General features: G+C 29.7%; 6 protein-coding genes across 7 annotated transcripts; 2 read left to right on the top strand and 4 right to left on the bottom strand.

Moving 5' to 3' along the window:
• Positions 1-11,920: 11,920 nt before the first annotated feature.
• Positions 11,921-18,252, top strand: LOC107027179 (protein DETOXIFICATION 21-like). The gene is made up of 9 exons (XM_015228361.2): positions 11,921-12,009; positions 12,905-13,200; positions 14,674-15,215; positions 15,450-15,536; positions 15,789-15,845; positions 16,304-16,542; positions 16,875-16,993; positions 17,588-17,674; positions 17,984-18,252. Exons 2-9 carry the CDS (start codon positions 12,907-12,909, stop codon positions 18,056-18,058), a joined length of 1,500 nt encoding a protein of 499 aa, XP_015083847.1. The 5' UTR covers positions 11,921-12,009; positions 12,905-12,906; the 3' UTR covers positions 18,059-18,252.
• A 558-nt stretch (positions 18,253-18,810) lies between these two features.
• On the bottom strand, positions 18,811-20,977 carry LOC107028135 (protein ENHANCED PSEUDOMONAS SUSCEPTIBILTY 1-like). Its single transcript, XM_015229187.2, has 2 exons — positions 20,110-20,977; positions 18,811-19,396 (listed from the first exon to the last, which is right to left on the bottom strand). Exons 1-2 carry the CDS (start codon positions 20,966-20,968, stop codon positions 18,936-18,938), a joined length of 1,320 nt encoding a protein of 439 aa, XP_015084673.1. The 5' UTR covers positions 20,969-20,977; the 3' UTR covers positions 18,811-18,935.
• Positions 20,978-24,569: 3,592 nt separating this feature from the next.
• Positions 24,570-29,465, bottom strand: LOC107027043 (trihelix transcription factor GT-3b-like). Its single transcript, XM_015228204.2, has 2 exons — positions 29,062-29,465; positions 24,570-25,458 (listed from the first exon to the last, which is right to left on the bottom strand). The coding sequence occupies exons 1-2, from the start codon at positions 29,404-29,406 to the stop codon at positions 24,823-24,825; spliced, it is 981 nt and encodes a 326-aa protein (XP_015083690.1). The 5' UTR covers positions 29,407-29,465; the 3' UTR covers positions 24,570-24,822.
• A 1,492-nt stretch (positions 29,466-30,957) lies between these two features.
• Positions 30,958-33,809, top strand: LOC107028649 (phytochrome-interacting ankyrin-repeat protein 2). Its single transcript, XM_015229799.2, has 3 exons — positions 30,958-31,827; positions 33,033-33,204; positions 33,305-33,809. The coding sequence occupies exons 1-3, from the start codon at positions 31,705-31,707 to the stop codon at positions 33,517-33,519; spliced, it is 510 nt and encodes a 169-aa protein (XP_015085285.1). The 5' UTR covers positions 30,958-31,704; the 3' UTR covers positions 33,520-33,809.
• Positions 33,810-34,302: 493 nt separating this feature from the next.
• LOC107027341 (mediator of RNA polymerase II transcription subunit 28-like) lies at positions 34,303-36,892 on the bottom strand. 2 transcript variants are annotated; one of them, XM_015228518.2, is made up of 4 exons: positions 36,744-36,892; positions 35,773-36,009; positions 34,778-34,890; positions 34,303-34,654 (listed from the first exon to the last, which is right to left on the bottom strand). In XM_015228518.2, the coding sequence occupies exons 2-4, from the start codon at positions 35,945-35,947 to the stop codon at positions 34,520-34,522; spliced, it is 423 nt and encodes a 140-aa protein (XP_015084004.1). In that variant the 5' UTR covers positions 35,948-36,009; positions 36,744-36,892; the 3' UTR covers positions 34,303-34,519. The 2 variants fall into 2 exon arrangements, with proteins under 2 accessions (XP_015084004.1, XP_015084005.1); XM_015228519.2 differs by having other exon boundaries at positions 35,773-35,998; positions 36,744-36,879.
• Positions 36,893-39,091: 2,199 nt separating this feature from the next.
• Positions 39,092-40,433, bottom strand: LOC107027146 (F-box/kelch-repeat protein SKIP25). The gene has a single exon (XM_015228322.2). It carries the CDS (start codon positions 40,332-40,334, stop codon positions 39,177-39,179), a length of 1,158 nt encoding a protein of 385 aa, XP_015083808.1. The 5' UTR covers positions 40,335-40,433; the 3' UTR covers positions 39,092-39,176.
• Positions 40,434-52,050: the final 11,617 nt, after the last annotated feature.

Below are 52,050 nucleotides of genomic sequence, written 5' to 3' on the forward strand. Positions count from 1 at the left end.
TTTAAGTTACTGGTGCCAACCCAGTGGCAGTAAGCTTTTCCACATGCACATCCATACCTTAATCTTCCAATTTGTTTACACATTAATGATTAATGGCTGCCTAACTTTTTCAATCAACAATTTGTACTTAAACCTATCTCGTAGCAATTTAGCATACACCTGAACATTTATAGTTTTACAAGAACTAATATATTCTTTCCACCAATCTGCATGTTAAGAATTTATAAAGAAACTTACCGCTAAACGAATCCACGCTTAATCTTTAATGTAGCTGCACAGGTAAGTCATCTTTCTCACTGTTCTTCTTTTTTTCCTCTTTTCTTTTCTTCTACAGATTATTTGTTACCCTAATTATTATACTCATATAATTATAATAGTGATAAAAGTGACCCAATATTAATTATAAAATTATTTCTTAACCATTAACTAAATAAATTAGTAAAACTACCCCACTAATTTCATATATAATTATGAATAGTCCAAAACACCCACTTAAATCTATCAGAAAGTATTTTCTAACATAAAAATTTCTAGTGCTCAAACCGACTACACGGATTGTTACAAATTTTTAATTATTTAAAAAAAAAATAATAAATTTTTTGTTTATATATTAAAAAAATACATCTCAAACTAATTAAGCCAATTATTAGTTGTTGTTTTTTACCTGAGTTATTAGAGTGTAAAGCTCACAAAATTAAATGGATTGGTATTTAATTTTTTTGGTCCTGTTAGTATTATTAATAAATTATATTCAACATTGTTCTTACACCATCAACCAATATTCCTTCTGAAACATATTAAGTGAATTGTTGAGATTTTTTAATAGTTCAAAATTCACATAGAAATTGTTTTTCATACTTATTTATTCATTTAATGAAATTCACAATTACTTTATATCTATTTAGGAGAATAATTTAAAAATAATTAGAGAAATAATAATAAAATAATACTTTATTTATATTCTAAATTTTTTAATAAAAAAAATGTCAATTGTCATGTCCAACCTTTCATTTAATATGGACCAAAAAAACATACACCAAACTAACCGGGGACAACTTTTTAGTTTGACATATTGCAGATCTTATAAATTAGGTCAATATAAGTAAAATAATTATTGATGAATAAGTATGCACTATAAAATTATTTTCTTTTCTACCATGAGTGGATATATTATAAAATTTGAACAGAATTTAGGTTGAATTAAATAAATTTTTTATAGATGGTTCATATATCTAAAAAAATACATTTAATAATTTGACCTATATGAGGGTGAAGTGATGTTGGTATTTCCATTAAGATACTAGTTAGATTATCTGGTTGAGAGTAGTTAAAAAATAATATATATATATATATTATTATTATGCGTTATTAGTGTCTTGATTGATATAATTTTTCAATATATGTATAACTAATATAACATAGGTTATACACTTTATTTGATATTATATTATGTATATTAATATATGAAAAAATCATAATATCAGCTATGTAAAGGGGTTTAATATATGTATTGGCAGAGACAGAGCCAGGATTTTTAATAAGGGGGTTCAAAATCTGTAGAAATAGATAATCGAAGGGAGTTCAACATCTACAATATATACATATAAACTTATTTTAACCATATATAAATAATATAATTTTCCACCGTAGGAGGCTCCGCCCCTGTGTATTGGCATAGTTAAAGATAAAATTTTCCTTCGAAAACTTTTTCCATAATATTTGTGCAAAGTACTTTTGCAAACAACATTTTTAAAAAAATATTTACGCATGGTATTTATTTTAAATAAACTATGCCAAAATAAATATTACATACAAAATATATTTAAATATAACTAATACATAATATTTAATATTAATACACCCTGTCAAACGACCATTAATCGACTTATGACCAAACTCACCGGTGCCAACTTTTCATTTTGTAGTTCTATAGATAACATCACTGCATTTAATCAATTACCTAACTTTTGTATGTCAATTTTCAAATTTAATATGTTGTTAATAATTAGTATGATATTTAGAAATTTTTAATGTCATTTGATATATGAGATAAAAATAATAATTTTAAAATAAAATTTGAGATTGATGTTATTTTATATTAAGTTTGAGGTATTGGTTAATTTTGAAACTATTTTATCTTACTATTAGTATCAAAATGGTTAAATTATTACCCTATATAAAAGGTGGAAAACAATTTTAATCTCTGATTTTATTAGTATATTTACAAGCTTTTATAGTCATATAGATATTATAATATGTTTAATAATTAATATCATATGTTTCATAATCTTATAGTCGCATAAATATCGTGACCTATGTAAATAATAAATTTTTAAAATTATTTATATTTTTTAAGCTTGTAATTTCAAGCAAACAGAATCACATAAAATAAAATATTGAAAGCAATATCACCTGATAATTGCGATTTAGTATAGTTTAATATTATCAGTTCACGATCATACAAATAAGTATTCACTAATTTGAAACGATAAGGTATAGTTAGATAGCAAGAACTTCTTATCTAAAATTTAATATCAAACTCTATAAATAATAAATCTATTAATAGTTTGCAGTAGAAGTGTATCTTTTTTTTTTTTTGTCAGTAAAGATCGATTGGGCTTATATCTCACGTTTCGAGGTTTATACTTCACTTCATACTAAATAAAATGTTTCGCTTTATATTCTTACCTTTTAAAACATCGAATGAGAATAATATTGGCAATTAGTAAAATAATTCACCTAACACATTATTATTGCAGACTGCCATCTTGAAAAAATATATATTCGACGTGAATAATGTATTTTATTATGTAGTGGACAATTGGATGAAGCTGTTTCTTTTTTTAATTATAGGTATTAAGTTCAAGCTTTAAATATGAAAAAAAAATTCTTAATAGAATGTACTTCTCTTCAAATAGGACTTATATAGTGTGAAACTGAATAGTCGAGTTCTAATGTAGATATTAAAACCAAATAAAAAAAAAGTGAAACATAGAGCAAAAAATTATATATCCTAAAGAACACATAATTCTATATTCTAATACATTACAAAATAATATTTTTTGATGTTAAACTTTATGTTTGTTGAGTTATGTTGAAATTGATTTTGAAAATTGATAAATATTGTAAATGAAGTTCGTGATATAACAAGATGGAATTAATTAAGTAAATTATCTAACACACATCAACTTCACTCTTTATTATCGTAAAATAATTTTTATTTCATAAAATTTATTTATCAAACACACCATCTTTTTGTTGTTGATGTGTTTTATTTTAGATATAACCTTTAATAATTTCTTAAACTTTAATGGAGTTCTAGTAGAAGTGTAATTAATAACATTTTTTATTAATGCAATAAAAATTGTTTAGCTCAAAGAATTGTAGCATCTCTTAAATAAAATTGGCACAAGTTTTTAGAAACACAGATCCGATTTTGCTTTTCATTTTTTTTATTTTTTATTTGGTGTTTGAATTTTAAATTAGAGTCTTAATTAAATTTAAATTACGTACTATATGGTCTATTTGAGAGTGATGTTATCAAAAAGATTTTCTTCATATTCTAAATTTGAACCAAGACTCTGATTAAGAATAAAATAATCTCACAATTATAATAATATTGGTGACTCCAATTCTGATTCTGCTCTTCACTATTATTTATTATTATTATTTTTGGTTTATTATATATTTAATTTTTTTTAAAAATTATATGTTATAATAATTAATAACTTAAAATACTTATAAACAAAATAAAATTAGTTTGACCCTCTAAATTTTATGAATCACATGAATTAGAACCACAAAAAGCAACATGTTGTTTAAAAAAATGTACGTAAAAATATAATAAAATCAGAATAACAAAAAACTTAATACAAAAATTAATTGAGTGTATTGAAAATTTATCTATGTTATTTAAATTAAGACAAAATAAGTAATATATATTATTTTAAAATGTCATAAAATATTATAAGAGACTATAATTAAAAAAAACTTAATTTTTTTTTAAAAATAAACATCCAAAAACTTAACTGAATCTTCAAATTTCACCCCTATCAAATAAATTAAGACAAAATATATAATATGTAAACCTTACTGACACAAACTCTAATCTAATATATTTACGGAGTATAAATGGCATCATCATTGGAAACGGTGTTTTAAAAACACTATCGGATTTGCTTTGAGACAGGGTTCTAGTAAAATATTTCAAGATTTAAATGTGAGGTTTAATTCTATAAAATTTACGTATTAATATTATTAACATTCATAATTAAAACATGTGTATTACTTATTTCAAGTAGTTAGTTAGTTAGTTACTTTCCATTTTATAGTTGATGATGTCATAGTTAGTTACATAACTAATTAGTTTGTTAGATTAGTTACTCTTTTCTTTCTCCACTAGATTGATTCATACAAATCACATGTATATATACACCTCTTGGGTGATTAATGCAATCAATTAATCATCTTCTACAATACAATCTTAAGAATATACATTACTGTTTTGGTTACAGAACTTCACAGCCTCATCAATGGCTGCTCAAGTTCAGTTTGAAGATTTCTAATATGGTATCAGAGCACAGTGAATTGCTTTCTTCTCTTTTGGTTTAGTTACGTGTTTTTTTTTTGGTATAATAGATCTTGAAATTACTCTGTTGGTTGCATTTGCTTTCCAGAAACTTTTCATCCTTGTTGCTCTTCTTTTGCATCTCTGTTTCTCTTCTTCTTTTGCTTATCGAACGGCTTACAATAAGCTTAGTTGTGATGGCTGTTGAAGCTGCAACATCCACGTCTGAAGGATCTGTCACATCTGGAAGCGATACAAATGGTGTTCTGTATGTACATCCCTCGGATAATCCAGGGATGATGCTTGTTCCTGTTCAATTTGATGGAACAGGATATAGGTCTTGGAGAAGAGGTGTTATGAGAGCCTTGTCAGTGAAAAATAAGTTGGGCTTCATTGATGGAAGTTGTGAGAAACCAAACAACAATCCATCTCAATTACGTCAATGGCAAAGATGTGATGATATGGTGACATCTTGGATACTAAACTCTTTAATCAAAGAAGTTTCAGACAGTGTGGAATATGTTAGCAATTCTGCTGAGTTATGGAAGGAGTTGGAAGATAGGTATGATCAAACCAATGGAGCAAAATTGTATCAAATCCAAAAGGAGATCAATGATCTCACACAAGGAGTTTTGGACATCACTGTCTATTACACAAGAATGAAGAAGTTGTGGGAAGAATTGAATACTTTGAATGTGAAAAATCATTGTAGCTGTGTATGTGTATGTGGTGCGAAGGATGGTATATACAAGGCTGAGCAAGATAGGCGTCTAATTCATTTTCTTATGGGATTAAATGAAGTGTACACAGTGATAAGAGGAAACATTCTCATGATGAATCCTCTTCCATCCATGGGGCAGGCTTTCTCATTACTAATCCAAGAGGAAAAGCAAAGAGAGCTCAAGCCTGTTGGTAGAACAGATTCTGTTTCCCTGAATGTTAAAGCTGTTGATAACAAAGGTCATGGAGGAAGACCTTTTAGAACAAATTTTCAAGGAAACAACTATGCAAATGGCCATGGAAATCATAGTGATATTAACAGTAATTCAGGAGGGAGTTTTTATCCAAACAACAACAGGAATGTCATAGTATGTGACTACTGTAAGAGGACTGGGCACATCAAAGATAAGTGTTACAAGCTGCATGGGTATCCCCAAAACAATAATAATCAAAATAATAGATCAGGAAATTACAATGGTAGTCAGAGTTCTAGACAACAAGGCACAAATTACAAAGGAAGAAGAGTGGTAGCAAATGTACATGGTACTATAGGTGATATGGTGTCTGGTAATGGAGAGGAACAATCACAGTCTCAAGGTGACATCTCAAAGAATGTTAATTTCACAAAAGAGCAATATGGACAGATCATGAATCTATTGCAACATTTCCAAAATGGGAATATGGGAGAAGATACTGGTACTAACAATGCTTCTGGTGTGGCTGCTGGATCAATGAATTTTGCAGGTACTGTGATTTGTTCTTCCTCTACTCTTGTTGACAATCCATCTTGCAAATGTTTCGAATCAAGTGCTAATTTGTGGATCATTGACTCAGGAGCATCAAACCATATAACCTTTAGTAGAGACTCTCTAATGAACATTAAAACCTTGCCTTTTCCCATACTTGTTTCTCTTCCAAATGGATACAAAGTCAAAGTAACAGAATTTGGGGATGTACCAGTCACACCTAGCATCATTTTACATCAAGTTTTATATGTGCCTTCTTTTAAGTATAATCTAGTTTCAGTTCAATCCCTAACTACTACAATGAAGTGCATAGTCATGTTCACTAATGCATTGTGTCTATTGCAGGCCCCTTTAGTGAAGAGGCCTCAGGTTCTTGGTAATTGTAGAGATGGGCTTTACTTCTTGTGCACAAAGTGTTTGAAGGCTTCTAATAAGGTCAATACATGTCAGATATGCTGTTGTTTTCCTAATAATAGACCATTTTCTAGTTCCACTAAAGATGAAACATGTAATTCCTTTTCTGCTAGTTCTTGTCTTCCAGATCAGTTCAAAGTGTTGATTTCTAGTTCTGTTCCACCTAAGTGTAAATCTTCTTCTAATAATACGAATGTTCTGGATGATCACAACTCTTGTAGTGTTGCAGGAGATAATGTAGATTTGTTATGGCACAATAGACTTGGCCATGTACCTTTTGCTAAGATGAAAAGTATTACTGACTTACCAGTTATTTTTTCTCCCAAACAACCTTTCTCCTGCAACATTTGTCCAATGTCAAGACAACAAAGGCTACCTTTTAATCATAGTAACAGCCAAACCAAATTCATTTTTGAACTACTACACATTGACTTATGGGGACCTTATCATGCATCCACTTATGATAACTACAGATATTTCATTACATTGGTGGATGATTATAGTAGATCAACTTGGACACAACTCTTAAGCACCAAGAGTAATGCATTACAAGTTTTAAAAATTTTTACAGTCATGGTGGAGAATCAGTTTAATACCACAGTGAAAAGCATTAGAACAGATAATGGACTAGAGTTTGGTAATAATGAAACACAACAATTTCTTTTATCCAAAGGGATTACCCACCAGAAAACTTGTCCTTACACACCTCAACAAAACAGTATGGTGGAAAGAAAACATAAATACTTGTTGGAAACAGCTAGAGCACTTCTATTCCAATCTAAACTGCCTATAAGATACTGGGGAGAGTGTGTCCTAACAGCTACACATCTTATTAACAGACTTCCATCAAGTTATTTGAAAAATAAGTGTCCATATGAAGTGTTGTACAATAAGAAACCAAACTATAGTCAGCTTAGATCTTTTGGTTGTCTTTGTTATCCTACTATTCCAAAGGTACTTAGAGACAAATTTGAACCAAGAACCACTCCACACATTTTCTTAGGATATCTTTTTGGAACAAAAGGTTATAAGGTGATGAGTCTGGCTACAAAGAAGATACATATCTCCAGAGATGTGATTTTCCATGAACATGTTTTTCCTTTTGCTTTATCAACTGAAAGTTCTTCCTTTCCTTCTGTTTTGAAGTCTTTTCCATCTTCTGATTATACTGATTTAGATTCATATAAAGGCTGTGTAAATGATTGTGACAGTGTGACTGATACAACTCCTCCTCATATATCTTCTCACATTACTCAAAATTCCAGTATACCTTCCAATGCTCCTATTACCTCTTCAACATCATCTCAACACAATACTCCCACAATAGTACAGAGAAGATCTCATAGGGAAAACAAAATACCATCACATTTGAAAGACTATGTTGTCAATATCCCAAGACTAAAATCAGTCAACTCCAACACACAAAACACAGAGCTCAATAACAATCTATCTCTTACTGCATTGTTTACCAAACACCATCATATATCTCCTGAAGTCATTGCATCTACTAGTCAGTCACTTGTTGAGAACATTTGTCATGATAGTGAGCCATCATCATATGAGGAAGCATCACTGAATCCTGCATGGCAAAAGGCCATGATACAAGAATTTGAAGCATTATATGATAATGATACTTGGGATCTTGTTACTTTACCACCAAACAAGCAAGCAGTTGGATGTAGGTGGGTATACAAAGTAAAACACAAAGCAGATGGAAGCATAGAAAGGTTCAAGGCACGACTGGTTGTAAAGGGGTATACACAACAGGCTGGAATTGATTACACTGAGACTTATTCACCTGTAGTCAAGATGACCACAGTGAGAACTTTGATAGCATGTGCAGTAAAGAAGGGTTGGAGTATGTTTCAACTTGATGTAAATAATGCATTCCTTCATGGAGATCTTCATGAAGAGGTTTACATGAAATTACCTCCAGGACTTGAAGTACCTAATTCAGAGCTAGTTTGTAAGCTGAAAAAGTCTCTTTATGGCCTCAAACAAGCAAGTAGGCAGTGGTATTCTAAACTAACTGAGGCATTGTCATCTAGAGGTTACTCACATTCACATTTTGATCATTCTTTGTTTTACAGAAAGGAAGGTTCCTTAGCTGTATTTGTTGCAGTATATGTAGATGATGTCATTTTGACAGGGACAGACACAACTGAGATTGCACATCTCAAAGTATATCTAGACAACACTTTTAAGATCAAAGATCTTGGAAGGCTTCACTATTTTCTGGGCCTGGAGATTCTTGATACAGCAGATGGAGTACTTATTTCTCAGAGGAAGTTTACTTTAGACTTACTCAAAGAATATGATTGTTTCAATTATACACCTCTATCATCTCCTTTGGATCCTACTGTTAAATTGAAAGCCAAGGAAGGAACTCCTTTGTCTGATCCTACTTTCTACAGAAAGTTGATAGGCAAGTTGAATTTCTTAACTAATACTAGATTGGACATAGCTTTTAGTGTTCAACACTTAAGCCAATTCATGCAGGATCCACGAACTCCACATTTACAAGCAGCTTATCATCTACTTAGATACCTCAAACAAGATACTACTTTAGGAGTTCAGTTATCCAAGAATCCTGATTGTACAGTCCAAGCCTTTTGTGATTCAGATTGGGCATCATGTCCAGACTCAAGGAAGTCAGTCAGTGGCTACTTAGTGTTGCTTGGTAACAGTCCTATTAGCTGGAAATCTAAGAAGCAAGAGACAGTTTCACTATCATCAGCAGAAGCAGAGTATAGGTCACTCAGAAAGGTTGTAGGAGAGTTAACTTGGATTCACAGATTGCTCACTGAACTAACTATCTCTGTTTCCTCTGCTATTAGTGTTTATTGTGACAGTCAATCTGCAATCCACATTGCTCGTAATCCTGTGTTTCATGAGAGAACTAAACACATTGAAGTGGATTGTCATTTCGTACGTAATAAGCTTCAGGAGGGGTTGATTTCTTTGCATCATGTGTCTACTTCTAATCAGCTTGCTGACATTCTTACCAAGGCCCTCACTGGCATCAAGCATTCAGCCATTTTGCGCAAGTTGGCTGTGAAATCATCACCTCCAACTTGAGGAGGGGTATTAACATTCATAATTAAAACATGTGTATTACTTATTTCAAGTAGTTAGTTAGTTAGTTGCTTTCCATTTTATAGTTGATGATGTCATAGTTAGTTACATAACTAATTAGTTTGTTAGATTGTTAGATTAGTTACTCTTTTCTTTCTCCACTAGATTGATTCATACAAATCACATGTATATATACACCTCTTGGGTGATTAATGCAATCAATCAATCATCTTCTACAATACAATCTTAAGAATATACATTACTGTTTTTGGTTACAGAACTTCACAGCCTCATCAATGGCTGCTCAAGTTCAGTTTGAAGATTTCTAATAAATATTTTAATTATACATTTTAAATACGTTTAACGCTCGAGACTCGTTAAACAAATCTTACACAAATTATATGTTAAAAATTTTCTTTTAACATTGCTGACCTTCATAATTCTTGAATATGAATCACACTTAATAATTTTTTAATCTATAGAGATAAGAAAATTGAGAGTAACTAAAATAATAAGTTGTAAATACCGCATCTTTATTATTCGGTAATATTGTGAAGGTGATTATATATTACGTAACATTTCTTTTAAAAATACATAATAAAATTTTACTTTTTCCCTTATCATTAGTTTTCATAATTTGTCATAAACGTCACAAAATTATTTTATTTTATTTTTCTATTAGAAAGTAATTCATTTTTATTTATAATGAAGTGATATTTTTATTAAAATACCGTAAGTTGTATTGATTACTTGTTTTAGAGGGGTAAATTGTATAGTATGACAAAAATTACTTTTAGAAATAATGATTCTTTTATTATTAATTAGAAAGTTAAGATATCGCATTATTTATATTTGTATAATTATGATAGAAATTTTATTTTCTATGAGTTTTCTTAATCATGCTTGTAATTATTTTAAACTATTAAAGTATTTTTATTATTTTGTATTATATATTATTTATATATTGTAAATTAAAAATTTTAAAATCCATAAGACTTACGTCTTTGACTTATGCTAAGTAAAATGTTCTGTCTCACGTCCCACCTTTAAAATATTAAATTTTGAAAATTTATTAATTTTACTTACGACTGGATCTGGATCTGGCCCACTCCATTAAAAATAAATTAATAATGATAACAAAGTGCTGCTGGTGGCATTATTTTTTATTTTATAAACTAAAACGTATCGATATATCGATGACAAGATCATTGACTCAATCTTTATAAACCAGTGATAAAAAGATAAAAATAAAATAAAAATAAAATTAATCTTTATAAACCATTTTAAGGCAACTTGATGAATTAGATATATTTATTAAATTACATATAGGACAACTTAAATATGATTTTCTTTGATCGTTTTCATTTTTTATGATTCATTTTTTAATTAACTTTTAAAGATAATAATATATTTTTTTATTTAATAATAATTTATCGTAAAAATCTTTTGGGCCAATAAAATTACTCTATTTTCTTACAATTATTGATCCACGTTCTTAACATTTTTGCTAAAAGGCAACCAAACTTCTTCTTTCCTGTCTTAGGCATTCATATGTTTGGTAATCCATATGTAATTAAGTAAATAAGTTTTAAAATTTTATGGTGTAAAATTAAATACATGTGAAATGTATGATCTTTTTTATTTTTTTTATTTTGTGATTTTAAGTTATTAAATATGTTATGCAAAAAAATCAAAATAAGATGTATTAAAAATATTTCTAAACTTGATGTAAATTATTAGTTTAGTCATCGAACTAGTGGTAATTTTAAAAATATTTTTTTACTTGGCTAACCATAAAATGATATCATATTTGACAAGAATTTAATCTGTTTAAAAAAAAATCTTACGCTTCAATAAAATTTAATGATACCATATATAAAATTTTACTCATATTAATTCCTACTTATTTGGCTAAAAAGTCCACAAACATGTACACTTCTGTTTAAAAATCTATTTATATATTGGACAATTTTGAAATATCGCAAAATCTTCCTATATTTTTAAAATTTCGTAAAGAGTCAAACGACTCCCTCACTTCATCACAAAAAAATACTACTTTCTTCGTTTCTTTTTATATGTCATCACTATTATAAATAGTTGATCCATAATACTTGTCATTTCATAAAATCAATGCATGACTCACAACATTCTTCCTATTTTACCCTGGTGACTAATTAACCTTAAAAATATATATTAACATAAGAAAATTAAATAAATAATGCACGTTCCTTCGTCAAATTAATTAATCAAAATTAATTAATTCATATTCAATGATAGAAAGGTTGACTTCAAGAAAAATTAAAAAAATATAAAATACTAAACTTACTTAATTTTTTAATACACGTAAAATAATATCAAAAAATAGTGATATATAAATAGAAACCGAGGGGGTAGCTCTTTTCATCACAATAAATTAGTAGGAAGTTTCTTTCTTCCACTTGTATCTTTTGCTTCCTTCTCTCTTTCATTTGCTCTCTTCTTGTGTAGGTGAGTTTTTGTTAACCTTCTTCTTTGCTTTTCCTCTATTTTTTCCAAGCAATTTATGTTTTTCAATAATAATTTTGTCTTGTTCATTTTGGTAATTATAAGGGAGAATTTAGTAAAAGAATGACACTGTTTTATATTAATATAGTATCGAGTTGGTTATTAGAGTTAGAATCTTCATATATAGCTTCGTTTAATTATCTCTATGGACGAAAAATAGTCTACTAACTAACCAAAATAAAGTGATGTAGACTATACTTTAGATTATTGAAAAAGGTATTATTTAATTTTAATTATTCATAAAGAATTGTAATTCATCGACACAAAATATTGATTCACTATTGGATCAAGTGTTTTTTATACTTTTATATTATTCATTTGATAGATCCAATTTTAATTTTTATATATTTTTTATAACATAGGTATCCTAACCAACTTTGACTATTTTATCTAACACCTACTCTCTTTCTTTTCTTTTTTTTTTTTCTCAAAATTGAAAAAATTTCACTATGTGTTGACTTTATTGAGATATGAATGATGATATAATTTCTCATACTTTTAGTTCCATTTTTTTAAACCACTTTATAGATTTACATCAATTATTATGTTTAATGTTTTTTTTTTCTCAAAATTGAAATAATTCATTAGCCAAATGTTTTTTCTCAAAAATTTATCGAGATTATTAAACGTTGAAGTCTTATAGTTTTCATTTCACTTGATTGACTATATCAAGCCATAGTAAATTTAATTTTTTTTCCCGAGATTATCACACTATATACACAAAAGGTCATTTCTTGACATATATATACAATCAATAATGAATATTTATATTGAAAATTTTGATTCTGACACTGTAACAGAATATATTTATGCCATATATTTTTTATTTTTTTTACAGAAATGGTTGATTATCTAAATGAGAGGCTGATTAAAAATGGAGAGGATGAAGAAGAAAAAGAAAGAGGAAATAATTATAATAATATTATTGTGGAAAAAAAAGAGAAATTGAAGGATAGGATATTACATGAAAATAAGAAATTATGGGTAGTGGCAGCTCCAGCTATATTTACAAGATTTTCAACATTTGGAGTAAATATTATAAGTTTAGCTTTTATTGGTCATATTGGAGCTACTGAACTTGCAGCTTATGCATTAATTTTCACTGTCCTCCTCAGATTTTGCATTGGCATCCTTGTAAGTTTTCAATCACACACCTCTAATTTTTTTATCGAGTGTCATGGATATTTTAAAGTCAAACTGTTACTAAAAGAAAGTGAATTAAATGAAGTACTAAATATGATGTATTAGTGATTTAAATGAAAAGAAGAAAATATTTGATTTGTTGTATTAAATAAATATATTGTATTAAAATAAAAATAATATTGAATAAGGTATGTTAAAATAGGGATAGCAGTGAATAAGATGTGGTACAATTGGAATAGTGCCTTATATGTTAATAATGACATAGTTTACTACATATATAACAATACTGAATAAGATGTATAATCGATATTATCTATTAGTTATATATAGGTTGAAAACACTAAAAAAGAAATTAAATAATACCCAAATTAATGCATGTACTTTCGTTGTTATGATTAGTTAGTCTGGCTTTGACTTGACATATGTATCAAAATACTAAGCAATTTTGTGATTAAATATGTCGCAAAAGTTTAGAATTTAACTTTCGAAAACGGAAAAGGCATTGTTACTTAAATAGACTAAAAATTAATTAATATAAACAAATTAAAAATGAGTGAGTAATTTTAAGATCATATAAGATTCAAAAATTTCTTTTATTTTTTTAAATTTCGTGCTAAATCACATCCAAAAAAATAAATCTAAACGAAAGAATATTTTTTCAGTAAAAGTCGTAATTCAATAGAGTTCAAGTAAAAAGACGCATAGGAAAATATCCAATGTATAGAGTTATATCTAGAATATCATAGCAATAAAAGTATCTTTTACATATTACAACCAATAAAGGATTTATGCAACTATTTAGCGGCAATTAGGGGTGTAAGAAAATGAACGGAAACATAGGTAATATGCTTAGGGTTGGGTTCAAAATGATTTGAATTAGGTTTAATTTCAACCCATTCAAGCCTAACTCGTTTTAAGATAATTCTCAATTGAGTCGTATTCAATCTCCAATTTCAATCTGTTTTAAGCTCTTTACTAAGATATGATCCTATATTAAATGTATGAATTATTATCTATTTAATATCTTTACGATTTATCTGTTACTTTTTTTCAAAAAAAATCTTGAGCTGAAATTTCAATTGTGATTATAAAAGTTAAATACCACTATGTTAAAATTATTAAGATTGATCGGGTCAAATTGGGCGGGTCAAGACCCAACCCGTTTTAATCCCATTTGCACCCAAAGTTCCACCCATTTTAATATCTCCAATTTCTACCCAACCCGCCTATTTTGACACCCCTAGCGGCAATAATATAATTACCACTATATTACATTATCAATATCACACATTAGTATATATAACTAACACTCTATATAGATGTTACTAAATTCTTTAACGACTTTGTATGTAATGACATTTAATTACCGCAAAATGTAAAACTTAAACTTTTAGTATGCTATATTATGTTTTTTTTTTTGGACTTGTTAGAAACAAAATTAATGTTGTGAATTTTCATTTACAGCTAGGTATGGCAAGTGGACTAGAGACACTATGTGGTCAATCATATGGAGCAAAACAATATCATATGCTTGGTTTACATCTTCAAAGATCATTTATTGTCTTAACAATTACCACAACACTTCTACTCCCATTATTTCTATTTACAACTCCAATTTTAAAAGCATTAGGCCAAGAGAATGACATAGCACAAGTTGCTGGAGTTGTTTCACTTTGGTTCATCCCAGTGGCATATGCATATGTTGTATCATTTGCTTGCCAAATGTATCTTCAAGCACAAAGCAAGAACATAGTTATTGCATACTTAGCTGCAATTACACTAATAATCCATGCATTTTTGTCTTGGCTTTTGACAATTAAGTACAAATTTGGGCTAAATGGTGCTATGATATCAACTATTTTGGCATATTGGATACCTAATATTGGACAATTAGTGTATGTTATGGGTGGATGGTGTAAAGATACTTGGACTGGCTTCTCATTCTTGGCTTTCAAGGATTTGTGGCCTGTTGTCAAACTCTCTCTATCATCAGGTGTCATGCTATGGTGAGTCTACGCGTAAATTTTTATACTATCAGTGTAATTTAACTATTTTAGAGCATGCGCTAATAATGTCATGATTTGATTTGGTGAATCTACGCCGCCCTTTTTTCAGATTTATTTGAAAGGGTTACGTTGAATTTGAACAGATTAAAATTATGTTATCCATTTTAGATGGAAGCTAATTATCAAATATTAAGCATGTAATTAATAACATTATTTTTTTTTTTGGGTACAAAGTGTTGAGCTTTGGTACAACAGTATACTTGTTCTTCTGACTGGAAATTTCAAAAATGCTGAGGTCCAAATTGATGCCCTTTCTATATGGTATGTTCATTTTCCTCATTACTTTCTCCAACTTTGTAGTGAGTTGAGATCGATAAAAGACAAATTCAGAATTTAAATTTTGTTTGTTCGATTTTAATAATATTGAATTCATTATATTTTAAAAATTGTAAATATATATTTATTTATTATAATATTCATGGAATTTTACATATAAGTTTATATTACATATTAAAATTATTGAATTCACTTGAATCTGTTTACGAAAGGTTAAAAAGTTTTGCTCTTTTGCAGCCTTAACATCAATGGTTGGGAATTGATGATAGCTCTTGGCTTCATGAGTGCAGCATGGTAATGTTCCTTCTATTTCATGTGAACTTATATTATATTAAAGTTTACGTATGATCATTTCATTTAAAAATTATATCAATTTTTTTAATTATTTAATGATATTATATCTCGAACAGACGTCACCACCTCGAACGATTCAAGGTCTAAGTTTCACTTTTACGTACAATGATTTACTAATTACAAATCACACAATTATCTAAGAATTAATGATATTAATTAAACTACAAGTTTTAAAGATCTTTTCAAATTACAATAGCATTTTACTCTTGCAGTTCATTCAAATTTGTTTTGCACACGATTCTTTCGAATCAACATTCATCAAAAATAACATCTCTATCTCACAAAGATAAAAATAAGATGTCGTATACTTTTTTTATAAAAACTTTACTTTTGCGACTATATATACTGAATATGTTATTATTATCGTGTTATGCTGATTAATTAATTATGATTTTCAGTGTAAGAGTAGCAAATGAGTTGGGAAGAGGAAGTTCAAAGGCAGCAAAATTCTCAATTATGACAATAGTCTTAATATCTTCTGCCATTGGATTCATCCTATCATTATTCTTCTTCTTCCTAAGGGGACGTTTGGCTTTTGTTTTCACAAAAAGTCTAGAAGTAACAAAAGAAGTAGATAGATTATCTCCTCTCTTGGCCTTTTCAGTTCTATTGAATAGTGTTCAACCTGTACTTTCTGGTAAGTTTACTAATTATTTCTAGACGTAATACATAAATGCGTATTTTAATTTGGTCTTAAATGATGTCGATGTTCTTTTACTTTGAGTGTGTACAAATAGGTATTGAACTTTTATAAAATTAAAGAAATAGACACATTCATTCTAGGTGACATCAAATTCAGTATCCTACGTCACGTAGACTACGTGTAATATGTCATATAGAATATCTATTTTACTTGTTTAATTTATAAGACTTTAAATATTTATTTGTGCATATAAAAAATTAAAAAATATAAATATCAGATAAAATTAAGCCCGAATAATTCATGCTTTATTAATTTTTGTATTATAGGTGTGGCTGTTGGGGCAGGGTGGCAGACCATTGTGGCCTATGTTAATATTATATGTTATTACTTGGTGGGAATTCCTGTGGGAGTAATGCTTGGCTATTTTCTACAGTTACAAGTTACAGTAAGTATTTTTCATTTTTTTAATTCGTTTCGAAAAGAATAATGATTGTTTCTATTACGGCTTAGCTTGTTAGTGATATTGTTCACTTTAAGCCTAGGCTTAAATGATTTTAAAACGAGTCACTAGTTGATAATGTCTGCTTATTTATATACCTAACATCTCTTTTTTTTTGTCGATATGAGACTTTTAATCTTAAGCTGGAGAGTTACATACATCCCTTCTACGGACTCAACGTCCACGATTAGTTTTGCCCTGCCTTATCAAAATTTGTTTACACTCACTTAACTCTGTCCATATTGACAAAGTTAACACAACAGTGACTCAGATATCAAATTTGTCACTGCTCAGCCTGCTAGTGATATTGTTCGCTTTGGGCCTACGCCTGCACGACATTAAAACGTATCACTAGTTAGTAAAGTCTGTTTTCTTATATATCCAACAACTCTTCTCCTATGTTTTATCAATATTGAATTTCTAATCTAAGTTCGAGTATTATAGTCCTTTTTCCCCGATGAATAATTTAATTTTATCTTTTTAATATGAGTTTCTTATAGAGATATAAATATTATGACATGTTGTTGAATTGTTTTGCAGGGAGTTTGGATGGGAATGTTGATTGGCACACTTGTTCAAACTATTGCACTAGTTATAATCACTACCAAAACTGATTGGGATGAACAGGTAGCTTTGCCATTTTTTTATTTCTTTCAATTAAAAGAATTAGAGAAAATAATATAATAATGTTTTAAATAGTGCTTTAAAATATATAGCGGAGAATTTTAATCATTTTAAGTTGTTCTCGTAGAAAACTTAACGAATTTTGACTGTTAAATTTATGATATAATATATAAACATGTCATTTAATTTGATATCGAGGTCTTCCAACTTTAAATATGTTTAAATAGAAACTTACTGATATAAAATTAAGCAAATAAATATATATTCCTACGTGACATAATACACTAAAAAAAATTCAATTTTCTTTTGTAGGTGAGACTCACTCAACAACGAGTTAAAGGATGGGCAATAGAAGATGACAATAACGTTACCTCACAAGGAGCTTAACACAACAAATTGCAATAATTTGTCAAATTGATTTAATTATCATATATTATAAAATATATTTTTCAGTATTTATAAGCTCCCATATTTAATTAGATTGCTAGTTCGATTGTTTTATTTAAGTGCTTATTTTTAAATTTTTCTATATAATCCCTTGAATAAATAATTAACACTTATTAGTTCAATTTAGTCATGAATACTGACCTCTTAATTTTATTTTACGTTTCTAGTTCTTTATTTTATGTAAGGATGATGGTAAAAAATATATTCAATTTTTTTTTAATTTTCTTCTAAGATTATTTGATTATATATTAAATAATTTTTTTTAAAAGAATCAAAGATTATGTCTATACAATCCAAACAAGCTCTTAGCAATAGATATAGGATGATATATAGTTTAGGTCGTAAAAAAGATATAATTACTCCCTGTATTCATTTTTATTTGTCATGTTGCGCTTTTCTAAAGTCAATTTGACCAATTTTTAAAGTTAAATTAGATTACATGAATTCGATATTTTAAACAAAAAATTTAGATGATAAAAAATTATATGAAAAGTACTATAAATTACAATTTTTTTGTATATCAATATGATGAAAAAATACATCTCAAATGTTTTTTAAGTTTAACTCTATAAATAGAAACCATGACAATTAAAAGCGGACGAAGAAAGTAATAATTAAGCACAAAAAAGTGATAGTTCAAAAGTATTTTCAATCTTATGATCTCAAATTGAAAGTATAGTAACTTATAGGAATGGTGGTGAGAACATGAAGTATATATGCCAAACTTTTAATTCCCCCAAAATATAATTTAAAAATAAATATAAAAAGTTACGATTTCATTCGAAACAAACTAAAAAGAAAAACGTATCACGTTTAATTAGTTACCATATATCTCCATAAATTCTTGATCATTCTCCATTGCTTGCAAAGTATGTGGACACATACAAACTTCAATATCTACACTTCCTTCATTTGCACCTTGAAATAAAGTAATTCCTCCATCTCTTATATTTGCCATTCCACTCCTCACACCAATTGGTTTTCCCCAACCAAAATCATTACCATAAATATTAAACCTTGTAGAACTACCAATACTCAATCTAGTTTCATCTACAAAGACTCTAGTCTTATTAAATATAATTGGATTTTCAATCCATCCTTTGTACATTTTGATCACTTCTTTAGAGTTTTGAGAAGCAACCATCTTATTTATTTGCATTGCAACCCATCCTAGTCCATTTTCTAGTAGTTCCCTTGCACTTGTCTTTACTTTCTTGATATGAACTGCATTTCCAAAATATCCTTCTAGTAGAGGAGGGTTTAGTCTTGACCTTGCGCCTGTTGAAGACATAATTAAGTAATTTTTTCTGTCCGTCTCAATTTATTACATGATACTATTTTCTTTTTTTTAGTATGTCTCGAAATGAATGATGTATATTTCTACGCATTCTTGACCACCACAATATTGTTGCCGAAGGTCAAAAATATCTGAACTATCAGATGTGTAAGTTTTCTACCTGAAGTCTTGCACTATCACCATATGTTTATTGAAATAGAGCTCAACTATCAGTTTTTCATTTTCCTTACCTAAACAATAATGATATTCTACGTAGAAATTAAAATGAACGATCGATAGTTGAAATATGTTTCGATAAACATTTGATGATAATTTAGATAATAAACTCACTCACCTAAAACTCATGAAAAACTTGGAGATTATTTGAGTATATTTTTTATCCTTCACTCTAAAAACAAATAAATAAATATAAAGGCAACATGTTGAAAAGATTCTGACATTAGGGAACAAGGACTTATTTGGATCAATTTTATTAAAGTAGGCTAATATTTTTAGCCCAATTATTGAAGATCATTTCCAATAATAAAGTGATCAATCAATTAAGAAAATTTTCTTATATGTCTTTCAAATATTTGAAATAGTTAATTATTATTCAAAATATAGAAATTTCATGCATCTATGTTCAAATTTACTGTCATAAGTTTAACTGTGTCACTTAAATCGAGATACAGAAAGTAACTAAAAGTGTACTCACCTATGAGAATACCGATAAAAACTTCTTCACCATCATCAATCTTGCGACATCGCGTAACACATCGCCATAGATGAGCCAAGTAAGCTTGCAAAGAAGAAATCGAGTTAATACTCATTTCATCATTGGCCTTATTCTTTAGTCTTCTAATATTTTCTTTACTAAGATGAAATACCCTTTTCACCAACGTTGGAATTTCGATTTTTTCGAATAATTTCTCATCGTCCAAATTCATGGGAAAATGAATTGGAACATTTATTTTCTCCGGAAAATAACGCTCTAAAATTGGAACTCTAGAAATAATTTTACGTCCACGAGAAATTTCAGCCCAAGAATTAAAGAAATGCCAAAAACAAGTCCCATCACCTAATGTATGATTCATAGTACATCCAATAAAACAACCATCAACAAGCTCAGTTATTTGAACCCCAAATAAAGGCTTAGTAACACCTTCGAAATTTCGAATATTATTCAATGGAAATAAAGAGTGAATAATATTTGGTACGTAAGTAGAATCAATAATCATCGATACACTTAATTTTGAAGCGTTGGCGTGGATAAATTCCACACCAGCGTTGTTACAATTTATAAAGAGAGAAATTGTATCATCGTTTGAATTTTTAACGATCGAAAATCGACCGGCTAAGGGTGGAAAAAAATGTAAGGTGTGAGATAGGGATTTTTTTAAGTTGTCAATATTTTCTTTTTTTGGTTTGTGGAAAAGTAGACCTTTTTGGATAGTGTCAACAAGGAGGAATTGTAAATCCCATGGTGTTATTTCAATATTTAGGTTAACATTTTGTGAGTTTGATGATGATGATGCTCTAACTAAACAAGTGGAGACAACTTGAATTTCTTCCATCTCTAAGGAAAATTATAGCGGTGCGGAGGAGGGAGAAGATTTATCTATGTATATCTATACTATAAGTTCAGATATTAAAGTTGAATTACTAAAATATTCATCAAAATTAGTTGAACGGTCATTTTATTTTTTATTTAATTTTATTAAGCAATTGTTTATAAAATTGGCATCAGTACATGTATAAAGTAATCATTCACGAAAATTCAGTATTTTTTGTTGAGATAATGTATTTGTATTAAGAATTTATAAAATATATATTGAATTATGAACCTCATTATTATTATATATTACTTGATATCGTCATAAGAATAAGAAATAAATTTATAATTAAACTCTATATATTTAAACAATCTTTGATTAATGATAAAAAAAGATTACATTCATGTAGAGACAGATCAAGAAATTGAAAAAATGAGGGCATCACCATCTTTAATAGAGACATATTTTGTTTTATTTTATTTTAGAGAAAAATGATATAGACATGTCAATTATTTAATTCGAAATTTGGAATGACATTATTAGAAATAAAGACACAAATATATTATATTCAACTACTTTAATATGGAAATGTATAAAATACTTTAATAATTAAGACACACATATATTATATTCAACTAATGTTCAAACAATATATTTAAAATATAAATATTACCACTTGTACTCGAAATTTTAAATTTTATAATTCTGATTTCGCACACCACTTTTGAAAATCATGGTGTGCGTCAAAAAATTAGAACAACAGCATTTTGCCTATTCATTATTTTTTAAAATACATTTTTCATTCGGTCTTTCGAACGTATATTAAAATTTTAATTAGATTTGATTTTTCACGATAATATAGAATTGATATTCGTTTATCTTTAACTTTTTTAGTAAGATATATCAATAATTCAAAAATATAACAAACTATTCTCATCGGAGCTGATCCACATGGAGTCTATTGAGTGCTCGAACACCCATTAACCTTATTACAGNATTAAAAATTGGTAATTTATAATTATATAATTAATCCAGATAAAATATTCATGACTCAGTTAAGTATTTAAACACAAAGGCACCAACTTCTTCATTAGTTAAAGTCAATATTATCATCTACGGTAACTCCAGAATATTCACTTGAACATTTTTTCAAAAAATTTCTATATAATAAATCAAAAGTTAAAAAATTAAAAAAAATTATAGTATCATGCAATTATTTGATTATCATATTTATAGAAACCTACAAATTTTACAATACATAGTAAAACTTATGATTAACATATCATATATTAATAAACTAAGATTGTTTTAATTAGTAATATGCTAATTTAAAAAATTGTATTAGGGTTTAGATAAAAAAAAATAATCAAGGAAAATTTTAAAAATCACACAAACATGCAAGTTTTAATATTCAACACAAGGTATTAATGTAGAAAATTCAGTACTTTTAAGTATTTATTATATGTTGGTGATATTACTGAAATTTTGTGCCTTAAAAATCTAAGTCAAAATTATTTCAATAGATCGGAATAATTAAAATAATCACTCAATTAAAATGTAGATTTATGTTTCTTGCAGAAAGTATTTGGACATAGATATAATTGTTCCAAACAAAAAAAAATAATTAGTCGTATCTGAGTTATTTAATTATTTAAATAACAATAAATTTAAAACTACTATCAAGATCTAACTTTTGGTTGATATAAAATTATTTAATTTGAGTAAAAGTTATTTGAAAATTAAAAAAAAGGAAAAGAATATAAAGATAAAAGAAAAGATGATATACAGAAAACGTAAATTCGTAGATTTTAGGTCTAATAAAAATAATTAATAATTTTTTTCACAACGATCTTAAATCAAAAATAGAACTGTCCCAACATTATATAATATTATAAATTGTAGTTATAAGTAAGGATATTCATTATTTGGATTAAATCAAAAAATTCAATCGAATTTTAATTTTGGATCGTCTTTTTGGATTCTTGATTTGGTTTTGGATTTATAATTTACTTTATAGGTTTGGTTTCGAATTTAGAAAAATGAAAACCAAAAAACCGATTTTATATATATATATATATATATATATATATATAAATTAAGATGTATTTCTACAATTATACATTTTATACATTTACATATAACATAAAAATAAAATATATAGTATCTTCAAACTTTTACTTAATCGATATTATTTTTTTAAAAAAAAACAATGAAAAAAAAAACACAAAGTTAGAATTTAATGTTAAAAACTTTTAGATGACAATTTTTTGGGCTTTTGTGGTGACTATTGTCGCCGCTAAAGGTCTAGTTATTTTATAGTGAATCCTAGTTAGCAATGCTTAGGTGGAGGGATTAGCCCCACGTGGCTTGCCAATTCAATAAAAATATGGGGTGTTAACTTTTGAGGATATGTATGGTCTCTTAGAATAACAGTAGGGGCATTTTTGATCCCACAATGTAACGAAGGGTATAAGTGGTCTATTTCACATAGTTCAATGACAATTTTAACCCTTTTTTATTTAAAATATTATTTTTAAGTTTCGAAATATCACAAAGCTTTTTGTATATTTAAATTTTATATCAATTTAATTATACGATCCGGAGAGATTAACAAAAATATAAAAGACAAACACACGTTGAAAATGGACAGAAAGGCAGGTGTGTGATAAAATGAGGTGGGGCAAGTGGGATCCACTTGAAATAAATTGTCTCAAAATTGTCTGGCGATCGATTCGATTTTAAAGTTTATTGGTTTAATTTGTTGGTCATTAATTTGTAGATATGCTAAATCGTTATAAGATTATTAAATTTTTTTAATTTATTTGTTATTGTCATTGGCTATTAATCGTAATCGATTTAACAAGTAAGATGAGACGCTAACAAAAATCATTGAAAATCACTTAAAAATAAGGTAACAAACAAATAAATCATGCAAGTGAGCTGATAAACAGTGACACATAATAGATTAACCGAGAGTTTAAGATAACGAAAAATAAAAATACGAAACAAAACTCGAAACGAAAGACCTATATCCTAAATTGTATAAATATAATCGTCCCTATAATTTACTATCAGATCATTAAATGCCTCATTTGAAAATCTCAAACTATTACAAAATCGATAATCAGAATAATAAATTAAAAAATAAATAATGAGTAGGTGTACTGTTGTAGTTGGTATGTAGAGATAAAAGATGTCTATATCTATAGGCCCATATGGTCAGAGAGGACTGAATTTGAAAATAAAAAATTCGTTATTTTGTTTTCATTTTCACAATTTTTTTATTTTACAAATTTTAGTCTAACATTAAAGTTTGTATTTTGCAAGAAACTTTACAAGCATTGGAAAATGATCAAGAATTGAAGAATTCATGGAGGCTATAACTAATTACAAATTAAGACCAAGTTAAAGGTATCCATCTATGTTAGTGGTCAATAAAGTGGATTAAGAACCATGAGATCTCGGATTGATATCACAATCTAGACAGTGTTAGCTACTAGGTGAATATATATAGTAGCGTTGACGGATAAAGCTACCTGGTACGTGTTTCTTGTTATTGGTGGGGTAACAAATATCTCATGAAATTAATGGAGATCCTTACAAACTAGTCCGAACACCACAGTCATAAAAAAAATAATAATAATGAAGCCAACACTATGGATGCTTTACAATACACCATTAAATTTGATTAAATTACAAACAAATACACTCCAAAGCTCAATGAGAACATGAACTATGTATCATCAAGCCTGCATATATCTATCTAGCTGTGACATTCTACAAATTGGAAATTTCCTATTTCTATGTAAGCAAAACTAATAGTTTTCCCAAAATATTTTTGAACCAACAACAAACAGAGTACACGACGAATCATCTCACGGATGATTTTCACCGATGAGTTTGTTCAGAAGTGTTGTCAACAGGGCATCCCTCTTTTCAGCTCGGGTCTCCTCTCTCGTTCTCCTTTGCTCCTCCCTCTCCCTCCAAGACTGTTCAATCATCATCCTATCTCTTTCAAGCTTCTCCATTGATGATCGCCATTCCTGCTCGAATGCTTCTCTTTCACGAGCACGCTTCTCTGTTGTCTCCCTCCATTGCATTTCAATCCTCAGCTGATGCTGAAAGAATTCTTTAAGCATTTCTTGAATATTATCAACAACTCTACCAGTGTTGTTGTTAATGCTACTCCCAAAGCTGGCTTGTCTTGAAGCTTTTTCTGCATTGCCTGTTCTTGGACGCTTTTCTTTTTCGGGTTTCTTTTTGGGAGCAACATTGCTTCTGCCTAATTTTACTGCATCACTCTCGCAAGCATAACCTTCTTCATCTTCTGAGATTTCCTCTGAAGATCTGTCTCTACTTGTTCCGCGAGGCCTCTTCCTTGCCTGTTGGGAACCAGCCTCAGATTCGATCGGTACTCGATGTACATTATTCATATTTGATGAAAAGAGTGCATGAAGCTCATCAAAGTATGGAAATTGTCCGCCATTATCTGGATCAGATGTTTCCTTACCCTGTGAAAATTTACAGCCTCCATCAAAACAAAAACTAAAAGAGAAGGCACGTTTCTCGAGAGCAAATTAAGACTTAATGAGATAATCTGGTAGGTAATATACACTGTGAAAGCTCTTTATTTAAGAGATCCAAAATCTGATGATAAGATTGTGATCCTCTTATAGATCATCTTGACTCATCTCAACTACAAGAAAACCATAAAGAGGAACCAACTTCCAAAACCTTGATGAAACTAAAGAACCCTCCGGAGTTCTTTTTAAATACAATAATAAATAGACTCCTACAGAGTTGAAAATCAATAGTTGATAGACTAGTAAGACAAAGTGACATAATGAAGGGCTTAATAATGCCATGAAGGAGTTGCACATTTCAGACTTGTACTAATAGGACCAATTTACATACATGACCAAGAGTTGGGTTCTCTGTGTTTCGAGTTACCAAAACCATGAAATTCTAGATGTGATAAGACACAGTGTGGGAGTACCTTTCAGCCAAAATAGAATAGATGACACTGGATCTTACCAATAACCTAACTTAGAAGAAAACAGAGTATACAGCAGCAAGAAAGAGGACATCGAGATTCATGAAGGCTGCAACTTAAATAAAACCAACTTTATAGTTTATACATTAGCTTTGATTCGGATTCTGCTCTTCCTTGAGCCTCTTACAGCACAGTAATAAGTATCCAAATAGATGGAAAATATTCAAATCGGATCACTGCCCATTGTGAACTTAACTTGATTCAATCCATTTGCCTGCTGACATATGCCTCGCAGGCAGGCCAACTGTGGCTGAAATGTCATAAGAAGGCCATGAAGCAGGTACTATTTTTGGATATGCTAACTTTTCTAAAATCCTATCGTTGTAGAATTGGTGTTTCGTGGTAATTCTAGACACAAACTAGAGGTATTTGCCCCCACTTATATTTTAGGCTGCACAGCAAAGTAAGCCAAGACATGGTCATCTCTCTACCCAGGCAGGATAATTGTGTTATATAGAAAATAACTACATCAGAGTTGCCCTCAGGATGCATGTTCTTTAAAAATTATTTACAAGAATGAACTTCGAGTGGAAGTACAAACTATTGCCTCCTATATCAGCATACACCTCTTTCATCACTCCCTCAACCAGCCATGAAGATAGAAATTTCGCTAAGGGTGTTCAACATTTGGAGTATACAAGGAAAAAATATTGGCAATGGGTTCACCAAAATTTTAATCCAACTGCATAATATTTATCCTATCATAAAAACATGTCTAATAGAACAACAATTCTATAAATCAAAACTAACCAAGTCAATAAAAGAAATTTGACTAGGAAAGTCAAATATGTTATTACAATTGTATTCTGCTGGTCTCAACTTCTTTTACAATAAACTCATTAGGAACGATACTAGGCATTTTTCTTTCTACGTAAGGCAATAAGCAACAAAGGACGAAGCTATAGTGGCTTAAGGTTGGTTAGTTGAATAACTTCGTTGGACGACTATACGTATATATAGGTCAGATACTACTTTTATGTAGATATTAAATCTTGAATAACCTTGACGCAATTGAGAGAAGTAACCGAATGACAAAGGGTTTCATGATTTAAACTCAAATTGAGATCTTTCGCTTTTAAATAAATATCAAAACAAATAACATGATTTATAATTAAAACATTCTTCAACCATTAATAATAATCATCAAACCATTAAGAACAAAACTTTTTAATTCAAAAGCCAGAGTGAGGGTCATAATTTCGAGGTTGGTAAGGACCATTTTCTATGTATATCATTCTTATTTCATTGTGGTGATCTGGATGATAATAAAATTGGAGTTCTAATCTTTACAGCATTTTAAATCAATTTCTTGACAAGAATGAGACATTTCTTATTGGTCAACATTGAGAATGCTATTTCTCGAGTTGTTTCCACCAAGTAGCAAGAAATGTCTAGAAAACACATTTGTCAAGTTAATAGAATCGAAGGAGATGAAAGAAAAGTGAACTTTTGAAGGTGTGATGTTTGGCTTTCTTCTTCGAAAGAGTATCAAACTGTATTATCCTACAACAGTAATGAAGGATTAAAGCAAAGGAGTAAATGTGAGTTTATCACTATTAGATCACAGGTAACCAACCCTTTTTTTACTCGATAAGTTAAGTTTATCCCTATTGGATCTCATGCAATATACCTTGCCATAAGGACAGAGTACGATGTTGATATTGCCCTTGTTTGGTTAGAAAGTACGAGGGCAGAAAATATTATCCCTCAACATTAGCATTCTCAATGACTGCAAAGTTGGAAAAGAAGGAGCAAGTAAATGTTTTCCCCTATCCTTCCAGTTTTATGGAACATCTTGAAGGGTAGGGTGAATATTTCTCACAGGAGAAGCATCAAAGAGTTCTCTGTCCCTCTGAGAACAAAAATGGTGTCAACCTGACTATTGCAAAATGAAAAGAAGCGGCAAGATACAGCTACCCTTTCTGACCATTTATTATCACTAGTCTACAGCAAGTATGTGCCATTTGGAAACCATGAAGTTTATTCTCTATCTTGATATTTTCTTAATTTAACAGTAAATCACCCAATGTTGACAACCAATTCAGAAAAGGATGAGATTTTCTTTCATTCTTTGCTGACACCCCCATCCCCAAAACGCAAATTTCGAAAGTAGCATGAAAATATAGTTGTTAGAAAAGCATCAGATAGTTGTGAAGTAGACTATTAAAGAATATAAACTAAAACGACAACTAAATTAGGTATTATTATAATTCCTCTTTTTTTCCCAAAGCCCATTGTCCCTTCTCTTCTCCCAAAAGGAACAGTCTTGACACACATATATCTAAACCTCATTGGGATTACAAAGTCAGTAGATGGTCTTGAACACACAAAAATGCAAGATACATTCAACTTCCTTATCCTTCGGCTATCCAAATGACAAGCTAGAAAATCCACAATATATATGACTTCTTTATCAGGTAAAAACATCTCTTAGGTGTTATATACTATATTCCACCAAGGGAAGGTCACAATCGACCAAAATGAACAAATAAACTAAGAAATCTGACTCCATTTGCACTACATACTCTCTCTGTTTCAATTTGTCAGGTGCAACTACTATATTGAGGAACCAAACGGTGTTCTCTTCACCTGGAACTTTGTATAACATTCTTTTAGATATTTTAAACTACAAAAGAATTAATATTTGATACTTTTGACATACTCACCCCATTTCAATTTCTAGAGGCTCGTACCACTGTATCATTGATTTCTAAGGAGACGGGGAACTAAGTCTAGTCGATGGATGGGGTCATTAGACCAGGCTCTTCAAAAAAAGAGTGCCTTTTTACTATTTTGGCAAAGCACTAGTTCTAACTTTACAGCCAACATGTTTGAGACTACAAGATTAAAGGACATGTCCGTACATTCTACCTACCATTAATTTAATACAACAAGTTCCCAAAGTTCTTCATTACTTAAACTCATTCCTATCGAGTCAAAATCAGACAAACAAATTAAATTACTTTCTTACTTAAACTCCTATCAAAGTCAAAATCAAACAAATAAATTAAAACAGATCGAACAGCTAACTAAATTTATTAGGGATTAAGATGATAAATACCTTGTAACGATTAATCAAAGTCTTCCACTTGCTTTTACATTGTTCAGCACTTCTCCTGTATCCTCTCTCATTAATTCTAGCAGCTACAATCTCCCATAGACTCTTCAAATTACTCCGCTTCGCCGAAGAGAACTCCATCTCAAGCTCACCACGAATTGCTATGAAATCCCTAGTCTCTTGATTACTCCACGGCGGAACACGCTCGTCCCGCTTAGGAAACTCATCGTCTCCGCCTAAACCGCTGCCGGAAGAACCACCGGCGCCGGGAAGGAGGTGAAGGGGGTGCTGCGGAAGCATCAAACGCTGGGTAAATGGACCGAGATTTTCATTGCTTCCACCAAACATTGAGTGTTTTTTTTTCTTCTTTACTAAATTTTATTTTTTGGAAAATGGCAAAGGGGTTTGGTTTATTTAACTGGAAAAAAAAAAAGAGCAAAAAGGAGAGTTTTAGGGTCAAAATTAGAAAAAAGACATTTTTTTTATCGAAGTCATATATTTTTGACATTTTTTTTCTTAATAGACAAGTAAAGTATAATGGTTGGTTTGTAGGGGTAATTTGGACATTCTTTAAAAAATACATCGACCAACGCAATATTTAGGTTTTACTTTCATTAAGATTATGACGATTTGAATTTGAATGGACGTCTTCATCATTAATAGTTGTGATGGTAAAGGTGGTTGGTGTTGCAGTGGATTCATGTGATGATGGTTGTTGGTAGCTATTGGTGTTTATAATTGTGAGGTTGGTTGATATTAGTAGTTAGTGGTATCGATAGTGATAGTTGAAGTTTGTGTGGTGGTTGACCGATGATAATAATGATATGGTAGCGACAATTAACATAATCACAATGATGAAGATTATAAATTGCGTAATGACTGGCAAGAGCGGTCTAATGTTGGCGGTTGCATTAATTTTAGTTGGTGATGTAGGAGGTGGGTGGTGGCTGGCGATGGTAATTATCGTAGTAATGATGGCAAATGTGGTGGCTAGTGGTTGTGGATAGACAATAGCGGTGACAACGATCCACAACAAAAATATCAAATAATTCAAATTTGTATCGCAAAATCATATTATAAGGAGAAAATAAAATATACCCTGTCAAAAGCAATATAATTTTTGAAACTTAAACTCCAAATATCTAAAACCAAGATGGTTATGGCTACCTAACATTAGGGTTGTCCAGTGCATTGTTATGTGCATTTCTTTGGGTTTATCTAGTGAGAATTTTCTATACATCGAAGTTGAACACTATAAAGAAAATGTATAAAGCCAAATATTTGCTAGACATTTATAGGACACAATCACTAAGAATTATGGCGGATTAAGCTAAAATTATATTGCACATGAATTTATGAATTTTTTGGAGAAAATAAAATATATTTTATGTATATAATTTTGAAAATTGATCTAATAAAATGTTAAACGAATCACCAGGTTAAATGCTATAATCCTACCATCTCATAAACACACTTCACCCCGTCCTCAACCAATTCAGAGCTTGACTTCTTCGCCTAATCCAAGATCCCCCCTCCCCCCGACTTGGGATCAATACCAACCCTAACCTCAGATGTGACAGTCAGTCCTACACTCTTCCCAACCTTGACCATAAATCATAACTCAATCCTAAATTCTAAACTGACGTAAGATCAAATCCTGAATTGACACATAATCAAACTTTTAATCTCAAACTCGACCAATTAATGGGTTGGTCTAAAGATAAGGGTTTGATCTCATAATCGATGTCAAGTCTCTAGTCAGGTCTAGTTGAGTCTCAAGGTTGAGGTAGGCTCGAGTCTCAAGATTAGAGTAATTTCTTTCTTTCCTTGGCCCAAAAAAAAAATTGAAGCAAAATTGGAATATTACATATGAAAAAGCCCAATAAATATCCTAAACCATCCATTCTTCAATATCCTCCTCAAAAATTCTAGGGTTTCTCTTCTTCCTTCTTCCTCCCAATTCCTTCAAAACCCAAGCCTAATCAAACAAGAAAATCCCTTTATCATTACATATGCAACCTCCAAACATATTCCAAATTCATCAAGGATTCATATAATAGCCCTTTTTTTCCCGTAAAAAAACAGCTATTATATATATATATATTGTTTGCGTGGTTTTTTGAATTGATAATGATAATCTCTGCATTCCTTCGTTTCACTTCATCTTGTGTGTTCAATAAGCTTACAAATCTTCGTGTTTTTGGTCCTGGATTGAACCCTTTTGGTCCTTACAACTTGGCTAATCATTCCTCTCGCTAAAGCCCTAATTTTTTTCTTGGTTGGTTGTTTGCCTCTGGATCATGTAAAATTGAAGGTTGTTTCAGAAGATTATCACTTGTTTTGGTTCTTGTCTATTGAAGACTTTTCTGGGTTTCTCTCATAGTCGGAAGACAGATCAATCTTGTTGGTCAAAGTTATTAGTTTTATGTAAAAGGTCTTGTTTTGGTGTATTGAGATTCAGCAACTGATATACAAGTAGAGTCTTTAGACTTGTTGTTGATTAGGTTTTCGAAATTTCTCTTCCGGACACTGGTGAAAGAAGATTCTGCAAGAAAGAATAGAATTGGATTGAGTATTTGTTTCAATTTGTGGCAATAAGGATTGGATTTTGGAGCTTTGCTTATTAGGTAAGTGGAGAAGAGGAAAATGGAGGAGGATCAGGTTGGTTCGACTCGACGATCAAGAAGAATGCGTATAACTGCAGGTGATACGGATGATCGCGGTTGGACTCCACTTCACATTGTTGCTCGGAAAGGTGACCTGAAACAGGTAATTTATCTTTCATGTATGTTGCATATATCAGAAGCTTAATTTCGTGTGCAATTACTGTTGTTTAATAGTATGATATGTCTATTGATTATGGTTTGCTATTGGACAATTTGTTATAAATATACATTATGTGATATTGAGTTAATACTAACAGGAACATAAGGATTTTGAGATGATAACGAAGGAGATAGGCCCAACATTAAAGACTTTTCATGGTATGATAGGTTTTTATTAAGGGGGAGGATTGTGGTAGGTTGTCGGTCAATGCGAAATAGTCCTACTGTATGTAAAGGACTCAAAAATCAGTATGGTCTTGGCGTTGTGCTTAGCTAGTGCATTGGTATCGATTTATCGTCTCTTAGTGTTGAAGTTAATTTGGTTCTTTTCTTCTCCCCCTTTATAGCACATGTATTTTCTCTGTAGTAACAAATGGAGTACTTCATAATCCACAAAATCAGTGAGTCTGTCAGTAAACATCTCCAACAACACTTGGGGGATGAGACTGGTGGGAGAGGAAGTATGAGTTGTTGGGTTCAGCTTCTCTTTTTTTGGCTTTGTGTGTGTGTGGTGGTGGAGGTGGAGTCAGGGGAACCAAAGCCCTCTTATTAGTGGGCTTGGGGTACTTAATGGAAAAGAAAAATGAACACAATTAACCTTCGAAAGTCATATATAAGTATGGTCGTATGTTACCTTTCTCAAAAAGAAATTATGCAAGTATGGTTGTGGTTTGTGATGTAACTCATTGGCTTATGAGTTTTGTTGACATAGAAGCAAAATTATGTTTGTTGGACCTATACTGTGCTTATGACAGATTACAACCATATTCAGGGCCCCTGATAGTACGTATAAGTCCCCTCCTCCTGTCTTTTCCTGTGTCCTTTAATTCTCTTCGTCACCACTACCTGCCTATGATTGTCAAATGTCACCAAGCTTCTATGGTTGCTTCCTGCTGAAAGTGCTTTATTATTTATAACTGATTGGGACATAAGACAAAATCTTAGATTGGGTGAAAACTTGGATACACAGTATCTTAGCTTCTCGGGGTTTTTATTTTAAACTAGTTCTTTTTTACAAGTTTCCTGTGCTATAAAAGTTTTTCGGTGTTACAGAATTCTTCAGACAGATACATCTTTGGATGCATTCTCCCTTCCACCATCTTTACTTTGGTTTAGACTTTACATTTTTTTCTGATTTCCTTGGGACAGGTTAGAAGGCTTCTTAATGAAGGTATGGATGCAAATGTAATGGCAGGAGGGCCAAAATCATTTGGTATGACCCCACTTCATCTTGCTGCTAAGGGAGGTCACGTGAGAGTTATGGATGAATTACTTGAGAGAGGTGCTGATATCGATGCTCGAGCCAAGGGTGCATGTGCATGTAAGTGCCTGAATTATTCTTAGTAATATCCAACACAAGGCTATGTTCTTTCTTCTTTTTTAATCCTTACTGTTATCTTTATATCGCTTTGTTTGTTCAGGGACTCCTCTCCATCATGCTGCGAAAGAGAAAAAGAAGAAAGCGATTAAATTCTTGATTAGGAATGGTGCATTTTTGCCAGATGACATCTCTGACACCAGGTTCAATCCACCACTTCACTATTGTCCTGGTCTTGAATGGGCATATGAGGAGATGAAGCTGCTTCAGCTGGAGAGTTCATCATCTGGCGAGGCCTCCTACAGCTCGGAAAACTGAGGCAGAATTGAATGCGTTCCAAGTGTTGGTGTGTAGAGTTCAGGATGGACTCCTCTCAATGTTGTCTACTGCATATTAAGTATTGTCGTCAGTCTACTCAAGTGTTGCGTTTGGATTTGATATGTTCTCTATATTTGTGATTTGCGTGTTTGGTATTTTAGCTAGTAGTTGTTACTGTGACTCGATCACTGTAAACAATCTCTCTCTGTTCACCATTTGCTATAGCTGTGTGACATTGTCGTCGAGAAAACATTTCATATGTGAAAAGTATACAATATGATTGTGGGTTTTGCGAGTTCTAAATAATTTTGCTTTGGAGCTGTTCTTGTTTGACTCATAAGTGATGTGCAGTTTATCTTCTCCTTCCCTTGTATGGCTGCTGATTAGTCATTTTTCATGCCTGTTGAGAACCCCTTTTGATAATTATGGACATGAACTTAACATATTAGGTTTGTTTGATACGAGGGATAATGGATAATATTCTTGAAATATAATGATGTTCTATTATATGTTTACTTAGGTATTAATTACTTTTGGAATTTGTTATCTCACCATTTATACTACAGAATTGGGATAAGTCACTCCATACCAAACAATCCCTCACTAAAAATACTTCTATTGTGGTTAAGTCCGTTAATAAGATGAAAGTCGAAAAATTGAAATAAGAAATGCCTTCTTCAGTGCTTCTACCTAAAGAAACAAGACTTGTTCTGTCAATCAATTAAGAAATGCCTTCTTCAGTGCTTCTACCTAAAGAAACAAGACTTGTTCTGTCAATCAATGTATGCCAATTTACGTTGTTCGGACTCTTCAAAAGTACCAACAGATTCGCCAAATGTAGTATATTTTTGGAGAATTCGAGACGGGCGCGGCATCAAAAAGTGGAGAGTCCGCGCAACTAAGATGTCAATGGTGTTGGAAACAACATTACTTGTCATCCCAACTTAAGTATTCAAATTGAATCACAGGTAGTACAAAAAAAGATGATGTTATCTATGGTTTACACCTTTTCTAACTCCATGTTGTGTTTTTCTAGTTGGTCCTTTAAGTCCTTCCTCCATCCTTGGATCAATCTCTCTTGTTTAGCTATGAGATCAGTTTTTGTTTCCAACTCTTCTTCCATCTTCTCTATCTCCTATAGGCAAGAAATTACATAATTATAAATCATTAGCAATGGTAAAAAAGAGGAGGGGTAGTAATTACAAGTCCTTTGGTACCATTACTGATTCTATCAATGGAAGAGTTTCCTACATATTACCTTCCGAAGCATCTCGGGTCTTGTGGGCAGATCTTCGCGTTGCAACCCAACCAAATTAAGTTGAAGTTTTTTCGCAGCTTCCATGAAATCTCTAGCATGTCTCTCAACATCAACTGTGGAACAAAAACAAAATTTTAACTTCAATCAGCCAAAACATCGCAAGGGAAATGCAGTGCTACAAGAACTTTGCTGCTTTCCGCTAATCAGTGGTTGGATACTCGTACTATCTACATACAGAAAGGAACCTTAGAATCGGAGAAGAGATTGTGCTTCATCAATACAGAGAAGCCTGAATGATTTCCATAAATGTGCAATATTTGATACATTGAAGAGCATGAAACAATTGATGACTAGTTGTAGTCATCTACCCAAACAACAACAGTAACTACGCTTCAATCTAAAACATTGTATGTTATCTACTCATCCAAAGAAAAAGAACCACTTATGACTAGTTGTAGATACAAGTCGCGTTGAGCATATATGACAAATATAATTCTTCGACGAAATGAGTTCAATATCCTTATTAGTTCCAACAATGGCTGGATTCATATTGCACTCAAGGGTGTGGCCTAGCGTCTAATGAAGCTGGAAACGACAATGGAACACCAGGCAGATAAGATAGACGATTATGGACAAAACTACACGATATAAAGTTTCAAAAATAACACTGATAGAGGAGATTCTAAAGCAAACCAGAAGTTTTGAATACGAAGATATAAGTATAATATTTCTGTTTTATTGCTTTCTTCTTATTTATCACTATGCTTATCCTTCAAAGACACAACATTTGCACCTATTCGGCGGAACCAGGATTTAAAATTTATGAGTTCCTACCGTCACCTAATGTTAATACTAAAATAATAATTGGATTCACAATCAAATATTTACTAAACCTCTTAAATGTATTTAGAAGGGCGGGACAAAAGCTACTGGATTCACGTGAACTTGTAAGTGAGCGTCTAGTTACATACAACTATATGTCAGAAGTTACTCACTCTGATGATATGGATGAGCTGAACGATCTATCGCCTGGAGTTCTCGTGCTGGCAAACAGGGTAGTAACGCAGCTTCTAATGCAACTATAAAGGCGGTCATGTCATCCCTCGAAGCAGAAGAATTTATCCGTGGTTCAATATTTTGATGTTGATCAACCGAATGTCTGTCAGCCATGTACCTCAAACAAATGCAGAATCGCAACACTTCAATGGCCAGTAGGAGATGCTATAAACGCCCTTACGAACAAAAAATGAATCAACATTCTTGCAAAAACTTAGTAAGAAAAAACAAATACGAAGGAAGCAGGGTGGCAGATCCACAGTTACGATACCCACGCATCTGAACCCAATATTTTCGACATAACATAAAAAATTATGTTTAAAAATTCACTAGAACTGTAACAAATAATAGGTATGAGCCCAAAAGATTATATTATATCTTCAAAGGATGAATTCCCTGATTAAACACTAACAAGGGACTAACATGGCTTCTTTTTTTTAGTTTTTATAACCGAGAAATCCTCGAGCCCCATGGACACACGGTTCGAAACTCAATGGATAATGGACCTACCCCTCTATCCTTCTCAACTACCAAGCTTTTGTCTGTGTAGGGTTTGACGGGTGGAGCTAAGTGGGGATTCATGGGTTCGGACGTTATCCAATAGATTTTTCGTAGATCTTGTATTTGTACTATATATGTATATTAACTTGTGAACAACTGAGTGGTAACGAGTTGTGGGTTCGAATCCCACTATTTACAAAAGATTCACTCTCTTAATCCTGACTTCGTCTATGAGTTTATGGATTTTTCATCAGCAATTAATTAACAATCAAAGGCACAAACAAGAATATCTAATTTCAATCAATAAATCCCCTTTATGCATTAAAAAAAAATGCAAATCATCAGAAGCTTAACAAAATAATTAAAGTTTACAACTTTGAAGAAAAAAAAAACAGTAACTGTAGTTTACCTTTGAGCTATGAGTTGCAATTTTGCAAGACTGTAATCAGCAAACGTGAAGACAAGAAATTAAGCTGTGGGTTTATATTTGGTGGGTCGGATAAAAAATTACCCGTTTATGTGCCCTAAATTGAAAGCCCCTTTTGAAGTATTCTAAGGGACATTTGGGGTTAGATGATTATAAAAAAAAATTCTTTCGTTTTAATTTATTTGTTTCGTTGTGAATTGAGACGAAATAATTATGTTATTGGATCTTTGTACTATTAAGTATGTCAACTGAAATTGAAAAGTTAAAATTAAAGAGTTATGAAAAAAGATTATTTTTTTTTAAAAAAAAAGTAACACTAAAAAGGAGGGTTTAAAATAAATAAATTAAAATAGAGAAAGTAATAATATTAAATTTTTATATTGCAAAAATATAGTTTTACGAGTAATTAGTTATTTGGTGTAATTTTATAAGGTTTGACTATATATACCCATACCATGGAAAAGTAAAAAAATTGTTTCTGATCTATCCTCAACTTAAGTAAAGCATATAAAAAATTAAATATCTAAAATATATATAACAATGAAAATATCATGTTGAAAACAATTAAGAAGAGAATAAGTAACAATTAACAAATAATACGACAATGGCAACAAAGCGAAATCATATAATACTGATCAACTCGAAGAATAAGATAGTAGGAGAGTAATGATAACAATAATAATAATAACAATAGTAATAATAATAATAATAATAATAATAATAGAATAGCTACAACAAATAAGGAAACTAGACAACACTGGACTACCTATCAACTTTTTACTATAATTCTTGACCTTCATATCAGTCTATCTAGGATATGTCCTCAGTAAATTATAGGTGTATCATGTTGTGTCTACTTCTACCTCTTTTTATGTCTACTAAAGTCAATCTCACACCTCCTCTTTGAGATATTTGTGCATCTTTTCTTTACATAATCGAACCATCTTATAAAATAGGGGTGGAGATGGCATGACACTATTATACATTTATACCAATTTAATTTAGCATGGTTAGATATTTTAAAGTTTGATTTTGATATTTTTCGGTATACTAAATCGATGATCATAATTTGTTTAACTTCAACTAATATATATTTGTATTAATAGAGTATTATGACTTCACAATTATTTTTTTTTAAAAAGTCTCAATTGTATCATACTAACACATTTATATATATATATACTCCTTTTGTTGATCAATTACATTTAAAATACATTTTAATCAAAATAGAATAGTTAAAATTTCAACTTCTAAACATTTAATTTACGTTAATACTACGTTACATATATATTTATTACGAGTATTTCTTTTCTATATATATATTAAAGGGAAAAAAAAGGTGACCCGTGAAGCTCATTACTTTTATCTTGTGTTAGGTTTTTTGACTTTCTGAAATTAATTTTAAAAGCTGTGGTACTACTACCTCCGTTGAACGGTATAAGTGAATTCGTGGTCCTTTTGCAAATTAAAATATTTTATGGGTATATTTTTTAGAATTAATCTGATATTATTATTTTTCATCTACATTATTATAAATAGATTTAATGGTATATTTGGTTGAAAGCTAAGTTATTTATTTAAAATTAAAAAAGGATCAACGAGCTTTCTCTACCTTCTTGTTAAAATATTGGTTCTCTTTTTTTGAATTATGAGCCTATTTATAGTTTTAGAATATAGGAGTTGCGATTGGAACAAATTTGAGTGAAATATCATATGGGCTCCAGACTTCATATTTATTTAAATTTAAATAATAAATTAATCATATTAATCCATAATGTTTATTTAGATTAATATATTTATAAATTTAATATAATCTGAATTATTTAATAAATTTATATTTAAATAAATTTTAAATGATTACATATCCATCTTTAAGAAATTATAGATAAACTTCTAATTAGCGATAATATAGTAGTTATTGATATAATGACGATGATATTACAAGAGTTAGCAGGGAACTGAAAGTGAATGAAGATGTACTTCTCAAAGATATTATTAAATCTTTGCAATTGATCTTATTTATTAAGACTTATTAATTAGTAATATGATAAAATTATGAAAATAAATAAACCTAATGATTAAGATTATGTTCGAAAGAGACAATATGAATGATTAATTAAGACTAATTAAACAAAACAAATTTGACGACCTAAACCTATCATTTGTTTGATTAAAGATTTAACGTATAATTAGCTAAAACTAAGATAAAATCATATTTGATAGATCATAAAATCATGTTAGCTCTCATGGTGGAATTTGTACGTAAATACATGCACAAATTACGCAATCATAAATATATCATAAACGTATATCACATAAATTGTTATATAGAAAACATAATTCATAAATATGTTATAAACGTGTATAGTAAAATTGCTATGCAGAACGTATGTGTAATGTATATACTAAAAGTTATCATTGGCTCATCCTAGGCAAAACATGTATATTCAAAACTTGAAACCCTACCGGAATTTCAACCACAACCAACCTCGGCGTCTCCACCGCCACATCGACCACCACTATCCCACTACCACCACCACCAACCACGCAAACTCTACCACCATCCGCCACCACATGTTCCGCGCCTTTAAGCATTTCATACTCCAATATTTCCACCCAAACATCCCTCTCTTCATCATATCTTCTCAACACTCCTTTTGATTCATCCACCATATAAAGTATCTCCTCCGCCATCGCCGCCACCGGACCCCTCCACCCCGATAACATCCCCTCCGGCATATCATGCCACGTGTCCATTTCGATATTATAAATTATCCCTTGTTTAGCTGCATCACCTTTTACATTCACCATACATAATTTACCTTTCCATCCAACAGCTTCAATTGCTTCTCTACTAAACTTCCCATCTTTTAATCCACTCATTTCCTCCCATTTCCATTTCCTTTTCCGCTCGTTACGATAACGAGCGGAGTAGTGGGCCCGGTTATCAAATTCGGGCCCACTACTGTTATCCAGGTCCCATTTTATAACTGATCGAGCTACGTCCAGGTTATAATGGGACCCAACACCACTCGCTACATACACCGAATTACCCAACGCGCCTGCAGCGCACCACCGGCGGGGAGCATTGAGACGGGGACCGTGAGTCCATTTTTTCACCGTCGGATTGAAAATCAACGGACGAGAGATCGCCGGCAGGAACTGATCGGCGGTTGCAGCGAGGAGAATTAAGTTACCGGAAACGGTTACCGATTGAATCGGAAGGTTTCTGGAGATAAACGAAGGATGTTTAACGAGGATGCGAAGTGGTGGATCTGGTGGCGGAGGAGGAAGAAGGTGCCATTTCGATGAAATTGGATCGAAACAAGCAAATTCAACTTGATTTGTAGATAATAACAAAGCGTAAAGAGACGAAAATGGAGGAAAAGAAGGTGAATAGATAAGCTTACGCCATGAATGACAAACGGAGAAAAGTGTAGAAGGATGTACTTGATTTAAGCAAATTTGAGCAACATCATCGGGAAGTCCAGGTATCAACGATTGATGATGACGGCGGTGATGGAGGATTTTGCGGCGGTTGACGGCGGCGCAGGCGGTGGTGGAGTTGTTCATTTTTTTTTGGTGGATTTAAGAAGAAGAAAGTGAAAAGATATGTGATAAATAAATAGAATTGAAAAAGTGATGTGGTGTACATAGTGTGAAGTAAAAGGCAAATATTGGACACAAGTTATTATTACTATTATTATTATTATTATTATTATTATTATTATTATAAAACAAGAATACTCCTTCCCTCCTTTTTTTTTTTTTGTAACTTTTTTATTTTAGTTATTTTTCGAAAATTTTAATAATTTTAGTTGATTGATTATCTGAATGTTTAGTTTGTTGGTGAATCTTTGTTATTGAAAATTTTTATCTATGTTTTGTATTTTCATAAATTTTACCTAAGATAAAAAAAAAATTTATCATGAGAAATAAGATTTTTGACCTCTTATATTTTGTATTATATTATATTGTATTGTGTTGTCATAATGAATATTAAGAAAAATATTTTATTAGAAATATTATAAGAACTTTTTTAAAGTTTAAAGCGTATTAAAGTTATTATTTTTAATTATATTTCACTCCATGTAAATATATCTTTTAGAATCTAATAAATTCTTCTAATATAATACTAGGTTTACATGAAATAGTAAATATTCAAATCAAGCACAACCTATATTAAGTATGTTTAAATTGTTTTTATAATTTAATCAATTATTAGTGACTGTTTTAGAAGGATATGTACAAGTAGAACCCACAAGGAATCTTATTATCTATTAAAAAAAATTATCATTGCTATGCATGAATCATTATTTTCTAGATATTTTGAAATATGTTTGTTTTTAGAGATGGTGTTAAGATTTTAAATTTATGATTTAAAAAATTTATGTTCAAAATTATTTAATTTGATTGAATCTGTAATTAGAATGTTGGCTTCGTCCTATTTGTGTTTGTATTGTGATTTTATAAAAATATGAATATCTTTAGTCAAAATTATCTTTTCTAAATCATATTTATGAACGTCAAATATATATTTTTTCAAATATATTTTTTTTAAAGGTGGAATAAAATAATTTGATTGAAGCATAATGTTCATACGTATCATAATAGATTAGCATATTTTTACATGTATTTTCTACTTTTTGGATACAATTTATATTCTCTTAAGCGAGATTTATATAAAATTGGTATATGCATATGCACTTACTGTTTTGAAATTATATATTATGACGATATCAATGAAAAAATTGAATTTAATGTGCACCTCAATTTTTGATTAGGCTAGAAAAATTAAAATTTATCAATAGAATAACTGAATTACGTATAAATTGATTCAAATATTATTGAAATACGTATAAATTAATTCAAATATCAATATCACGATTGTTCTCCCAAATGTGGTATGGATGAGAATACTAAAGAAAAAGAAGGGCAAAAGAGTAACTCAACAAATTAGGAAATTTGTGGATACAACTAATTAAATGGTTAAAACTTTTTGCAATAAATACTTGTGATAAAGAGGTTAGATATGGAGACAATAAATTAAATATATGGATGAGATAATAATAAATACTATAAATAAAAAATAGTAATAAATGAGAAAAGAAGTTTGTATTTTAATGGAAAGAAAGTGGCTAACTAAAAGTAGCCTTTCTGGTACACCCCTTTTTCTACCAAATATTCTCTTTTTTTTGGCTTATGATCGAAATTTCAGAAACAATTAAATTAAGATCTTATTATCTTTTTAAATTTATCATTTTGTAATTTTGTGATTTTTTTTTGACTTACGTGACATTTAAATATCTTTCACGTGTCTCAATTGCGCGGGGTTACGTAGTATGTCACGTAAAACAAAAGTGTATATAATTACAAAAAAATAAATTCAAGGAGGTAATAGGACATTAGTTTAGTTAAGGTGTGTCTCTAAAATTTCGATCAGCCCAGGAGGTACTTGTACATTCTTCCGCCTCTTTTAACCTTCTCTTCTTGTTTTTTATTCTTACTAATAATATTCCATGTATGTGACCTCCTTTATGACATATTTTTTTCGTTTTATTTTACTTAGTTCATATTAATTTGATTAAAATAATTTTATAAATTATTTCAAAGAAAATTAAGTTTAACAACTAAGTATTTTTTTTCTCTATTTCAATTTATATGATATTATTTAATTTAATAAAAACTTTAAAGAAGAAAATATATTTTAAAATTTATGTATAAAACAAGTCAGAGATATTTGTGTAACTATAAATCATTTCATTGAGAATTTCAGTTTTGACAAATCCGTTTGGCCATAATTTGAGCAGAATAATATTTTACCTATGTTACTTTACATTTTTGAACATTTTTAGCCTTTTAATTTTATTTTAACTAAAATATTGAAAAAGATTAGTTTGTTTTAAAATTTAAAAAAATTATAAACTTTTTAATTTTATGGCCAAATTTTCTGGGTTATTTAGCATAATTTAAGGACAAAATTAATAATTTACGCCAAATTTAAGAATGTAGATAGATAGATAAATAAATTTTTTTTTAAAAAAAATGTATCTTAAGTATATTACATGGTTTTTTTAATTAGAAAAATAATTCTAATTGTGGATTAAAAAGTAAAATAAGAAATTTTGACAAAAGTCTTGAACTTATTAAAATATTGAAAATACTGTTTTTTTTTTCCTTTTCACATTGTCCATCAACTTGTTGACAACTTTGTAGAGACAAAAAGTGTATTTATCACATTGTGTATCTAGTCCATTAGTTTTTGATAACTTTGCAAGAGATCAAATTCATTAAATGTCAACAATGTGAACAAGAAATCTATCACAAAAATGCTCAAGCTCTTTTTTATTCCTACTATGTGTTTTTTCATTAAATGTATATGACAAATTGCTACCATTTTCAATTGAGGACCAAAAAAAAAAAGAAAAAAAACATATTAAACGAGCTAAACAAGTTTTGTGGAACGAGCTTAACTGTTAAAAAACATTAGTAAAGAATTCAAAATCAATTTTTAATCTCTTTTACGAGATACTATTTGTTGCACTCTTACACTAACTTAACCATTCTATGGGAATTTTTATTCATTTTATATGCTATAATTAGCACAAAGTTGTCAAATGATTTTTTACAAGTAAGAATTACAAATAGAGGTGGTAGCAATATTTCAACAACATATACATTTGAATGATTACTTAATTAATAATTATTATCGTAAAATATTATTTTCTTTCAAAGTAAGTGATCATCACAAACTATTTTGACTGATTAAATTTTTATTCTAAAATAATATTAGAATGAGACAAATTTGTTTTTTCTTGACTTTATAATTATTATTTTATGCTAATCAAAACAGCAATTTATAAGGTTATATATCCTTCTGAAGATTTGATGACTTTTTCTTCCATTAAGAAAAGGACTATAAGCTTAAATAATTATCTCAGTATTTTGTCACGTATTGAGTTGATTTTTCCATTTAAAAAGAAATATTTTTCATATATTATTTAAGTTATTCATTTTTCAAAAAAATTATATATTAATCTTTTTATTTAGTTATAACTAACTTGTAGAATATTATTTTGACCCTTTTAATTTTGAGTTAAAAGATAAAAATATATTTAAAATATCTCAATTTTTTAAGTTCCATTTTTGTTATCAGTATATGAGTTTTTTTTAATTATCGAAACACTTCAATTATTAGTTATTCATTTATTTTTTTTAACAATGATGATATTTCAGATAGAAAAGTGAATTGAGGTGTGTTCGATAAACATTTGGTGACAATTTATGGGGAAATTAACGTATTATTTATGTAGGATAGAAGATAAAATAACTAGTATATGTATAATTAATTATCTCTGCATATTTAATATTTGTATAAAATAATATATAGATTCAATCATAACTAATTCTTATATTACTAATAGATACATAACTCTAACTTATTATCGAACACCGTTAAATGAAAAAAGTTTAAAACTTTACTCGGATTTTGCGAGGGAGGAATTCGAATTATTGTGATGATTCATAAAGTGTAATCACAAAAAGATTTAAATATAAATCATAATATCTTGAAAAAACATAATTAAAATATTAGTCATTTCTCTTTTTATTTATTTTGGTTCTATACTAAAATTCTTAAGAGATTATAGAAATCACAATTCTAATTCTAGCTCCAACTCCATTTACTAAAATAATATTCAATCTTTCTCAATTTATTTGTTATAATTTTTAAAACTTTAGTTTTTGTTTCTCATTTTGTGAAGCTCTAATTAAATTCGAATCGTATATAATAAGATTCATTTTGAATGTGCTGCTCATAATATGATTTTCTTTATATTAAAGACTCAAACTTGACATCTCTGATTAATGGTGAAATAAATTTCATCGTTACACCACAATTCATGTTGATTCTTTTAGCTTAATTATTCTTAAAACAATGTTTTTTTATATAGAGATACTCAATTTTTTTATTTTTTTTATTTTAGGTTTAATAAGATAATTTATATCTCAACAAATATTTAGAACTTGTTTTCGCATGTGTTTTATTTATTTTATTTTTTAAAATTTTGTGAGCAATCAAATATTGTGGTATAAAGTAAAAAGAAGTAAGAGAGTATAATAATTATTCAGCCATTTTTCAACCCCTTTCATAATAATATTTCGTGTTTTTATTTATTTGTTTTATTTAATCATTTTAATATGAACATTTTTTCTATAATTTGTTAATTCTAAACCATTTCACAATATATAATATCATAAAAGTTAAAAATATGGTGATACATTTTAAATATAATTAGCTTAAAATTATAAAATTTATTTTTTTAAAATTAAATTATGTGAGTAAATAAAATTAATCAAACAATAATTATTTCATTCAAAATTTCAAACAATAATTTCCCCATGCAACTATACTCAACCCCTCTTTAACATCCATTGTGGGTCACAATCACCTAATTGTATGGTTGTGAAAAATAATGGCAAATTGAGAAAAATATTTTTTAAAATATTAAAATTTTGGCTGATGAGTCACACTCACAAAAAAGTTAAGTGGACATAAATATTACAAATGAAAAGCTGCAAAATAAATAAATAAATATCCAACACCATATTTATTTATCAATCAATATTTCAGTGACGTATATAAAATTTTACATAAATACTATATTCGAGGTGGAAAATTAAAAAAGAGCTAGATTATATGATAAAATTAAAAGACCACATCAATAATATGAATCTCCCCCAAAAATACAAATTTTAGCTGCAATGATTATAAAAGTTAACAAAATAAAATAAGTTGGATTTTTGGGAGAATTTTTAAAAATGAATTTTAGTTATCAATGAAATAATATAGTAGAGTATAAGGTTTGCCCTTTCTAAAATGGTTCTCACAAAAAGAATATGATGGGCGTGTAAAAATCAAACTAATAAATAAATTGAATTTTTTTTTTAATGATTTATCATTACTAGATTATTGAGTAGTTTTTGAATGGTTTTGTAAAATTATTTATTGGACTATCGGTTCGATTTTGATTCTATAATTTTGATCGATGGTTAAATTGATGATTCAATAAGATTATATTAATGTTATTATTTTACTCTTACTTGCTTATACAAGGGTGACAAACATTTTACGAACTATATTTTCTAAATTTTAAAATTATTTTTGGTTGTAGGCAATACAAACCAGCCTCTTTGCCTCTCTTTTGTGACATCTTATGTCATTTCGATATAATCTGGTATCCTCGAGTATTTCTTGAGTTGAGTAAATTTGAAAAGAGTTAAAGTATATTTCATTTTTATCAAGTTCAAGCTTATATTATGCTTTAGAATTTCCCTTACATGCTCGTACATTTCATATACTGAGTCATTTGGTTTGCATTCTTTCATGATGCTGACACAGGTATTCAGGATCATCAATAAAGATATGGAAGAGATGTTAGGATCGAATCCACACACACACACTTAATGATGAAGAACACAAGAACTTTAGAGAGAGAGAGATGAGAGATCTAGAGAGAGAAAGATGAGAGATCTAGAGAGAGAAACCAATATTTCGTGGTAACACCCCGTGAGTAAACTTCCACAGCGGTGGGGTATATATATTAATGAATTAGAGTATACTTAGTTACAGAAAATAAATGGTACAACGAGAACATTAATATATGACAGTACATCAAATATTAATCAGGCTCCACAACCTAACAAGAGATAGCCACATATCCTTACAAAAGTCATAAAAATTGAAATAACGCTATGCCTGAAAAACCCATAAGGTTGGATAAGAAATACCACTGAAGCGATCCAACGCAATTGCAGATGGTGTATGGAAAGAAAACTTGAGGTAGCCGTCAGCCATGGAGGACGAGCAATGAAAGCACCAATGTAACAAACCCAATAGCAAGAACAACACAATTCAAATTCAAACAAGCGATAAATCTATTTACTAACTTGTAATTGAAATTACAAAGGAATTGAAGAACTAATAGGAAATTGGAGGACACACTAAGAAGAAAGGGATGAGAAGTAGAACTCAAAAAAAACGGATGATAGGATTCGACATTTTTCCCAACAATTTGCATAATTCTATTTTGCTCTCACATAGCCACTTAATTTGGTTTGGGCTGATTTGTCAATACTGGTCTAGGCCCATTCATAACAGTTTCACAATTTTTTTTCCAAATATTTACAAATAAAACTTGGGTCCAAAAGGATCCTTATTTTCAAATTCTTAAAATGTAAAAAGATTTTCAGATTTGTTAAAATTAATTGAAATTAAATAAATAAAGTCAAACTTTACTTTGTAATTACATTCTCATAACTTTTGTTTTCCAGAATATTCTATGTATATGTGAAGATAATACTGCATTAATTAATTGGAAAATTTTAACAAGTATTTAAGGACCACTCCTCTATGAAAAAAAATACAAAAACAAAGGCAAAAAAACATCTACAGAAATGAATCTCTTTCATTTGATCTTTTTCATTCTTGTTGCTCTTTTTGTTCCTAGTTGTGAAAAAATTCATGCTATTCAACAACATGATAGTTTGATAAGAAAAAGTGAAAAAAACTCACAACCTGAACTCGCGGTTCATGAGATTTCAAGAAAGTTGTCTGATCTCTCGCAAGGGTCAGAGTTTTCATATGGTTCGTTTCCTGGTGAATCTGACTCAGATCGTCCTGCAACTGCATCAATTAATTCAGGTAAAAAGTCTTCATACCGTGTGATTCCTGGTGAACCTGATCCAGATCGTCCTGTGACTGCACCAATCAAATCAGGAAAAAAGTTTTCATATCGTGTGATTCCTGGTGAACCAGATCCTGATCGTCCTATAGCTGCACCAATCAAGTCAGGCAAAAAGTTTTCATATCGTGTGATTCCTGGTGAACCAGATCCTGATCGTCCTGTAGCTGCACCAATCAAGTCAACCAAAAAGATTTCAAACCGTGTGATTTCTGGTGAACCTGATCCAGATCGTCCTGTAGCTGCACCAATCAAGTCAGACAAAAAGTTTTCATACCCAGATCTTCCTGTAGCTGCACCAATCAAGTCAGGCAAAAAGTTTTCATACCGTATGATTTTTGATCCAGATCGTCCTGTAGCTGCACCAGTCAAGTCAGGCAAAAAGTTTTCATACCGTATGATTTTTGATCCGGATCGTCCTGTAGCTGCACCAATCAAGTCAGGCAAAAATTTTTCATACCGTAGGATTTTTGATCCAGATCGTCCTGTAGCTGCACCAGTCAAGTCAGGCAAGAACTTTTCATACCGTATGATTTTTTATCCGGACCGTCCTGTAGCTGCACCAATCAAGTCAGGCAAAAAATTTTCATACCATAGGATTTTTGATCCAGATCGTCCTGTAGCTGCACCAATTAAGTCAGGCAAAAATTTTTCATACCGTAGGATTTTTGATCCAGATCGTCCTGTAGCTGCACCAGTCAAGTCAGGCAAAAACTTTTCATACCGTATGATTTTTGATCCGAACCGTCCTGTAGCTGCACCAATCAAGTCCGACAAATTTTTTTCATAGTGATTCTTAGTGAACTTGATCCAGATCGTCCTGTAGCTGCACGAATCAAGGCAGGCAAAAAGTTATATACACCGATGCTCTAAAAAAACTTAAATTATTTATCTTGAATTATATCTTGTTTGAATCAAGATTTAGTGATTGTGTTTTCACCTTATCGGAGAGGAAATAGTTTTTTCATATATTATTATGCGTTTATTTAGTGCATGAATGAATTAGAAATTGGAAAAAATTGTTGTTTCTTGCCCGAAGTCTTTAATTATAATTATCAAAGATCTTAGTTTTGTTCAAAAGTTTAAACACTTTTATATCTAATATAAAACAAAGTTACAGGAGGTCCATGCTAAGTCCAGACCCTAACTCAATAAATAAATAAATATAAATAATATCTTTTAGTAATTTAGAATTATAATGTGTTATACCTTTATTAAATAACTTTTTAATATAATATTCACGTTACTTTTCATAAAAAGGATTTTAGTTTAGAGAGTCTTTACATTGAGAGTTAATATCTGAAAGTCACTCAATTTTGAATAGTTCATTTAAAAAGTTACTTAATTTTATATTATAACTCAAAAGTTACTCAATTATTGATATTTTACTTAGAAAGTCACTCGACTATTAATAATTCATTCATCTAGTAAAGTCTTTTAAAGGAAATCTAACACACATGAAGCTAACTATACTCATCAGATTTACATACTAAATATGGATAGATTCGACGAATCGTTACAAGAAAATGAAAATAATAAAAGTATGCATAATATTATAAACTAAAGGGAGGTGAGTGGGATATGGGATACAGTGAAATCTGAAGGGAGCTTTCTGAAATTATTTCTATTTGAAAACTATATGAAATCACTTGAAGTTGCAATCATTCTCATATTAACATGACGAAAATTATATCTTACAATATTAATCAATATTTATGCAATTTAACTCTCTCGAATCAAATATGACAAATAAAAGGAAAAAAAATAGAAATATGATAAATAAAAATAAATGAAGAGAATAAAATTTTGTCATTAGGAAATATTCTTTTGATTTATGAATGAAATGGAAATATAAAAAATACACTCCCTTTTAGCTATAGTTATACATTTCATTTATTAGCCCGTTAAACTATTTTAGTCAATTTTTTTCAGCCTAGATCCAAATTGATCTATGAAAAAAAGTTTTACACTATTTTTAATTTTCTATAATAATAATAAAAATATAATTTTATTATGTACTAAAAGATATATAAAACAAATAGATAAAGCAATTAAAATTTAATAATGAATGGACGGGTTGATTTTAATCCGGTTTTAGCTTATTTCAGCCGACTAATATTTGGACGGGTCAATAATTTATATATTTATTAACTCAACTTATTTTAATTAGTCCGAATTAAATATCTTATACATTTTCTAAAAATTTAATTTAATATATTCAAAGGGTAATATAGTAATATTAACCCTATTATTAATTGTTTGTTAAGGTATATATCAAATTAATAGTGGATAATTATTATTGAATAAACAGAGTTCCATTTATTTATTAAATTATCTACTGATAAATATTGCTTCTTAATGTTATATATATGCAAGTAAAAAATCTCATTAAATGCCAATTAAAACGTAAAAAGACAATTAATTACAAATTGCAAGTTACAACTTTTTAAATGTACAATAAAGTCCTCACATTAAAGACATTTAAAGGGGAAAAAAGTGTCACCACAATAATATAAATATGGCATATCCTCTTTTTGAATTTCCATCAAATTCCTAATTCTCTCAACCCCAAATACAATTAAAATCAACTAAATTATATATTCAATAAGTAAAATGACTTCGGTCTATACGTATATACTTATTTTCTTGTGTATATCCATTAAGATTTCTCCGAGCATCTCACAATTACACGGAGGAGGAGGAGGAGGAGGAGGCCTTTTGCCAGGTTCAGAAGGTCAGGCCGATAATGTTCTTTTCCCGGATATCTCCAAATGTGTCACATCAGTATTAAACGTTCCTGGATGTGTCGAAGAGATTGTAACATCTTTCTTAAGAGTTCAACCTCGATTAATTGGTCCTCAATGTTGCAAAGCTGTATTAGACATTCATGATAGTTGTTGGCCTAAAATTTTTCCTTTTAGTTCACTTTTCCCTTTAACACTTAAGAGTTTTTGCTCCATTCAAGGTTCATTACCACCAACATCAACACCAACAAAAAATTAAGAACGTCCTTTGAATTCTTTTGAATAAATAGATGATGATGAAATTTGTACTTGCAATATATGAGGTTGAATTTATATGATCATTACGTTGTTAAAGGATGTATATTTTTATTTATTTAATTATATGTTTTCGATAAATCATCTGCATTATAATAATAGTTTCTAAAAAGAAAAAAAAGAAGAAGAGACACCTAGGACAAAAAAAAATTTGCTAGGTTCACAAACTCCTCCAAAATAAAAATTATCTAAAAATCTCATTTTTAATCCAATTTTTTTTAATAAAAGGACTATATTTGATTATGTTGAGCACATGATCTTGTTCATTTTTTCCTGGATAAGTTCTTCTTGATTTGTTCCAAAATTTGTAGAATTATATTGAATGAAAAATGTGCAAATGGTTGTCGAAATTATAATATATCTGCGTCCTAAAAAAAAGAAAATAAATTTATCAGATCACTAAGAGGTATAAATTCATTTTTGTTTGGCCAAACTTTTGGTAAAATTAAATGTATTTAATTCCTATATTTGAACCGTCTTACTTTCTTTTTTTAATTCATTAAAGAAAATGTCATTTTTTCCCAAGATTTCAAGAATGCTTTTGAAATAAAAAATTAGTATTATTTTCGATTTTCAAGAAACAACTTACGTTACTACCTCAAAGGGGGATACTAACTTTTTTCTTAAAAGAATGATCAAACACATCAACTCTCTAAAATATACATCATTCCTTTTTTTTTTAAAACGATATACATCATTGTGTTTTCGATATAATCATCCAATCTATTGAATTTCTTGCGATAAACAACCAAAAATTAAACCTATCAAATAAAAAAATTGAATTTACTAAAAGAAACATATAACTCACCTTTGAATAAGTTAGATAATTTTCTTGTCTAGTTCTCTTCTTCCCACTAATATTGGATTCATAATTAGTTGATAATTTTTTAGACAAAATGGAGTTGTTTGAATTCGGAAAAAATTCTAAAATGTATGTGTTTGAATGATAATTAAGAACAAGGAAACAAATAACAACAATGAAGAATAAGATGATATATATATATATATATATATATATATATATAGAGAGAGAGAGAGAGAGAGAGAGAGAGAGAGAGAGAAAGAGTTTAAGTAATATATGTTATGTGTTAATAAAAATAATTTTAATTTTCATATATTAACAAAAAAATATATATATATTGAATAAATTACTAGTATAAAAAATTATTTATACTGATGAGATAAGTTATTCAAAAAGTCTTTCAGTGCCTATGTTAAATTTCACATCTAAAAAGTCTCACTCGCCACTTTGCGTTTAGCTTTAGTACACCAGGGAAAGCTATATGAATTTTTAAATTAAAAATAGTTAGTCAATATATAATATATACTATATATAATAAAAATATACTATATATAATAAAAATAAATAGTTAATTTAGTCGATTATTCATACAAAAAAACATCCCAAAAGTTTACTTGATTATATAATTCATATACATCAAGTTCTTTTTTAAAGTTTATGCAATTAGTTCACTATTCTCCTAGTAA

Source organism: Solanum pennellii, chromosome 8, assembly GCF_001406875.1.
Source record: "Solanum pennellii chromosome 8, SPENNV200".
NCBI lineage: Eukaryota > Viridiplantae > Streptophyta > Magnoliopsida > Solanales > Solanaceae > Solanum > Solanum pennellii.

What these genes read in the sequence shown, in the direction of transcription:
- LOC107027179 (XM_015228361.2), top strand. Translation starts at nt 12,907, where the DNA reads ATGGTTGATTATCTAAATGAGAGGCTGATTAAAAATGGAGAGGATGAA. An exon ending in TCATCAGGTGTCATGCTATG is followed by an intron (nt 15,216 to 15,449) that starts GTGAGTCTACGC and finishes TTGGGTACAAAG; the next exon opens with TGTTGAGCTTTGGTACAACA. An exon ending in ATTGATGCCCTTTCTATATG is followed by an intron (nt 15,537 to 15,788) that starts GTATGTTCATTT and finishes GCTCTTTTGCAG; the next exon opens with CCTTAACATCAATGGTTGGG.
- LOC107028135 (XM_015229187.2), bottom strand. Translation starts at nt 20,968, where the DNA reads ATGGAAGAAATTCAAGTTGTCTCCACTTGTTTAGTTAGAGCATCATCA. An exon ending in TTTTATCGGTATTCTCATAG is followed by an intron (nt 19,397 to 20,109) that starts GTGAGTACACTT and finishes TGTCTTCAACAG; the next exon opens with GCGCAAGGTCAAGACTAAAC.
- LOC107027043 (XM_015228204.2), bottom strand. Translation starts at nt 29,406, where the DNA reads ATGTTTGGTGGAAGCAATGAAAATCTCGGTCCATTTACCCAGCGTTTG. An exon ending in CTTTGATTAATCGTTACAAG is followed by an intron (nt 25,459 to 29,061) that starts GTATTTATCATC and finishes AAATTTTCACAG; the next exon opens with GGTAAGGAAACATCTGATCC.
- LOC107028649 (XM_015229799.2), top strand. Translation starts at nt 31,705, where the DNA reads ATGGAGGAGGATCAGGTTGGTTCGACTCGACGATCAAGAAGAATGCGT. An exon ending in GGAAAGGTGACCTGAAACAG is followed by an intron (nt 31,828 to 33,032) that starts GTAATTTATCTT and finishes TCCTTGGGACAG; the next exon opens with GTTAGAAGGCTTCTTAATGA. An exon ending in AGCCAAGGGTGCATGTGCAT is followed by an intron (nt 33,205 to 33,304) that starts GTAAGTGCCTGA and finishes TTGTTTGTTCAG; the next exon opens with GGACTCCTCTCCATCATGCT.
- LOC107027341 (XM_015228518.2), bottom strand. Translation starts at nt 35,947, where the DNA reads ATGGCTGACAGACATTCGGTTGATCAACATCAAAATATTGAACCACGG. An exon ending in AGCTCATCCATATCATCAGA is followed by an intron (nt 34,891 to 35,772) that starts GTGAGTAACTTC and finishes TTTGTTCCACAG; the next exon opens with TTGATGTTGAGAGACATGCT. An exon ending in GACCCGAGATGCTTCGGAAG is followed by an intron (nt 34,655 to 34,777) that starts GTAATATGTAGG and finishes TCTTGCCTATAG; the next exon opens with GAGATAGAGAAGATGGAAGA.
- LOC107027146 (XM_015228322.2), bottom strand. Translation starts at nt 40,334, where the DNA reads ATGAACAACTCCACCACCGCCTGCGCCGCCGTCAACCGCCGCAAAATC.